This window comes from Nelumbo lutea, chromosome 4 (assembly GCF_056320005.1).
Source record: "Nelumbo lutea isolate HS-2025 chromosome 4, American lotus-T2T, whole genome shotgun sequence".
Lineage (NCBI taxonomy): Eukaryota > Viridiplantae > Streptophyta > Magnoliopsida > Proteales > Nelumbonaceae > Nelumbo > Nelumbo lutea.
Genome location: NC_142687.1, coordinates 84,926,022 through 84,998,110, shown reverse-complemented (window position 1 = coordinate 84,998,110; position 72,089 = coordinate 84,926,022). Strand labels below are relative to the sequence as shown.

Sequence of the window (72,089 nt, the reverse complement as noted above, 5' to 3'; positions counted from 1 at the left end):
GTGGGGGTGCTTAGCATATTATAGAGTTATAGATCCTAAAAAAACCAAATTAGGACTCAGAGCTAAGAAAAGTATGTTTTTTGGATATGCAGAACATAGCAAAGCCTATAGGCTTCTAGACTTAGAGTCCAACATAATAACTGAAACTAGAGATGTTGAATTCTTTGAGATAAACCTTGTTCTGAACCTACAGAAAATGAATCTACAGAAAATGATAGAGAAACTCAAATCTCAATACCTGTTGATAATAATGAGACTGAAAGAATAAATGACACAACTGTAACACCTACAATAGGACTTAGAAAAAGTCAAAGGCAAAGAACAGAGAAACACTTACGTTCAAATTTTATCTCTACTCAGTCAATTGTGTTTTTGGTTGAGGCTAATAGAGAGAAGATTTTAAATAAGATACCTATTGTCCTAAATATTGAAAATGATCCAAAAACCTATAGTGAGGTCATGACCTCTAGAGATGTTGCCTTTTGGAAGAAAGCTATAAATGATGAAATGGATTCAATAATGTCAAATAACACATGGGTACTAGTAGATATGCCTCCAGGATCAAAACCAATAAAATGTAAATGGGTATTTAGAAGAAAATACAACACCGATGGAACTATACAAACTTTTAAGGCTAGGTTGGTAGCCAAAGGATTTAGTTAAAAGAAAGGGATTGATTACTTTGACACCTATGCACCAGTGGCTAGAACAACTTCCATTATAACACTCATAGCATTAGCATCCATTTATCACTTATCTGTTCACCAAATGGATGTTAAAACCACTTTCTTAAATGGTGGTTTAAATGAAGAGGTTTATATGGAACAACTAGAAGGATTTGTTCTTCCTGTAAATGAGAAGCAAATCTGTAAACTGATTAAATCACTATATGGATTAAAACAATCACCTAAATAGTGACATGAGAAATTTGATTCTTGCATCATATCTTTCGGTTTTAAACATAATAGTGTTGATAGATGCGTCTACTCAAGATTCACTGAAAATTATGGAGTAATTCTATGTCTTTATATTGATGATATGCTTATTATGGGTACAAATATGGTTGGCATAAATGAAACTAAAAACTACTTATCCTCTGTCTTCAAGATGAAAAATTTAGAAAAAATAGATACCATCTTGGGAATAAAAGTTAAAAAGCATAGTAGGGGCTATGCATTAAGCCAATCACATTAAAAGTTAAAAAGCTAGTACAAAATACTGGTAGAGCAATTGCACAACTTTAGTATGCTAGTGCAGTAGGGAGCTTGATGTATGCTATGCTTTGTACCAGACCTGATATTGCATTTGCAGTAAGTAACTCAGTCGATTTACAAGTAATCCCGGTGCAAAGCACTAGAAGGCAATTGGGAGAGTTCTTGGGTATCTCAAGAGAACCTTGGAACTTGGCTTGTTTTATTGTGATTATCCAGTTGTACTAGAAGGGTACACTGATGCAAGTTTGATTACCGATAATGGAGATAACAAGTCCACATCTGGATGGATTTTTGTCCTTGGTGGGGGTGCGATCTCTTGGGCATCCAAGAGACAAACTTGTATATCTCACTCGACCATGGAATCCGAATTTATAGCCTTAGTAGCTGCTGGAAAAGAGGCTGAATGGATTATGGAATCAAACATGCAGTTTAATTTATTTCCACTAAATAACAAAAGTACATCAAATCTGATTGAAACTAAGGGCATACAAGATTGTCTAAAAGCTCCCACTTGCACTTAGGTCCAATCTGATACAAGCCGGAGTCCCATGAAGGGTGCGTAATGGGTGGGTGAATTTCAAAAAATTTCCTACCTTCTTCCAACTGGGAATCATATTCCCTAAATTTCGAATACCCTATTCAAGGATTCTACTTGAACCATAATCAAGCCAGATCTGAACCAAAGGAAACAGGAAAGATTATACCTGATCCAGAGAAACAGTATCTCCCAAAGTTGGTGTTTACGCCCGAAGAATAAACCAAGATCCGATCCTGCTGAAGATGACCCAGCTGATGATGGAACGGAACCAGTAGGGTGCATCCTACGCACTGGATTCTTCGCAAGAATCCTCTGGAAACCTTGAACACCGAATCTTTTGGTCTTTCTTGCAAGACTGTGGAAATTGAATCTATTCAAGTGGCTCACCGCACTCTTTCAAATAACTTTTAACTTAGCCCAGGTCCTTGAAGTGTTGTGAAAATTAAATGTCCCTCCCAAAATCAAAAATTTCATCTGGAGAGTGTGCTGGTGGACCATAAGTGTTAATGCAATGCTGACCCATAGGAAACTAATAGAAGACTCCTCTTGCCAGAGATGTGGGGAAGCTAAAAATGTGCTTCACCTTTTGCTATTTTGTACTTTTGTCCCTTTGCTAAAGCTATGTGAATTCAATCTCCAATCAGTTTTCGCTCAGTTCAAAGAAACTACAATCACATCTCAGAATGGATTACCACTTGGTTTGAAGAGCAGAATTATCCTCCCGGAGAAGTTTCAGGTTGGGCATGCAGCATTACATGCCATCTTTTGCAAGAAACTATGGGTTGGCTCAGAACGAGTTCTACTTCGGGGGTGACAACAGAGACCCATTATCTGTGGTAAATAGAGGCTACTCTTTGTGGTAGGAGATTTGTTTACATAAGGAAACCATCATCCCATGCAAGCCTGAAAATCAAGCATGGAAGCCACCACAAGAAGACAAAGCCAAGATAAACTACGATGCTAGTGTTAAAGTGGACTCTGGTTGGGTTGGTATAGCTTGCATGGCAAGGGATCAGAGTGGAACAGTGCTTGTGGCTCGGGGATGTCGAGTTCATTGTCAGTCCATCCTTGAGGCAAACGCCAGGGCCATTAGATTGGGCTGTTTTGAAGTGCTAAAGCTTGGGTTGAACAAAATTCTAGTAGAAACGGAATGCCTTTCAAAGAAGTGAATGTTACAGATTTCTCTCTCAGAAACATTTGGTTCGATATCAATAGCCTTACAAGGCGATGTTCCCAAGCTGGTTTTCAGCACTGTAGGCGATCTGCCAACAATTTGGCACACCACCTAGCTATTTTACTTTGTGGTTTGGACTGTTTGAACAACTCTGTTTCAAAGACTTAGTACCCACCTTAAGTTTTGATTATAAATAAAAAACAACTCTTATTACCAAAAAAAGAAAAAAAAAAAAACTCAACCCATGATCACCCCTTATGAACATGTCAGTGATTTGTACAGTTAATAGATGTAGGGGTGTCAATTGGACTGGATTTGGTCCAATTCAATCTGGTCCAACATCGATTCATTTATAAATGGGTCGGATCCAAATCCAGTCCAAATCCCATACAAACCAAGTCCAAACCGGTCCAATTGAAATACAAATGGACTAGATGGGTCCAACCCAATCCAAATAGAATGAAACATAAAAAAATTTCTATAAAAAACCTAGAAAATATAAAAAACTACATAAATATATTAGATACTTAATAGAAAATCATAACAAACAAATATACACTAAAAAAACAGAAAAATAATAATAAAAACCATAAAAACTATGGACAATTAGGCCATGTTTGGGAATGCTTGTGTCAAAAATAATTGCCTATTCGAATAAGCACTTATTTGCATTTGGCACCCAACTTTTTCAAGTGCTTATTTTAAAAGATAAGCACTTATTTCATATTGGGCGTTTGGTAGTTTTTTTCTCTCATAAGAACTTAAATAAGCATTTGTGGCTATTTTGTCCTTTATTTTCTTTCAAATTTTCAAAATTTACCCTTATGAGAGTACTTTTATAAAAACACTTTTGTGAAAGCACCTCTATAAAAGTAATTTTCTGAAAAGTACTTACTTTTAGAAAAATACTTTTTCGAAAGTAGTTTTATGAAAGCACTTTTACGAAAGTACTTATAAAATTCAACTAGGGGTAATTTTGTAAGAAAAAATGAATAAGTGCTTATTGTATAAGCACTTTAAAAAAGCTCAAAATTTGGGCTTAAAAAACAGGGGTAACAGTAGTTAAGGGCAACTTTTGGCCCTTAATATCAATAAAAATAATATATTTCAAAATTTTCAAAAATGGGTAAACTTTTTTAAAATAATATCAGTTAAGGGCAAAAACATTGTTCATCTTCTTCCTCTTGCAATCCATTCACCGGCGCCGTCATCCACCACCATTCGTCATCACCCGCCACCGCTTTCGGCAACGCCTCCACCTATCTCCACCACCTCTGCCTCCGGCAACATTGCCGGAGGTGGGCGGAGGCAAAGGCGGCGGCGGCGCCGGTGGTTATTCCTCTGCCCAACGCCACCCACCTCTGCCTCCATCTCCGGCAACGTTGCCGGAGGTGGGTGCAGGCAGAGGCGGCGACGGTGTTGGTGGGCGGAGGTGGGGGCGTAGGGTAGAGGAATGACCACCATCATTGTTGATGCCACCTCTATTTCCGCCCACCTCCGGCAACATTGTCGAAAACGGAGGCCGAGGTGGCAGCGTTGGGCAAAGGAATGACCACCAGCGCCACCACCACTGCCTCTACCTCTGCCCACTTCTGGCAACATTGCCAGAGGCAGAGGTGGGGGTGGCGGAGATAGGCAAAGGCATTGTCGGAGGCGACAACGCTAGTGAATGGATTGCAAGAGGAAGAAGATGAACAATGTTTTTGCCCTTAACTAATATTATTTTTAAAAAGTTAACCCATTTTTGAATTTTTTTAAAATATATTACTTTTCCTGATATTAAGGGACAAAAAGTTTCCCATGTTTTTAAAATAAGATCTTATTTCAGGCTAATTTCCAAACACCAATAAATGCTTAATGGTGTGGTCCCAACCAAATAAGCACTTATTTTTAAGCACTCCCAAGCATGGCCTTGGAGGCGTTAATGGACCAGTTTTGGGTTGGACCCATCCAAATCAAAATCTTTTTGGACGGATTGGATGAACTGATATGACATATTTAATTGGACTAGTCTAAACATAGTGGTCCAAAGTATTTATTGGATTGGATTGGACTTGGTGGATCGGTATTGGATTTATATTGGACTGGATCAGATTGAACCAATATGTGTCGATGGACCAAGTTTGGGTTAGAATTGATTTAAATTAAAATCAATTTGAACATATTGAACAGTTCAGACGTTGAATTGGACCTCCTATCCAAAATGGTCCAAAATGACTCATATTGGACTGGATTGAGTTGGACCAAATCTGATCCAATTGACACTACTAACAAATAATACAAAATATATAAGAGAGAGAGAGAGATCTAAAAGGGAAAGTAGATAAAAACAAGAACATACAAATTGGAGTGAAAAGGAAAGTGGATAAAAGCAAAAACATACGAATTGGAGTGATTCAAAATTCAAAATCAGTGTTGAGCTATCAACCATTTGATTGAAATCCGAAGTTGATGGCTCATGCTTGTTGAGATGCAATGCAGTCCTTGTCAAGTTGATGGGTTCCAATAGACTTATAAATCGGGTCATGCTGCTTGCGAGCCAGCATGACATGGGCCGTGTCGGGTCCAACTCGTCACTATAACACACAAACCATGTTGGCATGGGCCCGTGGCCCAAAATGGCCCATATAATATAATATAATATAATATAATACAATATATATAATTTTTTAATGTCAATTTTATTATACTATTTTATTCCAATTGTACTGTAATTTTTAATTTCATTTTATTATTTCATATGCAAACAATTGCAAGGTTTTAAAATCCAGACCGGACATGAAACCATTTTGGGGACCAGTTCTTAGGTCAAACGGTCCGACTGTCTGGTTCGAACTAATGACCCATTATGATTTTAAAAAATTAAAAATTAAAAAAATAATTAAAATAAAAATGGCCAAAACCGTTGTCCAGGTTGACGATTTGATTTCTCAGGTCAACGGATCACTACCAAATCAACGGTCTTTAAACCAAAAGCATTTTTAGGGTGAAACAAAATCGGTTGCTTGACCGGCTTTCGGGTCATTTGGTTTGACTGTCCAATTTGGTCCAGTTTTCAAAACCATGAACAATATTATTCATCAAAATTCATATAAAATGAAAAATTAAGATTTTTTTTCAATTTTTTATTTATTTTAAAAAATTCACTATTTCTTTTATTCTTTTAAATATGCCTCTATGGCCTGCCCTGGCTTGATCCAAGGCTTGGCCTGTGACCCAGCCCAACACATGACATATCACGACTCGACTCGGACCCGCTTATGCTTATGCCATGGACAATGCCGGGCCTGACCTTTGAAATATCCTAAAGGAGGCAAATACGACCCGCCAATATGTTTTGTTGTACCGTCCAAATGAGATTTGAATCGGATGGGATCCCAGTCCGATCTTGGTCCGTTGACACCCTTCAATAGATGTATGGATTCCTAACATGTTTATTCTTATTGGGCTTGGACTTTGTACCCTACTGTGCATAAGTATGCAGGTCAGGCTGGATCGGTCGGATTGAGGTCAACCACAACCGAACCCATTGGGCTTGGTTCAGCCCAAACTTCATAATCATCTAATGCAATACAACTTTTTCCGGATGGGTTTGAGCTAACTAGCCCAAGTTGCAGCCTAATTAGGGTTGGAAGTTGAACTGTTGGATTTTTTTTGGAAGGTAAACGCACTTTTAATTAACTAAAAGAGATATGAACAGACCGATCCACTAGAGGTATCCCATCAGGGTATACATTATATTCAAAAAAGTTTAACGGATGAGATTTAGCCTGCTGGGATACCATATGAGCAGAGATATTAAAAGTCCTGTTTATATGTTTAAAAGTTACAAACAGCTAAAACTAGGAGATTAAAAGCATGGCTCTTTGCAAAAGCCAGAGGCAGAACCAAGGTAACAGAGTCTTTTGTTGCAGCACCTGGATTACTTGAATAATATCAGAGCAGATGACGATCTTGTTGAAATTCCAATTTTGTAATTTCAAAATAGCCTGCAAGATAGCAAACAATTCAGCATGAACAATGTCTAAGGGCTGTGAAGTTCTTCCTCCAATGATGTTTAAGCACTGAAGATTTGAATTTAAGATCACAATGTCAAAAGTGAAGCAAGCATTAGCCAATTTTCCTGCATCTGTAAAAATGATGAGATCAGTATCATAAGCAATGCCTAAATGAAAACTATAATCCTGCGGAGACTGAGCTTGAGCTACAGAAATGGGCTGGAAGGAATTTTGCTAGATTTTATTTACCACTGATAGGATTTGAAAGGGTTGTAACTGCTTACTTTCAAAAATCTTTTTGTTTCTTGCAGGCCAAATATAGTAACAAGCTATTGCAAACCAACTCAAAATTTGGAGGAAAAGGGTAGTGTCTTGAATTTGATTATACAGATGAGTAAAAAGACCGGTCCAAGAAATGTTGGTGGAGAGGACGAGATTGATGTTCCAGGGATTATCGAAGAGAACAGCTTGAGTAAAGGAGCAATGTAAAAAGAGGTGGTAAGGGGTTTCTGTTAAACAGTGTATGCCTTTAGCTCCAATTAGAATGATGCACATTATGACATTTAATGTAAATGAATAAAATACATATTTTATTTGTGTTATTATGGTGTGTTTCTGTGTAATACCCTTAAATTGTACACATATGAGATTCTGAGACTCGTGTTAGTTTAGAATGTTCATAGTTGTTGGATAGATCTAGGGAGATTTATCCTGCCAAGGCTGACACTGAAGTGCCGCCAAGTTGGTTGGGGTGGCTTGTCTCAGCTACCAGGGTGAGACCTGAGGTACAAGCAGTGTGAGTTTTCTTGAAACCCTGAACCGGACTAGAATTCCAGTATTGCCCTGGACCTTGGAGATTGATGGGCAAAACTAGAATGTTACACCTGACCCCTAGACTCGATTATGATACTGCACTAGGTGTCAGATTGGGCTGTCTTTGATATGCCAATCAGTGAGATCCTTAGAGGGGGTCAAAACCTGGGTATGTTGGGACAATTCGAGAGTTCATCTGAGTGGGTGATCATAGTGACAGGATGAGCCCCTTTGTCGGACAAAGGTAATGATCAGGGATGCACTTTCTCTGATGGAAACCAAAACTGCCAGCAGTTGATTTCAATCGTTGAAATTTATTTTGCAATATATATATATTATGGTTTCAAAATATTTGCAAAAGGTTTTAATTCCCGGGATCCATGTGAGTAGAGAGTGCAGCAATGTTCCTTGCAGCCGAGGGAGAGGTCCTCTCTTGTCGGGCAATACTGGGCTAAGACGTTAAGTGTAAGACCATTGAGGGTAATACCTAATGGGCTAATCTTGCATCTGCCCACAATCCTTGGGTTTTTATAAGGTGGCTTGACCCAAGGACCACTTAGTGTAAGTGTTGGGCCCATTAAGAGCCCATGGTGATGGGCTCAGGAGTTCACTGTCCCTTACAGTGAATTCATCCAGGCCTTGTAACAGAGTCTAGGCTGAACCCATGTGGTTGATGTGTAGATCAATGTTTGGGTCCCACGCCATACAAGGATACCCAACTGAGCAACAGTTTGAAGGATGAATGAGCACATGGACTTAATGGGCCTCAAACCCAATTCGAACGGGTTTAGATCAGTAGATAGGATAGGGAGTTATCCCTATCCACTCAGAGAGTCCAGATCCAAATAAAGATTTAGATTAGGAAACTCCTAATAAGATTAGGAGGGCTGATCTTTATCTGCAGATAAGATAAGGGATTATCCTTATCTCTTAAAGAGAGTCCAGATCCAAATACAAGATTTGGATTAGGAAACTCCCAATGGGATTAGGAGGACCTCTCTTTAAGGCTATAAATAGAAGATGAGGGCGAACCCTTCAGCACTAAATTCTGATTGCAGATACAAGAGAGAAGACAGCCCTAGTGCGACTGACGCCATCTTCTGCTCTTGCCTTCTCCTCCTCCTGCTGCCATTGCCAGTTCGTTCTCCACCTGTAGGAGTGATCAAGAAGCATTCTTGATATCAGTTTTTGGTGAAAAACTGATTTGAAGTCGTGCTCACTCACCCTCCATCAAATTCTTGTTGAAGAGTTCGGTTCTTGATGAAGAACCACCTGCTAATTCTGTTCCACCCTACGCTGTGTCATCTTTAGTGGGAGCAGTCTTTGGTGTAAACACTTTCATTGGGAGTTATTGTTACTCCGTATCAGGTATATCTCTCTCCTACCTTTTGGTTTCGGATCTGGTTCGGTTTAGGTTCAACATTGATCCTTGAAAAGCAGATTTTCTAAAACAGAGAATGTGATTCCCACATGGGAGAGAGAAATTTTTTTTAAAATTTTGCCCTACCTACCTACAGGGTTCGTCTATCCATATGATGGATCTCTCATCCCTTCAGTTTCTTCCTCCTGATTGCACATAATGCAGAGTTTCTCAGCAAGGTTTGAGAAAAGATGACTCCTTGTGGGGACAAAGTTGTTGACAATTCTCCAAATGAAAAGCTGGTATTTTGGTGGAATTTTGAGTTTCCACACTCTTGAAAGGCAAGATTTGAAATTATCATCAATCATGGGGACTGAGAGAGCTTGTTTAGCTTTGTATTCCTCTATGAGAGTAAACATTCTTGAGTGATGCTAGAACCAAATCCAGTGACGATGGTTTAAGGGGGGGAAAATTGGGGTTTGAAGGATTTGAGAAGCAGTTTCCCTTTCAAAAAGGTGATGAATTAAAAAAGGATTCCAGTTTCCATTTGACATAGGGAATTGATAGAGATATCTCGCATTTGAGGTGCTATTGGTAAAGGAATCTGATGCTGCTCAATTCGAGGTGGTGCACGAACTGAGGAGAGCAACCAGATAGTCCTTACTAATAGGGTGGGGCTGAGCTACAAGGACAAGGCCGTGCTTCAAGACCTGTGATCAAGAAAGAAGTCAAAGGCCCGAGGAGTTATCCCCATGTAAGTACTTTGGCGCTCAAGCCAGTAAGAGGTGGTGAATGGTCGGGCTGAGCTATAGGGATGCTGGTCCAAGCAAAGTAGTAGTATTGGTGTCCAAAAGTCCCTTACCTCGAGCATCAAGTACCTTTTTATAGTCGGGGGGTCCGTATCCTGGTGGGAGTAGGGTTCCAAGATAATCCAGATAGAGTTCTCCATTGAGGTTACTGGGGGTACAGTTCTACTCCTCGGCTGAGTTGTCTTCCCATCCTTATCCGCTAGGCAAGCTTATCCACATGACGTGTAGCTGGCGTGGCCGACGGGATTAGACGGGGGACCATGATAATAACATGGCTCGACCGGACTACGCCAACGTGGCCGAGCTATGACAGGTGGTCGTGTGTCTCTCTGGGCTAGCTCAGCCATGCCCCCAACACCACTCCCCCAGTTCTAAAGTCAAGGGACGAGGTCCTCTAGGTTCATTGCTTGGATAAGGAACTTTCGGGCGTGCATATCATCTGCGTTGTGTTGGTCATTGCTGAGGAGTTCTCCGATCGTCGGTTGTAGAACTTAAATGGGAACCAAAATTTTAGTTCCTGAACCACTCCCCTAGTTCTGTTGTCGAGGAGGGGGAATGCCCGACTGGACTATTGCACGGTCTTGTAGCCTTGTTCGGCTGGGGTCGGTACTAGGCATTCCGGTTGGGCCTGTGCCCTTGTGCGGCCCAGCCGAGGACTCGTGTCAAAGGTTGGACCGGTGCTTCTGGTCCGCATCGAAGGTTGGACTGGTATTGTAGATTGAACCAACGCAATTAATAGGCGTCACCACTCGGAGATGCTAATGGAGAAGGTGGCTGGTCAGTTCCCTTTACTATTTGTTCATCGAGTTATCGTTACCTTGCCCGCTTTCTACTTATCTTGGGTATCCTGTGTTGTAGGTATAAGTATGGCCAGCGAGGAAGAGATTGTTCATCAGATGAAGGCACTTCGGTAAAGGCAGGGGCGAGCTGGTACACAATCGGAGGCTCGTTCTGAGACAAAAAAGTGGCCATGACCCGCAGATAGGGCGGCTCGTCGGCAATGGAGAGTTTGGCAACAAGAGGCTAAGGATGATGACGTTGTCGTGGTTGACCCTGAAGGGGTTCGTCGCCCTACTGATGCATCGAGGATTAAGCAGACAGTAGCTCGGGTCTACACATGCCATGGTGGTCGGTTCGTGTTGATGATAATCTGGAGACGCCTAGGGTACCCGAGTAGTTGCTGTGGGGGATCATGACTATGTCGATAGCTTGGGAATCGATTGGGATCGGCAATGGAGCCTTAGAGTGTGTGCTTCTATGGTTCGCTGCCTAGCCGAGTTCCCTTCTCTTATTCCTTGCATTTTTTCTCTCCTTTTGTATACTTATCATCTTCTTCTACATAATGCTTGTTCGGCGGTCACGTTGGTTGACTGCCTCCGAGACCTCCGATCAACGTACAAGTGGAAACACTCTGAGTATCTACGGCAGAAGGCCCAATTGATCGAGCTTCAGGCTGTCGGGGAGTGATTAGCCACGTTAGAGAGGGATGTGGCTGAGCTGAAGGGATAGCTGGCCGAGTAGGCCAGCCTTGTCCGAGGGCTGAAGCGAGAGATCGCTGAGCTTAAGGTAGAACGGGACATGTTGAGGCAGGAGGCTGTCGAGGAGACAGTCACTCAGTACAAGGCGTCGGAGGAGATGTAGCCGCAGATGGATGAGTACGTCGAGGCTTCCTTCGCGGTTAGGTTTAATGTCTTCCAACAAAGGATCCTTCGCCGCCATCCGGAGCTGGCCGAGGAGTCGTAGGGTTGGGGTGTTTTCGATCTGGATACTCCGCAAGGATCTGCCGAGGGAAATGATGAAGAGGCTGTGGACGAGGTTGAAGCTGTTGATGGTGCTGTTGACTCTGTCGCCGAGGATTGAGCGACTGTTTCTTCCTTCTTTTTTTTGGGCTCGGTATGCCAAGCCTTAAATGATGTAATGGACCATTTTGAGTTGAATATTAGTGTTTCTTTGTTGATCATATTTTTCTATCCTTACTTGTGACTTTTTCTTTTTCCAACCGAAGCATGTCTGGTCGAGCTATTGTGTGTGACGGGTTGGGCTATGCCTCGATGTCTTGTTGTACAATTTTCTTCCGTTGGCCGGGGTGTGGCCGTCTGGGCTACTGCATGGGCCGGATAGGTTGTGCCTTGGGTGATCTCTTCGTACTTATGCGATTTTAGTTCGTTGGTCAAGGCATAGTCGGTCGAGGTATGCCTCGGCATCCACAGTCTTGTGCCAACCGAGGTGTAATTAGCCGAGGCATAGCCAGTCGGGCTATGCCTCGGTCCCCAGTCTTGTGCTGACTTGAGGTGTAGTTCGCCAAGGCATAGCCGGCCAGGCTATGCCTCGACGTCCCTAATCTTGTGCCGACTAAGGTGTAGTTATCTGAAATCTTTTGGTTCCCGAGCTCTCAGCCATAGGATGTTCAATTTCTGGTCTCGAGAGCCTTTGGGGCCCTTTTAGGGCTAGCCGTTGAGTCAGCGGTTGTGCGGAGTTCCTCAACTGCCCTCAAGCCTCGATGGGCGGGGGCATTCTTTCTCTACATTTAGGCTCAACCGTTGTCAGCTGAGTCGGGTAGCTTGGTCGGTGATACGCTACCAAGTTGGGCGTGATGGGCTCGGCCGTTCAGGGATTGGCGGAGTCAACTTGGTCGATAGTGCGACTTAGCATGTGCATGTGTAGTGTGTGTGGTGAGCATGTATGCGCCTAGGGGTCGGAGATGTAGCTTAAAGGAAACTTTCATTGCTTGTAGGTCTACTGGTAGTACATCCTAAGATTTCCTGAGTTCCAACTCCTCGGTATCGGTCGGCCTTCAAGGTCTTGAAGTCTATAAGTACTTGGTTTGAGGACTCTGGTGATTCTATACGACCCTTCCCAGTTTGGTCCGAGCTTTCCTTCTCCTAGTGCGAGGACTATGACTCTACACAGGACGAAGTCACCTATCTTGTCAAGCCGACAACAGAGACCACGAAGGGCAGTGTCCTTTTGCCGAGCCTTTCTTTGGCAGGGATGCGTGTTGACTGGCGTGTCTGGCTATGGTGGTCCTATCCACGGGAGCGAGCAGTAGAGGCGGGCCTTTGTGTCCTACCTCATACACTCAGACTGCTCCCCCTCACGTCTAACCGACGCACTTTGGGGTCCTCGTTCCGAGGGTCATCCTTCATGTGCGTCGGGGCGTGAGGGGGAAGACTCAGTTGGGTGGCGCAGCAGACCCCAGCGTTTGCATGAATTCGAAGATCTTATCAACCTTCTCTTGCATGGCTCGGAATTGCGCTGGATCTATTGTGGTTGAAGGCTGCAGGGCTTCTTGATGCGAGGAGTCATGATGTCAGTTCTCCCGAGATGGGGAATGACCTACTAATCGTTTAGACTAGTTCTTAGGCTTCTTAATCAGCTTTGAAGTTGTGCGACAAGAAATTTTTTGGGAGAGCTTTTTGTAAGTTCCCACAAATGGCGCCAATCTTATGTTGCTCAACCCGAGGTGGTGCACAAATTGAGGAGAGCAACCAGATAGTCCTTGCTAACAGGGCAGGGCCAGGCTACAAGGAAGAGGTCGCGCTTCAAGACCTGTGATCAAGAAAGAAGTTAGAGGCCTGAGGAGTTATCCCCGGGTAAGTACTCTGACTCTCAAGTCAGTACGAGGTAGTGAATGGTTGGCCCGAGCTAAGTAGCAGTATTAGTGTCCAAAAGTCCCTTACCTTGAGCATGGAGTAACTTTTTATAGCCGGGGGGTCTGTATCCTAGTCGGAGTAGAGTTCCAGGATAATCGGGATAGAGTTTTTTGCCGAGGTTACTAGGGGAAGAGTCCTACTCCTCGGCTGAGTTGACTTCCCATCCTTATCCTCTAGGCGAGTTTATCCACATGGCATGTAGCTGACGTGACCGATGGGATTAGGTGGGGGACCACGATAATAACGTGGCTCAGCCGGACTACGTTGACGTGGTCGTGGGCCTCTTTGGGCCAGCTTAGCCATGCCCCCAACAAAATCCAATTAAAATTCTGAGATGTTTGGATCCAAGGGGATTGAGAGATTAGGAAATCTGTATTGTCATTGACTAAATAAGAAACTTCAATAGCAAGTTCTCTAAGCTTAGGACAGATAGACTTCCAACAGGTTGAAGTATTAGAAGGGATGATATATGGAAAGGTATTCTCTGGTTTTAAATATTTTGACTTCCAGATTTGAGCCCAGAGTTGATGTTGTTCATTTAAGAATTTCCAAGAGATTTTCTTAAGAAGAGCATGATTAACCAGAGACAAATTTTTAAATCCCAACCCACAAAAAGCTTTTGGTAAGGATAGAGTATTCCAAGCACACCAGTGGTAATGCTGTTTGTAAGAATTTGAGGAGTTCCACCAGAAATTTGTATTGATTTTATTCATTTGATGAATTGTTTTCTAGGGGAATTGGACTAGAGTCATGGCATGGATTGGGGTAGCTTGTAAGACTGATTGGATCAATATTTTCTTCCTAGCTTGTCTAATGGTTGAGGTCCTCAATTGTTTAGTTTGGCTTTCAGGTTGTCTAGAATAAAGCTAAGCTGATTGTGTCTGTTCCTAGACCAGATCAGAGGAGTACCAAGATATTTAGAGTGTTTATGAAGAGACCCTATATGGAGTTGTTTCTTGATCATTTGTTGATGGCGAGGATGGATATTCTTACTAAAATAAATTTTGGACTTTTCAAAGTTTATGAGTTGACGCATTTTGAAAGTTTGATAGAATGGATTTCAGATTATCCAACTCTTCTCGATGGGCCCGTAAGAAAAGCATAATGTCATCTGCGAAGAAAATGTGGAGAAGGCAGGAGAATTAGTAGATAACTTTATGCCTTGTAAATGGCTATCAGCTTCAGCTTGGTAAAAGAGCCGGCTTAGCCCTTCCATTGCTAAAATGAACAAGTAAGGAGATAAAGGATCTCCCTGTTTGATGCCTCTAGAGGGACAGAAGTGTCCTACTGAAGAGCCATTTAGGAGGAGAGAGTACGAGACTGTAGAGAGACATTCCTTAATGATAGAATAGAAGTCCTCTGAGAAGCCTAGGGCAGACAGAACTTTTAACAGAAAACCCCATTCTAGACGGTCATAGGCTTTGGACATGTCTAACTTCACAGCTATGTAACCTGTACCCCTCTGTTTATGTGTTTAGAAAATGGAAGCTTCTTGAGTTAGGATGTTATTGTTAGACATATGTCTACCTAGGACAAAAGCTACCTGGTTTGGAGAAATGCACTTGTCAAGAACTAGACACAACCTAGAAGCTATGAGTTTAGCTATGATTTTATAAGTGACATTACATAAACTAATAGGCCTATAGTTTTGAACTTTTGTGTAGTATACTTTTTTCGGAATGAGGTAGATGAAAATATGATTAATTCTCCTTAGAAGCTTCTTATTTATGAAAAATTCTTGGACCATTTTAACAATTCTGGGTCCCATAAAATCCCAACAATCTTTAAACACCAGAGCTGGCATACCATCTGGGCTAGGAAACTTAAGACTTTCAATACTAAAAAGAGAAGTTTTGATTTCTTCTTGTATGGGAAGGACTACTAACATGGAGTTATCAGCCTGGTAGATTATTGGAGGAATAAGGGAATGAAGATTTTCAAGATCCTGAGTTTCTTGAGAAGTGAAGAGATATGAGAAGTAATCCTCAAAAATTTGAGCAATCTCCTGATGAGAGGTTTTCCATTGATCGTATTTATCTTTAATCCCTTCAAAGAGTGCTTTTATGAAAAGAACTGGTATTTCTATCTCCCAAATAAAACCAAGTATGTCAGGATTTTTGTCTCCAAAAGCTTTCTAATTGCCATGAGGCATCTTCTAATTGCTTGTAAAGCCTTTGGATTAAGGGATAATCCTCTATTTGTTCAACTTGAATAATTTGCTTTTCTAAGCACTCTATTTTTTGTTTTGGGATCAACAAAATGAGTTTTCCTCCACAAAATTAAGTCTCTTTTGATTGCATCCAATTTCTTAACTATTCCAAAGGCTACATATCTAGAGACATGATGGTTCCAATCTAAGATATGTTGACAAGACTCTTCGGATAGCCACATTTCAAAAAATCTAAAAGGTTTTGGAATATTTTGGATTTTGGGGAGAAGGTTTAGAATGAGGGGGTGATGATCTGAACCCCATTTAGATCCTAAGGATAAAGTTGTATCAGGGAACAACTATAGCCAATCAGGTGAAAGAATTGCCTGATCTAAAGTCCTTTGAATGTGACCTAAGGTTCTCTTGTTGGACCAGGTTAAACCTCCTCCTTGGAGGTTGAGTTCCACCAAATTATGCGAGAGGATTAGAGACCTATACTGGGTAGAGGTGAGGTGGTGACTGGTAGAAGTGGATGAGGAAGGCATTGAGCCATCTATGGATGCTACTTCATTTACGTCCCCTATTAGTAGGTAAGGGGAATTAAAAAAAAGGAGCAGGTTATTGATTTGTGACAAAAATGCCTTTTTTTTTATGATGCAACGAAGGTCCATAAATAAAACCTAAAAACCGAGTGTCAATTGAGGAGTGTATTTGCAGAAAACATACCTCTTATAGGAGCAAAAAAATAGATATAGAGTAGCTTTCCACATTACCGCTAGTCCACCTACTCAACCATCAGGATTAATGATGAAAGAGTGAGGATAACACAAAGTATTAATTAAGGAATTTAAACTAGAATCCTGGACTTTGGTCTCACATGGAAAAATAATATCTGGGTTTATGTGGGAGACCAAATCCCGTAAACCTTGAACTGCCTTGGGGCGGCGTGCCCCACGGTAGTTCCAACTAATAATTAACATGGATACGGGTGGGGCTGAATCGAGCCAACCTCCTCCGCCCATAGAGATAAAAATGAAAATAAGGAAAAGATATTTGTATTTACTGAATCCTGATGTTCAGTCTCAATATCCACAAATCGAGGCGGAAAGTCATCCATGTTAATGATACAAGCAAGAGAGTCGGTAGGGTCTGACATATCAGGACGACCAAACGTTGGAATGAGAACTGGGTCAGAATCAAGTTGGAGTCTAGAATGAAAATCAACACGAGGTCTCTTACCTCGTACAGTAGAAGGTGGTCCAGGTTGATATTCTAAGATACGATTCAGAAGGGAATGAGCACTATTAGCTAGGTGAAATGTATCTACCGAGACCCTGACATGCGGGGTAGTACCAGAAGGAGTGACCAAGTGATTAAAAGTAAGATTAGCTGGGCTAGCAGGGTGAGTGGCAGGAGTGGTTGAGTGGTTAGGAGGAGTGGAGAAGCCTTCATGATGAAGGAAGCCTTCATGATGAAGGTTTGGGGAATGGGCAGGGGTGGTATGAGGTAACTCCACGAAATCCCAAAAACTATGTTTTTTCCAGGTGCGCCACAGGGTTTGTTTTGCCTTCAGTTAGGGACCAAGATGATTCATGGTCCTTCGGTTAAAGTACTGGTCATTGGACATGTTGTTTGTATGGGGCATTGGATGAAAGCAACGCTGGAATTGGTGACCAATTCTTCACAGATATAACAAATCCATGGAAGATGTTCATATCTATATGTAACCCATTGATGAACTCCAATGAAACAACCCGTTTTAAGGGCCCTATCTATAGATATAGTTACTTTGGCGTGAATGTAGTTTTGGACTACAAAAATGAGTCTAGTGGGACCAATACTTTCAAACAGAGGTTGCCCCACTGCTACAGAAAGGGTTTCAAAAGGCAAGTTATGAAGTTGGACCCAGATTTCTATATTCTAGATATTCCAGTCATATTGAGGTTTGCCTAGGACCCAGGGTTCCATAAGAATCCATTGGCCATTGAAGGTCCAAGGGCCCTCATTACGGATTCGTTTGTAATCTTCTTGAAACCGGAAGTTTAACCTGAAGTGGGCACGGTGAAAAGATGCAAATAGTAATCTTTCAGGACTAAGGTTCCATAACTCATACAAACCTTGAACTACATCATCAAATTGGTCAATGAACCTAGGGAAGAGTCGACAAATCAAGGACAAGTTTCGGGTTTCATGCATGTTGGGTGGGATTAAGTCTTGGATGTTGATAACTTCAACTGCTCCTTGCCCATTTCCTTGGAGCATATTCTGGAATGCCTGATTAAGGTCCTCCAAGTTGCCCATGGTAAGAAACACAAAACAGGATTGGAGAGAGAAGGAAAAGGAAAGGGAGGAGAAGAGAGGAGATGAAGAGGGAGCGAAAGAGAGAAACGAAAAGAGAAGCAGTCCTGGGAAATTAGAGTATTTAAAGCTTTGATGACTGAAACTAAGTAACCAGAAGAGTAACCAGAAACTAAGACTTAGAATTGTAACCATGTAACAAACTAAATGTTGGAGGGAGATTCAAATTTACAAGAATCTTTGTCCTCCCTCTTTTATTTTTGTCCTTTCCTCCTTTGAATGACTCTTTTTCCCACATTGCTTAAGAAAGAAGTGGGAGTAGAATATATTTGTAGTTTTTCTTCCTCTATGGGTAGGGACCTATAGGAGGAGAGGACTATAGATATTTCATGCAAGTGAGAGAGAGTTAGGGGTGCTTTTCACACGTGCACGCCGAGCCATATTATTTGTTTTATCCGTATTACACCTTTTCAATTTTAAAATGTGTCTCTTCACATTCAAATTTACTTTTTAAATAAATTTGTTTTCCTTTTTTTTCATGTCTCTTCTTCTTCCTTGTGCCTCTTTGAACAGGTGCACTGTTCTGAAGAGGCTCCTGTTTGAAAAGACACATCTGTGTTCATTCGGGTTGAGAGCACTCTATAAAAGGAGTGTTGGCTGACCCAATCAAGAATACACACCATTTTCAACTTTATTTTCTCTGAGAAATCTGAGCATCAATGTTCAATGGTTCACAGAGGTCTAGTAAGCGAGTGCATGCCTACTAGTGGCCTGTAGGCTGTTTTATCTTGGCAACTGGTTTGCGATTACCCAACTGCATCATAGGGGACAAATACGGTTTTAAGGGGAGTGACCAAGTGGCACGACTCAACCCTCCATCTTCCTGCAATTTCTAGTTTTGAGTTCCTGCAACAACTTCAATTCACTGCAACATTGGCAAATGAAAGCGATTACCGATAAGTTCCATTTGCTCTCTCTTTACTATTTTTCAACACTCCTAAAACCGTATTTATAAAACCTATCTCTGCTAAACCCTTCATGAGGAACCGGATACTATCATCAATTTTCTGATTTCTCTAAAATTGAACCCTTCAATGGAACCAACTACAAGCGTTGGAGACAACGCATATTGTTTGCCTTAGAACAGTTAAGGGAAGCTTTCGCTTTGACTGAACCGAATTCATTAAACATGGAGGAACCAACCCATTTTGTTGTTGCAGAACATTGGACTACAACCGACCACCTCTACACCAACCATATCCTAAACTGTTTGTCCAATGAAGTTTACAATGTTTATTCTTCCTACAATTATGCTTATGAAATATAGAATGCTTTGGACACTAAGTATGCTCTAGAAAATGCTGGAAACAAGAAATATGTAATTGCCAACTTCTTGCACTTTACTATGAAAGAAGACATGGATGTGCCTGTTCAAATAGATGAGTTCCAGGTTCTTGTGGGAGAACTGGCAAAAGAAGGCATGGTACTGCTAGATGAAACACAAGAGGAATGACACTACTTTGGACCAAGTAGTGGTCTGAATTAAAATTGAAGAAAAGAACAGAAAGAAAGATGAAAACCAGTTTTCCAAAACCAATATGGTGGAGGAAAATACTACAAAATTCAAGAAGAACTTGAATATGATAAATGATCATAAATTCAAGAAACAACAAAAGAAAGGGAACTGCTATGTATGTGGCAAACCCGGACATTACAAGAAAGACTGCTGGTACTAGAAGAAGGACTCTAGGAAACCAAAAGTCAAATTTGACTAAGGATGTTATTGCAACAGTGGTAACTGAGGTAAACTTAGTTGATAAACCGAAGGAGTGGGTATTGGACACTGGTGCTACCAAGCACATCTGGCCGCAATTCCTTCTATGAGTATACAACTCTATTTAAAGGAGAGCAAGTTTTAATGGGAAACTCACAAACTTCAAAGATCATCGGCAAAGGAAATGTGGTCCTGAAACTGATTTCAAGAAAAATCCTAATGCTAAATGATGTACTGCATGTGCCGGAGATCCGACGAAACTTGATATCGGGAGCACTCCTTAACAAAATAGGACTGAAACTCACATTTGAAGCAGATAAGGCCGTGTTGATTAAAAATAATGTATTTATTGGAAAATGGTACAATGCTGGTGGATTATTTGTACTAAACATCTCTGATATTATTATGAATAAAACCGCTTCTTCTTCTTCTACTTATATTGTTGAATCTTTTGATATTTGGCATACTAGAATATGACATTGTAGTGCTCCTTATTCAAAACGTTTATGTAAATTAGGAGTTTTGAATGTTCCTATTAATTTTACAAATGAGAAATGCCAAGTATGTGTAGAAGCAAAATTTACTGAGAAACCTCATAAAAGTGTACAAAGAGAAACTGAATTTGTACAACTTATACATAGTGATCTAGGAGACCTTAAATGTCATGAAGATAGAGGAGGAAAAAGATACTATATAACTTTTACAGATGACTTCTCTAAATATGCAAAAGTAGTTCTACTTAGATCAAAAGATGAGGCTGATCAAACTTTTATAAACTATGAAACTGAAGTAGAAAATCAATTAGGAAAGAGAATAAAAAGACTTAGAACAGATAGAGGAACTGAGTATGATGGACAAACCATTAAAAAATTCTTTGAAGAAAATGGAATCATACATGAAACCACAACTCCCTATCAACTCGAATCTAATGGAGTTGTGGAAAGACTTAACGGAACACTAAAAGAAATGATGAATGCAATGTTAATTAGTTCAGGTGCACCTTTGAATTTGTGGGGGGAAGCAGCCCTAACGGCTTTTCACTTATATAATAGAATACCACCTAAGGAGAAATGACAAATTCCCTTTGAACTTTGGTATAACAGAAAACCTAATTTGAACTATCTAAGGGTTTGGGGCTGCCTAGCAAATGTTGGAATACTTGGACCTAAAAGAATGAAATTATGACCAAAAACCTATGACTGTGTGTTTATAGGTTATGCACAAAATAGTACGACTTATTGATTTCTTGTAATTAAAACAATTGAAAAAATTATTGAAAGTAATACAATAATAGAGTAATGGAATGTTCACATTTCTGGTGGACAAGGACTCAGTAACTTGTCAGGAAACTATAACTTCACCTGATGCAGTATTTTGAAAAGAAACCATAAAAAGTGAAATAGACTCTTTAGTCACTGATCACACTTGGGAACTTGTAGATCTACCACTTGGAACTAAGGCACTAGATTGTAAGTGGGTTTTTAAGAAAAAACTAAAACCAGATGGCACAATAGATAAATTCAAGGCCAGGTTAGTCGCTAAGGGGTTCAGATTAAAGAAATGTATAGACTTCTTTGACACCTACTCCCCGGTTGCAAGATTAACAACAATTAGGGTTTTGTTTGCTATAGCATCCATTCACAAAATGATAGTTCATCAAATGAATGTGAAAACACTTTCTTAAATGGGGAATTAGAGGAAGAAATTTACATTAGGCAACCTGAAGGCTTCATAATGCTAGGACAAGAAGATAAAGAATGTAAACTAATTAAGTCTGTATGACTTAAAACAAACTCCCAAACAATGGCATGAAAAAATTGATAATGTATTAGTAACTAATGGATATAGTAGAAATGATTATGATAGATGTGTCTATAGCAAATTTGAAAATAATAAAGGAGTCATGATCTGCCTATATGTGGATGATATGCTAATAATGGGAACTAGTCTAGAGGTAGTAAAAGAAACGAAACAATTTCTAATGTCCAAATTTGATACAAAGGACTTGGGTGAGATTGATGTAACTTTGGGGATTAAAATCCATAAAGAACAAAGAAACTTTATTTTCTCCCAATCACATTATGTAGAAAGTATTTTTAGGAAATTTGGACATTATGACTGTAAACCAGTTAAAACACCTATTGACAGTAGTATTCACTTAAAGAAACATGTAGGAAAACTTGTTTCAAAAAAGGAGTATGCAAGTATAATTGGATTTGTATTCTACTTAATGAACTGTACAATACCAGACATAGCTATAGCTGTGGGAAAATTAAGTCAGCATACTCATAATCTCGAAAATGAACATTGGGAAGCTTTAATAAGATTATTAAAATATTTAAAAGGAACCATAATCTTTGGATTACATTACTCAGGTTTTCTTCCTATTTTATAAGTCTTTACTAATGCAAATTGAATTTCAAATTCAAAAGATAGTACTTCCACCAGTGGTTATGTGTTTACTATAGGTGGAGGAGCAGTATCGTGGAAATCAGTAAAGAAGTCGTGCAATACAAGTTCAACAATGGAGGCTGAGTTCATTGCATTAGAATGGACAGGGTCCGAGGTAGAGTGGCTAAGGAACTTGATAGCAGATATATCAATTTGGCCGTGGCCAGTTCTGTCTATATCTCTCCATTGTGATAGCCAAGCAGCAATAGATAGAGCCAAGAACCAGACGTACAACAGTAAAAGAAGGCACATCCGCTTAAGGCATAACCTGGTAAGACAATATCTTAGTGAATGTACGATCACTCTAGACTTTGTAAGGTCTGAAAAAAACCTTGCAGATTCGTTAGAAAAATCACAAACTCTTAAGGTGGTTTATGAGGTATCGGTAGGAATGGGGTTGAAGCCCATTATGAAGTCATTAGTGATGGACACCCAACCTATGTGAAAGGAGATCCCTGGAATTAGGTTGAATGGGTAAAAATGAGTCGCTAGATGATTTGGGAAAGTACTATCATTTGTATCCCATTTCAAATGCTGAGGTAAGATAGTACTTATTGCAGATTGAGGAAGTTGAGCATGAGGCTCTTAATCAATTAGGAATAGTATGAGCAGTGCACACTAATCACTGACCTAAGCAAGTGTGAAGTATGATTACTTTTAAGAGAGATCTAGGGCTGATTCTCAAAAACACTCATGATTCCAAGAGGGAACAAGGCCGAAATGTTCCAAAACAAAAGAACCACTAAATAACTAGTGAGTTGAGTTGGTTGGTCAGTTAGTTAGTTATGATAAGGAGGAAATGTTGAAGGAGTCTGACTCCACCCGTACTCTATAACATAACCTGTAATACCTAAGTGTTGATTGAAGTTCAAAAGACATCACCATGAATACTTTTTTCACTACGATTCTCAGATTGTTCAATCTTCTTATAATTTTGAATCTTGTGGGGGATTGTTGGAGGGAGATTCAAATTTACAAAAATCTCTCTCATCCCTCTTTTATTTTTATCCTTTCCTCCCTTGAATGACTCATTGTCCCACATTATTTGGGAAAGAAGTGGGAATAGAGTATATTTGTAGTTTTGCTCCCTTTATGGGTAAGGACCCATAGGAGGAAAGGACTATAGATATTCCAAGCATGTGAGGGGGGGTTGGGGGTGCTTTTTACATGCACGCGCCGAGCCGAGCCAGGTCGGGTCGGGGCGTGGGTGTGGGCGTGAGTGTATGTGTACACGTACACGCGATGCACTTGATCATTTGTTTTATCCAAATTATATCTTTTCAATTTTAAAACGCGTCTTTTCAAATTCAAATTTAATTTTTAAATAAATTTGTTTTCCTTTTTTTTCGTGTCTCTTCTTCCTCCTTGTTCCTCTTCAAACAGGTGTACTGTTCTGAAGAGGCTCCTGTCTGAAAGGACACATTTGTGTCCATTCGGGTCTGAGAGCACTCTATAAAAGGAGTGTTGGCCGCTCAGTCAAGAATACACACCATTTTCAACTTTCTTTTCTCTGAGAAATCTGAGTATCAATCTTCAATGGTTCACAGAGGTCTGGTAAGCGAGTGCACACCTACCAATGGCCTGTGGGCTATTTTATTTTGGCGTTCAATTTGTGATCACTCGACTGCAACGTAGGAAACAAATACGATTTTAAGAAGAGTGACCAAGTTACATGACTCAGCCCTCCATCTTTCTGCAATTTCTAGTTTCGAGTTTCTGTAACAAATTCAATTAACTGCAAGATTGGCAAATGAAAGCGATTATTAATAAGTTCCATTTACTCTCTCTCTTTACTATTTTCAATGAATGCAACGTGTCCAAGGAAGAGGGGGAGTCAGCTTGAGCCTCTACTTGAAAAGCGTCAAATCCTGCCGCTGGGAAGTAAATGGAGTATTTCCATATTATTATTAATGGTGCTATAAGTGCTGAAATCCAACATGTGTCTTCAAAGGTGATCTCGTGCCATAAATTTTGTTGCGTGGAAGCTCCTCAGAAGACGTAAAGAAATTTCTTGACGACTAACCAAATCTAATTGGGTTGCGATTGACCTCAATCCGATCTTAGCCGGCCCAACTTGTACCTATACTTCTCATACAAACCAAATCTAATTGATCAAATAAAAATTTTAGCCTAAATGCTTCAAACACTACATTTGATGCTTGGTCAGGGACTCAGTGGTCACTCAAGTAAATCATAATTTTATCCATCAATATTTTTTTTTTAGTTTCTGTATTTTGACTATTTTCTAATTATTTAAAGGTGTTGTCTACTAAATAAATAAATAATTGCTATTATTAGTCATTGCAGGGTCTTATAGTCTTTTCACTATTATGTCATAAAATCAGCTGATAGCATGATATGGGTTCGTTTCTGTGACTACAAGACGCTTAACAATCACGCGTTAAAACTTGATACTTCGGGGGTCTCGATCAGTAGTAACGAGGTTGCAAGAATTGCACAGAAACTGGTTTAACGGCTTCGAGGGGACCCCACATTTGCAGACACCATTAGTGCCCCTGCTTGCTAATTAACTTAGTTAATTAGTTTATTTTCCAGCTCATAGGCAACCCTCGAACGCGGGAATCGGTGATTCTCCATTTCTGTCTAAACCTGCGAACATGTTCAAGAAGTGAGTGTGCTTCTACCTTTTTCTTTCACCTTGTCTCCGTGTATTTTTTAGTTTACTTGAGGTGCTAAGTGCTTGAATTGTTTTTTAATCGATATTTCTAATTTGTTGGTGTTTGAAGAGAATACTTATTTGTTCAACTCCTCGTTTTCTTCGTAGATTTGTTTAGTTTTGGATTTTGGAGATTTAGGGTTTACGTAATTTGGTGATATATGGGCAACTGAAACATCGTCTAGATCGATGAATTTGGGCTGCAGAGGGACCTGCTTTTTGACTTTTATTTGCGCGCATTGTAGATTTTAATTATGTGCGCTACATTCTTTTCTTCTTTGGATTACCAGACAAAATGGGTGCGGATTTAAATGTTAGTTAGGGTCCTTAGGGATAGATTGCGTTTTAATGCTCCAAGGCTCCAATCCAGAGATGTGATTATCTTCTAGCACGAACTGTTGGTTTTAGCATTGTAGAGGACGAACCGTTCTGGAAAATCGGGAATAGCAGACAAATATCAAATGCTTAATAATCACCAAGAAAGTTATACGGTTTGATTTTTAATACTTCACAAACCAAATAATAGCAGTTTGGAACTAAGGTATGCGTTCGACAAGCAGTCTAGAAGATAAGTTTTTGCTTGATATAGTGTCATGCAGGAAGTAGGGATTTACGGGTTGCCAGTCCACTGCCAACGATTAAAATCATTTCCAAGTAGCTACAGACTGACAAACAACTAAGCAATTACAATCATAAAACAGTAAACTTGTAAAGTGAGAAGCTTCTTTTTAGGGAGTAGGTAGAACCGTAGAAGTTATAAACAAAAATAGATAGGAGGGCCAACATTGTCCTATGAACAAAAGCATAGAGAGTTGCTTGCACATTACGCAATTAAATGGTCAAACCATCTACAGTAATCAGCCAGACAATTCTTTTGCTTGATCCTTAATGATAAAGATTTTATAAATAAATGGAGATGGATCCATAGAAAATGTTTGGCAATAACTTAATCTGAGAGTCCGATGAACCAATAATAGACGCAAACACATAAATGCACTGACACACAAGATAAATATTGATGATGGTCTTGAAAACCTCATGTCTAGATGCCTTACTCTTATGGAAAATTATCAACCAGAGGCCTTTTATGTGGGAAGGATAGGAAGCAGAAATATAAGTTGCACCTGGTAAAGTTGAACAAAGTGTGTAGCCCAAAGAAGGGGGGGGGGATTGGGAGTAAGGAAGCTGAGGAAGCTGCTAATTTAGCCTGTCTTGCCAAGTGGCTGTGGAGGTGGAATGAACAGCCTGATGCATTATGGAGAAGGATTATTCTAGCTAAGTATGGAGCAGATGTGTCATCTTGGGAGCCAGCGGAGACTAAAATGTCTTATGGGTGTGCTGTATGGAGAGGAATTCAAAAAGTGTTGGAGGAATTCAGAAAAGGAATCAGATACAAGGTGAGAGGTGGCACAAGAATCAAATTCTGGACTGATATTTGGTGTGGGGATCAGTGTCTTTATCAGAGCTTTCCCAATCTTTATGAGATTGCTCAAAATAAAGACTGCATGGTTGCAGAGGCTTTTGCTTGGGTAGGAGATACTGCAGTTTGGTGTCCAATGTTCAGAAGGAATTTAAATGATTGGGAGGTTGGGCAGTGGATGGAGTTGATGCAACAGCTATCTGGTATAACTCCTGGCTCCACAGACAGAGAGAGGAGAATTTGGCAGTGGGATAAAGACGAATTTTTCACAGTAAGGTCCTTCTATAACAAACTCACGAAGGTGGAGGTGGTGGATTTCCCAGAAGCTGGTTTATGGAAATCCACAGCCCCTCCAAAAGCTGCATTTTGTTTATGGGTGGCAGTGTCAGGTAAATGTTTGACAGCTGAGGTTTTGGCCAGAAGAAGGATGCCTATGTTTCCTAGCAAGTGCATTATGTGTGGGGAAGCATCTGAGTGCTTAGAATGCTCTGGACAAGGTTTTTGGGGCTGTTTGAAGCTCATTTTTGTTTCCCAGAAAATGTGCTAGCAGTTCTTCAGAGTTGGCAAGGTAATTTGGAGAGCAGGTCCAGCTTTAGTGATCTGGACATTATGGACAGAAAGAAACAAAAGAATGTTTGAAAATGTGTATGTTTCAGAGGATAGTTTATGTAAAGGTTTTTGGGGTAGGAACTGTAGGATGTATTTGTGGGTAGGGTCTCATAATCTGTTCAGGAATAGATCTTATAGCTCCTTTTGTAATCCTGGAGCTCTTTTTGTATCTATGCATACTGAGCAATCTTTTAGTTGATGTACAGCTTCTGATTGAGCACTGGACAGCTCCTTGTTGTGCAGATTTGGTTATTGCTTTTTGTCTAATATATTACTTCACATTTTTCTCAAAAAGAAAAAAAAAGAAAAAATATATCAACTAGAGCACTAGTAGATGTAGGTTTTTTCCTTATTTTTAGGGATTTTGTTAGGGCGGGTCTGATGCTTTTGGGTCTGCTATTGTTGGGTTATTCCTTATCACCCTGCTGTAATTTCCTTTTCCTTTTTCTCTAATAAAGTTTTACTTTTTATTTATCTTAAAAAAAGAGAGCACTAGTAGATGTAGGTGTACATTTTAATGTGATAGTTAGCCTATGTTTAGAAAATACATGGAGGGGGACTTGATATAGGAAAGGTGAAAGATAAGAACACTGCTTTCTTGTGTAAATGGCTTTGGAGATTCTCCTTGGGTCCTCAATCCTTTGTGGTGTCCATGAAAATCTATTGAAGCTATATCTTGGGCTGACATGTGTAAGAAAGCATGTTCAGGTTCAAGTGGCCACTTTGTGTAAATAAAAATAGCTAAAGGTTAGGCCCGTAATCAGTCCACCCCTCTGGTCTTCCCAAGACCCTAGAGAGCTAGGGCCAATAAATGGTCTGTTTTTTTTAATCAAATGTGATATTGTATCAGGTCAGAAAGTCAAATTTTGGGAAGATTTGTCATGGAGTAGCAATCCTTTATGTGCCTAGTTCTATATACTATATTTGACATGTTAAGGAAAAAGCCGTTTTTGACCTAATATCCTTTTCCCTAGTGGGTATTGCTTAGGACTTTGGCTTTAAGAGAGGTTTTAGGGACCATGAGAGTGATTAGGTGATTAACCTCAATTATTTTGAAGTTTTCTATTATTAACTCCAAATGATATTAACAAAAAGATTTTGGGTTTAGACCCACTGGTCTTCTCTGTATGTGCCCAAACCATCTTAGTCTACTTTCCCTCATTTCATCACCTTTTGGATCTACACTCAAGTACTTTCAAATAAGTTCATTTCTAATTCCATCCTTTCTAGTTTTTCCACTCATCTATCTCAACATTCGTATTTCATCATATTCATGTTTGGACATGTCGCTTCTTCACTACCCAACACTCTATTCCAAACAACATTATTTGCCTTAATACTACGCCATCAGCAAATAACATACACTGCAGTACCTCCTGAATATGTTTAGTCAATTCATTAATAAGTAGTGCAAATAAATAATGGCTAAGTGCTGAATCTAATTGAAGTTCCATTGCAACTAGAAATTCTAATGTCTCCAACCTGTTTTCTAACAATGGTTGTTGCCCCCTTTTGTGAATAATTAAGTCCCCATACCTATTTGACACTCTTCCAAAACACACCATCTTATCTTTCCAAGATTCTATCATATGCTCTCTCTTCATGCAATTAATAGTCGTAAGGCATTTCTCCATTGCATCTGTCCACCCCAAAAAAGTTAACCTTAGATGGTGTGCTAGAATTTCCCATTTTGGAGTTGAGAAACATGCTCTCTACTGATGCATTTATCTTGTTATAAAAGGATTAACAGAGAATGACCCTGACTTTTTCCCACCAACACCCTTTTATCTTCTCCACTTGGATTAGGCTTGTTAAGAGGCATGTTGACAAGGGTATTAGTGTCATTTTATCTTCTTTTATGTTATATTTATAGAGTTTATAAATGGATCTGGCCACCTGGGGGGAGAGTATTCTTTTCTCTCCTCTCTTCTTTTCCCTTCTGTTCTTCACTTCTCTCTCCCTCTCTCTCACACACACATACACATGTGCATCAGGCTGAATACCATTTACAAGGCTGTAGCTTCTGATTTAATCATTTAATTATAACATCTCAGCCAAAGATCCATTTTCCCAGTCATTAAGATTTCTTCTAAATTGGGGACTTCAGACCATTCTTTCATTTCACATTTCAAAATATTGTCACCTAAGCATCTGTATTCTCTGTGCCATGAATAAGGTGGGTAATTGTTGCACCATTCTTTCCAGAACCTTACTGTCAAGCAAGTCTCTGAATACCATTTACAAGGCTGTAGCTTCTGATTTAATCATTTAATTATAACATCTCAGCCAAAGATCCATTTTCCCAGTCATTAAGATTTCTTCTAAATTGGGGACTCCAGACCATTCTTTCATTTCACATTTCAAAATATTGTCACCTAAGCATCTGTATTCTCTGTGCCATGAATAAGGTGGGTAATTGTTGCACCATTCCTTTCAGAACCTTACTGTCAAGCTAGTCTACTTGATATTACCTGCCTCCAAAGGCTTCCTTGTTCCTCATTGAATTGCCAAAATGACTTTCCAAGGAGTGCTGTGCATGTGCTCACCTTTTGAACCCACCCTAGCCCCAATCTTATGCTGCATTATGGTTTATACATCTGGTTTTAGCCCATCAAATGAAACTTAAGTCATCCTTTCAGCCTTCCCATGAGAAATCCTTGATTGTCTTCTCCAATTGATTAACAAAGCTGGATGGTCAATTATCAAAAAAAAAAAAATGCTGGATGGTCTTGGGAAAAGAGATAAATAGTACATTAGTAGAGATGAAAACACACTTTTTTTTATCAGTGTAATTTTACCCCCTCGTTGATAGATGTCTTGCCTATCTGGTTTTTCTTTTTTTCAAAGATGGTAAAATATAGTATTATATTCAAAGAAGATAAAAGAACTCAGCTATATAAAAGCTGCCCCTGCAACTGCTTTATAAAAAGATTTTCATATACAAAGAAAGAACCATGATTTATACTTTTAAACAACTTGTATATAGCTAGCCAAAAAAAAAAAAAAACTTCCCACAGCCTTCTGAAAAAACACTCCACCATTTGGTCCCAGATTGACTTTGAGATGCATCTTTCTACAAGTGGAAAATGTAATTATTTTTTGCGGAGCTTTATGATATTATGGCCCAGTATGTGTGCCAACTGTTCCAACTCCATTACTTCTCCCACAGCCATCAGCTCACTCTTGTTTGACCAAGATGGCTATATTTTACTAAGCTATTTAGTACTAGTAGGGCAAGGAACTTCATTGAGAACAAAACTTCTAATTAGATGTAAATCAGTCCTCAAATATCAAGAACAAATTTAGGGATTAGAAGAAGTAAAGAACAGGTCTGAACAGCTATACATGAGAAGATGGCGAAAAGAGAAGGTAAGAGAAGAAGAAGTCGAATTAATCTCCATTCTTCTCTAACCCTATTTTATTCAGATCTAAAAGTTAGATGATGACAAGAATGCCCTTAAGTGGGCGGCCAGCTTGGCAGTTACATAAAGAGAATAAAACAAGAATAAATAACAGGCCCATTAAGTGTGGTCCATCAACAATAAAATAAAAGATATTACAAGAGAGGATGTTAGGGCCCATTCGGCCCAGTCTCTTTACACTCCCCCTCAAGTTGAGCATAGATGTCAATCATGCCCAGCTTGCTTATATAGTGTGTCATTTTCCCTCTTGGAACTCCCTTGGTCAAGATATCAACCACTTGCTCTTCTAATGTGATGAATGGTAAGAAAACTTCTCCTGAAGAAACTCTTTCCCTTATAAAATGCCTATCAACCTCAATGTGCTTAGTTTTGTCATGTTGAACAAGATTATGTGCAATGATGATAGTAGCTTGGTTGTCACAATAGAGCATCATTGGTTTCTCGTAGTCCATCCCCAATTCTTCTAGAAGGGAACGTAGCCACGGTAATTTTGACACACCATGTGCCATTGCCCTGTATTCTGCTTCAGTTGAGGATTTAGCAACTACAGATTATTTCTTACTCCTCCATGACACAATATTTCCAACAACCAGAGCACAATAACCAGAGGTGGATCTTCTATCATCAATACATCTTGCCTAATCGGCATCAGTAAAAGCTTCCAGCTTCATGTGACCATGTTTAGCAAATAGAATACCTTTCCTTGGGGTACCTTTCAAGTAGCACAGAACCCTTTCTACAGCAGCTAAATGAGTATCTCTGGGAGAATGCATAAATTGACTAATAACACTTACTGCATAGGAAATATCTGGCCGAGTCATGCAAATGTATAATAACTTCCCAAGCAGTCTCTGAAACACTCCCTTATCAGACAAAAGCTCACCATCTGTAGCAGAAAGCTTATGATTAGGATCAATAGGAGTGGAGATGGGTTTAGCTCCAAGTTTACCAGTTTCAGCAAGAAGATCAAGGACATATTTACGCAAGAGATGAAGATTACCATCCTTAGATCGAGCAAGTTCAATGCCTAAGAAATACAAAGATCTCCCAAATCCTTGATTTCAAATTCAGAGTTGAGAAATCCTTTTAGTTTACTAACCTCTTCAATGTCATTACCCGTGACCACAATATCATCAATATAAACAATCAAGAAGGTCACCAGAGAGTCATTTTTCTTCAAGAACAGTGTATGATCAGATTGAGTTTGAGTGTAGCCAAAGGAGACAAGAGCAGCCCGAAATCTCTCAAACCAAGCCCGAGACTGTTTGAGACCATAAATAGATTTGTGTAGTTTACACACCTTACCTTTCATTTCCTTCCCATACACTCCTGGAGGTAGAGACATATAGACCTCTTCATGCAGGTCTTCATTCAAGAAGGCATTTTTAATATCAAACTAGTGTAGGGGCCAGTCAAAAGTAGCAGCTAGAGATAGTAAAACCCTGATTGAGGTCATCTTAGCTACAGGAGCAAATGTCTCAAGATAGTCAATGCCATACATTTGAGTGTAGCCCTTAGCAACAAACCGAGCCTTAAACCTCTCGACAGAGCCATCAGAGTGATATTTAATGGTAAACACCCATTTACAACCCACTGGTTTCTTCCCTTCCGGCAAGTCAACAATATCCCATGTATGGTTCTTAAGCAATGCATGTAGTTCGGCCATCATAGCATCCCTCCATTCATCTTGAGATAATGCTTCCGGTACAGACCTGGATATCACATGGGAAGAAACAGAGGCAAGAAAGGAGTAGTAGGAAGGGGAGAGAAGGTTGTAAGACAAGTGTTTGGAGATACAATGGACTGTACACTTCCGCTTGCCCTTGCGGAGAGTAATAGGAAGGTCAAGGTCTGGGACAGTCAGAGATGGGTCAGTAGAGGGCTGACCTGTTACCGTAGGAATGATGGGAGTGGTGAGATGCTCTTCTGAAGGAGTGGAAACAATCTGCACATGTCTGAATCTCTGCCTTTGGTACCACCTTTGGAGAGCGGGAGCAGGAATATCGGACTCACAATGAATATCAGAGGTTGGTCCAATGGGAGAAGTGGACACCCCATGATCGGACTCACAAGGAATGGGAAGAGGAACAACTGGAGACATAGCAAAGGGCTTGTTAGATTTCTCCCCCTCAGGAGGAATGCTAAAGAAGGGAGTCAACTTGGCAAAGGTGACATCCCGAGATATAAAACGGGTGCCACAAACTGGATCAAAACAGCAATAACCCTTCTGTGTGGAAGCATATCCCAGAAAAACACATTTATGAGCCTTATGTTCAAACTTGTGCCTTTGATGACTATGGATATGCGCATAGCAAGTGCACCCAAAAACACGGAGAGGAAGAGAAAAGATATTCTCGTCCGGTAAGAGAAGACTAAAAGGGGTTTTAAAGCCAAGGACCCGGGAGGGCATACGGTTGATAAGAAAAGTAGCAGTAAGAAACAACATCTCCCCAAAATTTTATAGGAACATGGGATGCAAATAAGAGGGATCTGGCAACCTCGACCACATGTCTGTTCTTTCTTTTTGCCACCCCATTTTGTTGTGGAGTGTAGGAACAAGAACTTTGATGAATAATCCCAAAAGCTTCAAGATAGGTGGAGAGGGTTCTCTCAAAATACTCCTTAGCATTGTCAGAACGGAATATTTTGATACGAGTATTAAACTGGGTGAGGATGAGTTCATGAAATTTTTTCACAATAGCTGGTACTTCATCCCTGGATTTCATGAGATAAATCCAAGTGTAACGTGAATAATCATCAATAAAAAGGATAAAGTACCTGTAACCCCCCATGGTTGGCATATGATATGGCCCCCACACATCAGAGCGAACAATATGGAAAGGAGAAAGAGATCTTTTATTGCTAATTGAATAGGAATGTCTACAATGCTTTGCTAGTTCACATGACTCACAATGAAGATTCGATAAAGACACTTAAAACATATCTGGGAACAGATGACTCAAAGCAGAAAAAGACAAGTGACCAAACCGAAAGTGACATAATAAAATTTTGTTGACAGACTCTGACACAACTGACTCTAAGGCAACTCCATGAGGTGGTCCCCAAGCTTGATCCGGTGTGTCCAACAAGTATATTCTGTTCGCCTCATGGCCACTCCCAATCATCCTCTGAGACTGCAGGTCCTGAAAAACACATTGAGTGGGAAAGAAGGTTATGCTGCAATTCATGGATTTTGTTAAGCTATTAACAGATAAAAGGTTTGTGTTAAGTTTAGGGACATGAAGGACAGATGATAAGAAAAGGGTGTCAGAGGTCTTTATATCACCTTTACCAGAGATGGGGGCAAGGGACCCATCGGTAAGGGATGTTTTCTCTTTTTCAGAGAGAAGGTGATATGAGCAAAAAAGATTAGACAGGCTGGTCATATGGTCTAATGCATCGGAATCAATAATCCAAGGGATTTTATGATTACTTGAAACTGAAGCATGATTTACAGAAGCATGAATACCTGAGTGAGCAAAAGCCAATGAAGATGATGTGTTGTTGGAAGGGTGAGCTGAAGAAACCGTAGCTTCCAAGTGATTTAGGAGCCTCCCATACTTTTCAAAATCCAGCTTCATTGCAGCCAATTGCTCAATGGTTGATTTCTCTTCACTCTCCTTACTTCCCCCTTCAGGTACTGTAGCAACATTAGCAGTCTTAGGTTTTCCTACCTGACTACCCTTCTTAGAGTTATTGTTATTCTTAAACCTATCAGGGAGAAGCTCAGGATGAAGCTTTCGGCAGGTGTCCTTTGTATGCCTCGGTTTCTTGCAATATTCACACATTTGCTCTCTTTTCTCAGTAGGGCCCTTTGGCTTCATTCCTGCATGTGCAAAATATTCTGTAGGTGGACTCTACAACTGAACCTGTCGCCTACTCTCCTCACTACTTATCATAGCATATGCTTGTAAAAGAGTAACCTCATCTCTGGCCAAGATATTTTGTCTATAATGTCAAACTCAGGGTTGAGCCCGGTGAGAAATTCAAACACCCTATTTCTCTCCACTAGCTTTCTATACATTTCAGCATCCTTCTTATTCTCCCATACCACTGTCTCCATAACATCAATTTCCTGCCATAGGGATTTCAGTATAGAGTAGTAGATTGCTACACTCTTCTCCCCCTTTCTCAGGTTCTTCACATCACTTTTCAACTTATAAGCTCTAGCTACATTTAATTTCTATGAATAGGTCTCAGTAACACTGTCCCATATCTCCTTAGCCGAAGACATCCAAAGATAGGCTGGTTTATATGAGGTTGCATAGAGTTGACCAACCATCCTATGACAGTATAGTTCTCTTGCATCCATTTTTCAAATTCAGGGTCTGTCTCTTCGGGTTTCACCTTACTGCTTGTGAGATACCCGAGTTTTCCTCTACTACAGACATAGATTCTTATAGATTGTGCCCAAGCAAGATAATTTGTCCCATCTAGCTTGATTGTGGTTACACCAGTCAAAACGGAATCTACTGAGCCAAGGCCAGAAACCGGTACCTGCTTGAACTCACTTCCGTATGTCTCCATCAATCAAACGAAAATCAAAGAACCAGAAATTTTGTCTATATAAACTTACTTGAAGTCAAACCACAACTCGGGTGCTTGAAAAACTAGGGTTTTGCTCTGTCCAGCTATTGGGAGGAAGAGAGAAGATGTAGCCACACCTACCAGACCAACCCAAATTCTTCCAAACCTGAACCGCCCTCCTTTAACAGTCAAGAGACACCTTCCAAGCACAAAGTGCCACACCCAAGCTTCACCTTTCTTGGTAACCTCGAAAATCTCTAGTCGGCTAGGGTTTCGGGCAGCAGCAGAACACCGCTTCTTGGCAAAATCCAGCAAGATCTAAACTCTCCAAACCCTCTACCAACTAGGCAAGTGATCCTCTATACTATAGAGAACCTATCTCTCCATACACTCCATTGATTTTAGAGTGTATGGGAACGAAGAAAAAGAAAGAAGAACTAAATCCGCTCTGATACCAAGATGTAAATCAGTCCTCAAATATGAAGAACAAATTTAGGGATTAGAAGAAGTAAAGAACAGGTCTGAACAGCTATACAGGAGAAGAAAATGGCGAAAAGAGAAGGTAAGAGAAGAAGTCGAATTAATCTCCATTCTTCTCTAACCCTATTTTATTAAGATCTAAAAATTAGATGATGACAAGAATGCCCTTAAGTGGGCGGCCAGCTTGGCAGTTACATAAAGAGAATAAAACAAGAATAAATAACAGGCCCATTAAGTGTGGCCCATCAACAATAAAATAAAAGATATTACAAGAGAGGATGTTAGGGCCCATTCGGCCCAGTCTCTTTACATAATTCACCCTCCAGGGGCTCAAAATGGCTTTGGTCTCATGATGATTACTTTGTTTGTTGGAGGCGGCTGTCAAGTAGTAACTTATATAGTTCTTCTCAAGGGAAGAAGGACTATGGACCCTAAGATACTGACCTGATTACTAGAGAAGCAAAGGCTCTGGCTTCATATCTGAACTGCTTGTTCTGATGGGCACCCAGATCATCCAAATAGCATTGGATGATCTAGCAGTGTCAGGGAACATGATTGTTGCTGCTGGCTAAAAAAATTGATATCGTTGGGGACATGCATGAAGGAGCAGTAACTGTTATGAGAACACCAGAAGGAGAGAGAATTTTCAATCATTAGACGTGGTGTGGTGGTGTATGTTGCTTGTTGATGATAATGTATTGAGTGATAAAACTAAATATGGGCTAAATATAGATATAACGACAGAGAGATGTTTCTTAATAAAAGGTTTTAATATAAGTAAAACTAAGATAGAGTTCACATATTGCAATTTTAGTGGAAATAGTAATAACTGTGTGGTTCAATGAAGATTGGCGATGAGGAGATAACCCAAACTGATCACTTCCAATGTGTGGAGCAGAATTCTAGGGAATCAAGAACTGACATGTCCAAAAAATGAATTTAGTTGAGATGAGGATGCTGAGGTAGTGAGGTGGATGAGTGGTCAGACTAAAAATGATAGAACTAGAGAGCACATTCAAAAGGACTTGGGAGTATCCCTGGTAGGTGACAAGATGAGGGATAAGAAGTGGTAAGAAATGGTCTAAAGACTTGAAACTTAATAGAAAACATGGCTCTTGATAGATCACAATGATGGGGCAGGATTCAAAAGGCTGAACCCAAATATTTGGGATTAAGGCTGAATGTCAGTAGCAGCTTCCTTTGCAATAATTTGGTGTATTGTTCCTTCTTTTTAAGTGGTCCAGCATAAAAACGTTGAGGTAACAAACAACAATTTGATCACAGGTATAGGAATGGCATACAAAATTATTGAGGTAAGAAGCAACATTTTGATGATAGGTGTTGGTTTGAGGTAACAAACAACAAGCCCAAAAACAGTTACTCATGCTGTTCTCTGCTGTTAGTGTCAATAGCAGACAACAACCTACCAAAAGACACAAAAAGTACAAAAAATGAATGAAAAGTGGTGGCTAATAAACATAAGAAATAAACCAAAACAAAGCTTTCAATGTTGCACCAAATATGCAATACCAGTTTCTGCTGATCCATAATTATGTGGTGGGTCAAATCCAAGTGGTCCCATGGAGTGCAACAGCACCAAGAGAGTGAGTAGAAATCTGCTGAACTCAAAAAAATGTCAACAGAAAAGTGGTTTCTTGAAGAGAGAAGGAGAAGAAGAAAAGAGGAGATCTTGAAAGAAAGGAGAGCAATAATCTGGCCGCCCCCTTCACTTATTATTTATACTAAAAATAATAGAGCAGTATAAGGACAACTATGCCCTTATAGGGTGGCAAAACATAAAACAACATATATAAGACTCGAAAACATAATAAAATTTGGACTCACATAACTATTGTAGTCCCCACCACCTATCTAACAACTAACATAAAACATTTACTCAGAAAAACAACATAAAACTAATTAATCTTCAACACTCCCCCTCAAGTTGGGAGTAATGTCACACATTCCCAACTTGCGTAGATCATGTTCAAGCTTGTTCTTTGCCACCCCTTTAGTGAGTACATCAGCCAACTGTAATTTTGAAGAAACATAAGGCAAACAGACTTCTTCGACTGTTACCCTTTCTCTTATGAAGTGCCTATCAACTTCAATATGTTTTGTCCTGTCATGTTAAATTGGATTGTGGGCAATATTGATTGCAGCCTGATTGTCATAGTACAACATCACAGGTTCCTCTGCTTTCACCCCAATTTCACTCAAAATAGATCTAACCCAAAGAAGTTCTGAGACACCATGAGCCATGGATCTATACTCAGCCTCTGCACTAGACCTTGCCACAACCGCTTGCTTCTTATTCTTCCAGGAGATAAAGTTTCCACCTACAAAGGTACAAACTCCTGATGTAGATCTCCTGTCATCTAAGCATCATATCTAGTCTGTATCTTATAGGATTCTAGCTTCAGATTCTCATGATTGGAGAAAAGAATGCCTTTGCCAGGGTGCTTTTTCAGATATGCAAGTATTATCTTGATAGCTTCCCAGTGCTGAACCCGAGGTGCATGCATGTACTGACTCACAACACTGACAACATAAGAAATATCTAGTCGTGTCATACACAAATATAGTAGTCGGCCCACCATTCTTTGATATCTCCCCACATCTTTTACCAACTCACCATCCACACCATTAATTCTGTGATTTGGATCAATAGGAGTGTCTGCTAGTTTGGTCCCCAGCTTCCTAGTCTCCCACAATAGGTCAAGAACATACTTTCTCTGTGAGATGAAAATCCCATGCTCGGATCTTGTAACTTCAATCCCTAAGAAGTATTTAAGCTCACCAAGATCTTTGATCTCAAATTCTTGCTGCAATGATTTTTTGAGATCATCAATCTCCTCCAGATCATTTCCTGTAATCACTATATCATCCACATACACAATCAGAATTGACACTAGAGCATCTCTCCTCTTTACAAAGAGGGTGTGATTAGACTGGGTTAGAGTGTATCCAAAACGGATAAGTGCCTCTTTGAACCTGTCAAACCAAGCCCTAGGTGACTATTTCAGGCCATATAGAGATTTTCTTATTTTGCACACCTTTCCTTTATCAACATTTACATAAAAGCCTGTTGGAATACCCATATATACCTCATCCTGTAAATCACCATTGAGGAAAGCATTTTTGACATCAAGCTGAAACAAGGGCCATGAATAGGTGGCTGTTAGAGATAAAATTATACTAACTGAACTCATCTTAGATATCGGTGCAAATGTTTCTAGATAATCAACACCATAGGTCTGAATATACCCTTTTGCTACCAACCTTGCCTTGTACTTCTCTATCTTGTCATCGGCCCTATATTTCACTATGAATACCCATCTACATCTGATTGTCTCCTTGCCTGGGGGGAGATCAACTATTTCCCAAGTTTGGTTTTTAACCAAGGCTTCCATATCTTCTTGCATGGCTATTTTCCACCCAGGTTTGGAGAAAGGCTCAGTAACATTCCTAGGTATAGACACAGAATCCAGGGAAGAAAGGAAAGCACGGTAGGAGGGTGATAAGACACTGTTGGAAAGATTGTGTGAAATGCAATGGGCTGTACACTTTCTCTTCCCTTTACGAAGTGCAATGGGAAGATTAAGGTCAGTGGGATCATTTGCAACAATGGTGTTAGGTACATGAACATTATCATTAGAAAACATAACAGGCTCAGGCTCAAGAGGAATACTTGGAATTGTATCTGTTGAATCTGGAGTTTCAGAAGGACTGATAGAGAGTGGTGTGAGTTGAGGATGTGTGGAGTCAACCATCGTCTGCCGGCGCTGATATTTCTGTGAGGCTGCCCATATTGGCTTAGGTAATGAAACTGATGGAGGTGCTAGCTGAATTGATGATGGAACTGATGGAGGCACAAAAGAAATAGGAGGAGGAGTAGATTGTAAGTTCTCCCCAAAACTCTCCCCCTAAGGAGAACCACTCGAGAAGAAGAAGGTAGATTCAAAAAAGGTAACATCCATAGAGACAAATCTGCTCCTCGACACTGGGTCATAACAACAATACCCCTTTTGGTTCTAAGCATACCCAAGAAAAACACATTTCTTGGCCTTAGGATCAAATTTCTTGCGATAAGGGCCAAGAATGTGAACAAAGGAATCACAACCAAAAACCCTCAGAGGTATGTGAAATATCTCTCCATCTGGAAAAAGAAGACTAAATGGCACCTTAAACCCCAAAGTCGGTGAAGGAACACGGTTAATCAAATGCACGGCTGTAAGAACCGCATCTCCCCAGAAGTGCACAGGAACTGAAGCACACACCATAAAACTCCTTGCCACCTCAACAATGTTTGTTTTTCCTCTCAGCTACTCCATTCTGTTGCGGTGTATATGCACTTCTTTGATGAATTATACCATATTCTAAGAAATACATGGTTAGGTCCTTCTCAAAGTATTCTCTGGCATTATCTGATCTAAAGGCCTTAGTTCTTACTCAAAATTGTGCGAGAACCATTTGGTGGAATTGTCATACCAAGTTAGGAACTCATCTCGTGATCTCATCAAATATATCCAAGAATATTGTGTATAATCATCCACAAACAAGAGAAAGTAACGGTATCCTCCCATGGAAGGGATGTGATATGGCCCCCATACATCAATATGAACCATATTAAAAGCAAAAGTGCTTATTTTTTTACTTGGTTTAAAAGACTATCTACAATGCTTTCCTAACTGACAACTCTCACACTCCAAGGTAGATAATTGAATAGACTCAAACAACTTTGGGAAAAGAAATTTCAAAGAACTAAAAGAAAGATGTCCCAAGCGATTGTGTCAAAGCATAATCTGGTTCATTGACTCTAACCCACTACTACTGTTGTTGTTAATATGATGGGTCTGATGTTTCGGAATCTCATCCAGAAGGTAGATTCCATTCACCTCACGACCACTCCCAATCATCTTCTTTGACTCCAGATCCTACAAAACACAATTACCATGAAGAAATGTCATGGAACAATTCAAACTTTTTGTCAAAGAATAAAAATTAGGTTGGTATGAAGTCTAGGGACATGTAAAACAGAAGATAAAGTTATATCATTGGTCACTCTAATTGTCCCCTTCCCAGCAATGGGAATATGTGAACCATCTGCTGTAGAGACTCTATCTCTACTAGAGAACAACTGATAGGAACTGAAAAGGGTAGGGGCATTAGTCATGTGCTCAGATGCTCTTGAGTCTATAATCCCGGGAGATCCCTCCTTACCTGAAGTGGATGCAAGATTTACAGTTGCATATGAACTACCTGTATGTGCAAAAGAAGTGGTGTAGTTGGCTCCTGCATTCTGCTGTCCATCTGGAAGGCCAGAGCTAGGTGAATCTTTCTTACTCATAAGCTGTCCAAACATCTCCAATTCTGTTCTCACTGCTGCTACTGCAATGGGTTCCCTATCAGTTTGGGAAAGAGGGGCCGAAGAGTCTCCTATAGTGGCCACATTTGCATTTCCCTTCTTGTTCCTTATCTGGGCAAGCATAAGATTTGGATGAAGCTTCCAACAAGTGCCCCTGGTATGCTTAGGCTTCTTACAATAATCAAACACTAAGTCCTTCTTATCTTCCCTTCTAGTCTCACTACTCCCTTTGTCTCCATTTGGCTTAGGTTTGGTTGTACTAACCATAGCCAATTGGTCAATCCCAGGCTGTCTTAGCATTACATTCCTCCTACTCTCCTCTCAAAAGACAAAGGCATAGGTTTGAGAGAGTGTCACACCCTCCCTAGAAAAAATATGCTGCCTAGCAATATCAAATTCAGGGTTCAGCCCTGTCAAGAACTCAAAAACCCTATTCCTCTCTACCAGTCTGTGATAGGTTGTTGCATCATTTACACTTTCCCATACCACAGTTTCTATGTGATCTATTTCCTTCCAAAGGGTTTTTAGCATGGGGTAGTGTTTTAAAAGGCTTGGGAGGCATACGCCTGGAGGCGCGCCCAAAATGCCCTAAGGTGTATGCCAGAGGCGCTGATACCTTTGAGGCGTACGCCTATGCCTCTTGCACTTTTTTCATGAGGCATGCTAGAGGCGTATGCCTGTTGCACCTCATGCACACCTGATATGAAAACACAGGAAAAAAAGAAAAAAGAAAAAAAGGAAAGGAAAGGAAAGGAAAAGAAAAGAAAGGGAAAGAAAAGGAAAGGAAAGGAAAAGAAAGGGAAAGAAAAGGAAAGGAAAGGAAAGGAAAGGAAAAGAAAAGAAAGGGAAAGAAAAGGAAAGGAAAGAGAAGAAAAAAAGAGAAAAGGAAAGAAAAGAAAAGGAAAGGGAAGGGAAGAAAAGATAAGCAAAATAAAGAAAAAATGAGATCCTCTCCTCTTAAGAAGCCTTACGCTTCCTTGTGTTTTGGAGGCTTATGCCTCTTGTGATCTGAATTACGCCTCACGCCTCTAGGTAGTGGAACGCCTCGCATCATGCCTCCATGTTTTAAAACATTGACATGGAGAAATACACAACAAGGGTTTTTTCTCCCTGTTTCATACTTATCACCTGATTCCTTAACTGGTAGGCTCTGGCTTCATTTTGCTTATGAGAGTAGGTTTCAGTCACTCCATCCCAAATCTCCTTAGCAGTATTAGCCCATAGGAAATTTTTTGTAATATGAGGTAACATAGAATTACATAGCTAGGACATTACCATGCAATTCTCGTACACCCATTGGGAAGAGTCTATATCAGGTTTCTTCTCCTCCCCAGTGATGTACCCTAATTTTCCATGGGCACCAATAGCCATCTTGGCTGATTGTGCCCACTCTGAATAATTTGTACCATCAAGTTTTACTATAGTAATGATTTCAGACCAAAAAATATCACTACTACCTCCAACACCCAGTCCCACAGTACTGGTGGATTTCACCTTAGTATTCCAACTCTCCATCTTACTTAAAACAGTTCAGCAGTAAGAAAAAAATAGGTTGGAGACCTTCCAAACTTTTTGGAAGAAGAAAACTCTATCCAGAGAGAAATCTCTCTCCTCTCCACGCCTCCCAACAGAGAGAAGAGTGAATCGATCACTCCAGGAGGCTCAAAAAATTCCAGAAACTTAACCGCTCTCTTCAGAATATCAAAAGAAAACTAACAATACCTGGGCGCCCAAGATCAGATGAAAAACAAAGAGTCCAACTTTTCTGGGGCTCTTCCCCGTACTCCAGTTCTTCCTGATTTTGATGCCGAAAAGTAGATCACCTTCCTGATGACTAGATTCCACCAAAAAATCCAAGAACTGGGCAGTATATAGCAGATCGATCAGCCCTTCGTTACTTCATGCAGTCGGCTGATCTAGGGCTGCATGAGAATCATAGTTGTCAAGGCGACGCCTAGGCGACAAGGCGCCCTTGGAGGCTTGCCTCATCCAATCGCCTAGTAGTTTTTTGCATTGGGTTATAAAATACTTTTAGATTTTTAATTTTTTGACATTATAATTATAAGATAGACATTATTAAACTACAATATTCATTTTATGTGTTTATTTACTAATTTCTTTTTATTATTTTCTTATTTTGTTAGGGTTTAATCAATGCAAGCATTGCTAACTTCTGTATTGAACCCATGGTTCACAATAATGATACACCTCTATATATTGGCAGAGGTGTATCGGTACTTATAACGATACTCTCCCTATTTTTTTATTTCTTTGGTTTTCAATTTCATTTTTAAATATATATTTATATATATTATTTAAAAAAAATGGGTCCCTGAAAACACTTGTAAATGGGTATCGGGACCCCAAAGATACAACATAATACACCCGATATAGGGCTAATCAAACACATTTTGTCTAATCAAACACATTTAATTCTTCTTCTTCAACCTTTTCTTTTCTTCTTTCCTATAACAAAAGTAGGGGTTCGGCCTCTATATTTTTTGAATTTTCTTTACTTTGTTCTTTTTCTTCCCATAAAATGTTGATTTTCTAGACTTAAACATGAAATTTGTACTTATGAAAATTATGAATAATTATTAAGGAAAGATGGTTATGGAACCTACGGAACTACCCTAGGATCTAGGGTTTTACTTAAAAAAAAATCCATTGCCTAGGCGACTAGGCGACAAGGCACCCCCTGTTGCCTAGCCTTGCCTTGGCGCCTTGAAAACTATGATGAGAATACTTCACGAACCCTAGCCGGTGCTCTGATACCAAGTAGAAATCTGCTGAACTCAAAAAAATATGAACAGAAAAGTGGTTTCTTGAAGAGAGAAGGAAGAGAGAAGGAAGAGAGAAGGAGAAGAAGAGAAGAAGAGATCTTGGAAGAAAGGAGAGCAATAATCTGGCCGCCCCCTTCACTTATTATTTATACTAAAAATAATAGAGCAGTATAAGGACAACTATGCCCTTATAGGGCGGCAAAACATAAATCTGCATATATAAGACTCAAAAACATAATAAAATTTGGACTCACATAACTACTGTGGTCCCCACCACCTATCTAACAACTAACATAAAACATCTACTTAGAAAAACAACATAAAACTGATTAATCTTCAACAGAGTGCTAGGTCCAATAATCCTTGAAACTGATTTTTTTTTCGTATTTTTTGCAGCAAAAACGCAAAGATATTAATCTTCAATGAACATGCCTGAAAATTATAAAAGAAATTCCATAATGAACTCTATGGTTACTGATCAATAAAAATGAACTCTATGGTTCTACTCTACCAGTATGTGGAAATTTTCTGAATTCCAAGATGGTCACCTGGTATGACTGCTAACATCATTCATGTGGCCTGATAATAACAGCATATCATTGATGATGCAAGGCCCCTTTAGATCCCTATCATCATACTCCATTACCAAGTTGAAGTTGTTGCTTTTGAGTGGGTTTATGTGAGAAGAAGAAAATAGTGCTAGATATGTAATTCTGCCCTCTGCAAAGATTTTTTTTTTTTTTTTTTGGAGTTCTTAGATGGTAGCCTGTTATGCCTTCTGACATCATCCATATGGCCTGATGATGTCAGCTGGTGAAGAAGATCGTGATGATAGATATCCAATTTCCCCTCTGTGAATATATGAATTTTTCTGAGTTCTAAGGTGGTTGCCTGGTCTAGCTGCTGACATCATCTGTAGAAGAAGGATGGGCTTCTCAGTTAGTTCCTATGACTCCCAGTGAATGTTATTTTATTAGGTTGATCTAATGAGAGGGAAAAGGACATGAACACCCCTCTACAAGGAAAATTATGATAGATATGTAATTCTGCCCTCATAATTCAACAGTTTGTATGGTATTTGGATGTCAAATGTTTTTCCTCTTGGGTTGTTCTCCCAAACCTCTATTTCTTTTGTATATTATTTTATTATGTTTATATAAATAAATTTCTTTTTTAATTTTCTTAAGGTTGCTTATGGTTTCAATGAGCTTTTTCCTTTTTCTATCAAGGTTCTCTTCTGAAGATGTATCTTCACAAAATCAAGTGAAAGCATCTGTGCAGCGCAAGATCCGACAAAGTATTGCAGATGAGGTTTGGATTATAACTGGCTGCTCACTTTTTCTTGCTTTGGCATTACTACATTAGGCACATAGGAGCTGTCAAAACATGATTTCTGGAGTCTTCATGTGTTAATATTACTTCCTCTTATCTTGCAGTACCCAGGCCTGGAGCCAGTTTTGGATGATTTGCTACCAAAGAAATCACCTCTCATTGTTGCCAAATGGTTTATTGACATTTCTCTTTTAATTTTCGTTCTTCTTAGTTCTAAATAGGAATTTCTTGACTTTTATCTTTGTTAATATCTTGGTTGTTGACCCTATAGAGATGGCACACCTTTTCTTTCCCTACATGGCTTTTGATGTGGTTTTTATAGTTTGAATTTTTGTCCTCTTTGCTACTGCACAAAGAGATTTCTTTGTTCTGTTTCTTGATACTTCAGTTTGTCTAAATGCATCTGTTCACTTTTGTATTTTATAGTAAAGGGATTTTCTTACCTATTTTCTCTTTGATAGACACATGCATACTGCATACATGCTTGTTATATATGTTTATAAGCTTATTATGTAATTTACTTGTAACTGACAACTGACCTAGGCATACAGGAACTGACCTAAGCACAAAGTTGCAGAAGAAAACACAAGTGAACATTTGGTTTATATTGAGCTATAAAGGGTGAGATTAAGACTGTCCCATGAAGTTATGGTCCTCTCACTTGTGGCCAATGTTTTGCTTGAGATTCTTGATTTTATTGCCATCAAGGTTATTTGATTATCTTTAATATATATGATCCTGGGATTGTGAAATTTGGTGTAATTTGAACAAGTTATGGTCAACTAATGATTGTGGGTAACCATTATCTTTTGGGATATCTCTTATGTGTTCTTTTTCTTATGATTGAGATCTTTTATGAGCTCTTTTATGATATTTTAAAGTCTATTTTAGAGGGTTATTAATGCAGACCGGGAAAGAGAAAAAGAAAAAGAAAACAGGTCTGTGATTTGGAACTTCCCCAAGCTTCTATTGGTCCCATTAGCCTAGGCAATTTGCAGATGTCTTAACCAGGATATCAATTGTGTTGGTAGGTTGACTTTTTTCGTTCTTTATCATTGACCAGGCCTGACATTGCCTATTCAATGATAGGATTGGAATTGGAACACTTGGGATTAGGATTCAGAATTCTGTTGAATCTTAAATCATCTGATTTTGAAAACTATGGTAGAAGTGCCAAATAGTGCTCTACTTATTAACTTATCAGTTTCATAAGATCCAATTTTGAAATTATGAACTGATGGTATTAATTGTTGTCTAGCTCTACATCTCTACATTTGTACTTCCATGAACTGATGGTATTAGTTGTTGTCTGGTTCTACTTCTCTAACTTTTTAACTTTCCTTATTAATTTGAAGAGCTAAACCCATGGAGATCAGGGATTGTATATTAACTATGAAATAAAATGGCATTTCTACTATTACATGAAAAATTGAAAATTAAGTTTTTGTTGCTTAATAAATGAACATGCTAGACACAATGCCCATGCAATGATACTGTTTCAAGGCAAAGACTGCAAACTTCCATTATCTTTTCTCTATGTTGCATGATGAAAAACTAAATACTGACTCTCATGTTCTAGAATGTCTTAGACTTGGTGACTAGATGCAAGAAGAATAGTTGATCTAACCCAACTTCCACTGCTCGAATTAGCTCCAAATATATGCTTTAACTGCTTAGATACTGTGATTATTTAAATTCTATGATCTTTCTGTCTGTTCTGTGCTGGTGCATTATGCAGATTAGAATCAATTAATGGGTTCTATAATTTCCAACTTTTGAGCTTTATGGGCTTAGTATTACCAGTCTGTTGATTATTGAATGAATAAAATATAATCTAATGCCTAATGTCTGAAAAGAAAAACACGGATGACCTTTATAGAATCATGATCCCTGTTCATCCTTGGCATTGTTATGGTTGATTGTTCAAATGCTGTAGTCTAGAGACATTATTTTTCTGCTTAAAGGATCATATCTTTAATTTATTCCCTGTATTCATGTCTTGTGTACGTTTACATTGATTTGGCTCTTACAATTTTCTATTTTAAATTTCTCTAGCCAAAATCATCTGAATCTGGTTATGGTGAACAATGTCCCACTATTTTTCAACGTCCGTGATGGTCCTTACATGCCAACATTGCGGCTTCTTCATCAATGTAATGTGACCCTTTGACTAACTATTTACTTGTATCATTGTGTATTGCATATGGAACATGTCTTATGCTCTATGATTGAATGTCTTTGATTAACTGAGATTATATGTTCATACTTGAACACTGGTGGCTTGATTTTCATGTTTCTGTATGAGGGAAAAACTTGTAGTGTGATGTCCATTTTGATATCTTATATGGTTAGTTGGACAATACTTATTTCCTAGAATCTTGGAAGATTTGAGGATTTTCCTGGAAAACTAGTTAGCCGAGATTCTATTTATCCAAATTGAACACCAGGAAGCTAATCTTTGGGTTAATGACCAGTGCAGTTAATACTGAGAAATACTTCATATCTGCCACCCCTTGTTTTTATGCTCTCTATGTTTTTCAGATCCTGATATAATGAAAAAGTTACAAGTAGATAGGGGTGCAATTAAATTTGTCCTTTCTGGTGCAAACATAATGTGTCCTGGCCTTACATCTCCTGGTGGTGCTTTGGATGATGACGCGCTAGCGGAAACTCCCGTGGTAAGAGCTTTTGCATTGTACATTTTTTTTTTATATCTTTTGAAGGGCTACACAACTGGGGGGGGGGGGGGTAGCCCATCCCCCAACCCAGTTGCAGGCGGGATTCTATCCCAAATCTCTGCTATGACCAGCAGGAGGCCTTACCAACCTGCTGGTTGGCACCTTGCTTTTGCATTGTACAATTTAAGAAAACCAAATAATTTTGCACAATGGATGTGTTCATTAAGCCATACTTGTGTATGGTATCAAATGTTGATGTCACCATTTTTATAGCATATTGTACTGTTGTTAGTTATTCTAGCCACTTCATTTCTCTTGAGAAATCTTGCCAAGGAATTGAAGTTGATGTTGTCCTCAGATTTGCTAATTTCTAAAATTATGTTATTTCTCCAGGCCATTATGGCTGAAGGAAAGAAACATGCACTTGCAATTGGCTTTACAAAAATGTCAGCAAAAGACATGTAAGTTACCTTCTTAGCTTGCAAGTTTGTAAATGTCCTTATTTTTTAACAAATTTTGGTATTTTCAGTAGCTCACATCTTTTGTAGACATGGTAGCTTCTCTTTCCATGTAAAAGTATTATTTTGAAAGATCACTTTGATTTTATTTTCATTATTTCTATAAATAATATTTCAAATTGCAGTTTTATGTTCTTGTATTTACTATGCAGTTGGTTGTTTTTAGTTTGAATTCTACCTTCATGACTTGAATAAAAAGAAAGAAGAACCAGTGTGTGGAGATTACACTACTTAAGTAGGGGGAGATTGGGCAGGATGGAATCCCTTAGATATTTTCTTTCTCTTCTTGATTGAGAAAATATGTATGTGAATTTTTGGTGAAACAAAAAGATCTCTAGACAGTACTGATCAACTAGGTTTTACTATCATGTAAAGTAAAACTTGCAGGGGAAAAACTGTATAAGAGAAGAACAGGAGCTTCCTGTTTTAGTGGATTTCTTTAACTATCAGAGGAAGAAAGGTCTTCAATAATAAAAAGAAGAGAAAAGAAGCTACAGAAAACCACAAGAAGTGGGATTGGAGCCACTACAACAAAAACCAACAACCTCTCCCCCTTATACAAATATTTACAATTAGGAACAGCATGTAAAAGCCTATTTCTTATTATTAAGGTTGAGATATATTCTCATCATTCATATGTGCTAGATGACTATGTTCTTGTATTGACCAGTTTCTATGACAATCCTTGTTATTGTGCCAGATGAACTTACTTAAAAAATCATTTCTGTGCTCTTTCATCTTCCTTCTTGTGAATGATATTCTTGGTATTGGTTGTAGAATTAGAGAAGAGGATCTAGAAGAAAATGTATTCTCTTCTTGTTCCCAAATAGATGAGAATTTTTGCTTTGTAATTTGGAAGTTCTCTCTCTTTTTGATTTCCATGTGGAAGAAATGGAATTGTTTGTTTGCTTGTTGTGCAGAAGAGCTATCAACAAAGGAATTGGTGTGGACAACATGCATTATCTCAATGATGGTCTTTGGAAGGTAACTCATGGCAAATATCTCTTGCATGTGTCTTTGTCCATGAGCATTTCCTAGGTCTTAGTATGTCACTTTTAAAATGTGTTCACAGGATATTGCAGTAGGATAACTGAAACAACTATAATCATATTTGAGAGTCAAAGTTCAATTTAGCTTGATGTATTAAAGTAACCAGATGGAAATAGCTAAAGATTTTTAGATAGGTTGATATTAAATCATACTGCAACATATCCTTGGAAATAGTTTTATGTGAATAAATCATGTTATTGGCAAAACAAAATACCCTTGGCTGAGCTCTTCCCCTTTCATATTCTGGACAATGTGGTTTTCCTTAAGGTAAAGCAAAACTTGTCATATGATGTAAGTCATGGTATAGGCGAGCATTAGCAATTGGGTCATTAGCTGCTTTGCTGCTCTGAATTGCAAGCAGAGAAAGGGGTTTTCCAATTTTTGTTGGACTAGATCATATTACTACAGAATTAGTATGGGAAGTTGTGATTCATGTAATATATTCTCAAATATAACGTTAGGCATATTATCATATGCTTCATGATCAGTATTTTGATTTAAAATTTGGGGAGGCACTATTTCTACTTCCCCTTTTGCTCAGGCTACTTGCTGCCAAGTGATTCTGTTTTCACTTGACCAAAACACCCCCAGCCAAGTCTCCTTTAATTTACAAGTTCTTCATGTCAAAATGTATCACTTAAATGGACCATTCATGTTACAAATACCTAAAAACATAATTTCATTCTTATACCCAAAATATCCTTTACTGAAACTGACCAAAACACTGCACAGAAGGCTGATTTTGTATTGTGGTTCAATGGAGCTGCAATCCAAGACATCAAAGCTACTTTTAGGTGTCTTCGGCTCTTCGCATAGATATGGGAGGCAAGTCTGTGGTGACTTTTGCAATGGAGTTGCAGAAATGCTTTTCTGAATTGGCGGAAGTGTTGAGCTAAGAAAAGCTCTTGATTTGGCACTAGATCCCAAGGTACAGCATATTGCCATTTTGGGATGCACTAAACATTATATGGCTCCTAGAAAAGCCAACTCGTCCAACACCTGGGAATTTGAAGAGGATGGGTGCTTGCACTATGTGTGGATTTGATTTGATATCTTTCATTATATTCCTAGAAAATCAAGCTGTCTCAGCTCATGTATTAGCAAATGAAGCATTAAATTCAATCTCTTTCCAAGAGCACTTATGCAACTTCACCAGAAGTCACCAGATTTGCCTTCCCTGTCCATGTAAAGACACCTAGGGCAGCTACTTTTAATCTCTTGGGTTGCAGCCTTTTGTGAAGTGTTTTGGTTGGTTTGGGAAGGGTATTTAGGGTATAAGAAAAATACTGCAAAGATACACACACAGACAATGTTGTGTTTTTTAGGAAATTGTAACTTGAATGGATTTATTGAAAGGATATATTTTGCTATCAAAGAGTTGTCCCATCATTGTCCATCCAGTAACCTGAATGGATCTTTGAAAGGATATGTTTTTTAGGAAATCCTGCAGTTACCTCCCTTCCATCATTGTCCCATCCAGTAAAATTCCTAAGTCAGATTAAAAAGAGTAAAATAATTTAATTTTATAGACTCGTTATGATCGAGTGAAGTCTAAAAGGGAAAATCTGGAATTTTGATTATATTGAAAGATTCCCTAACAAGTATTAAGGGCAACTTTGTAACTTCAAAGTCTATTATGGAGACAATAATGTTTTTTTTTTCTTGGTAATCAACAGAGGCAATAATGGAAAGGAGGTAAGTGCAGGTTTGTTCATTTATCAAAAAAAAGTGCAGGTTTTTTCAAAACTATAGGGGAGGTTTTTATGATTGTCAGAACCCTTAGGGGAGGTTTTTATATTTTACCCTATCAATTGAAGGAGATTTGGCTGGGGATGTTTTAATCAAGCAAGGACTGAATAAATTGGAAGGGAATTGTTGGAACAGAAAGGAGAGTAGCAATAGTCCCTTCTGTTGTCACATCCTAAATGAAGGAAAATCTCTGATTTAAACCATCTGGTTGGTAAGGTCTCCTGCTGGTCGTAGTGTAGACTTGGGATCGAATTCCACCTGCACTTGGGTTGGGGGATGGGCTATCCCCTGTTGTGTAGCCCTTCGAAAGATATATATATATATATATATATATATATAAACTGATTTAAACCCTTTTATCATGGTAAATTCTAGTATTCCCCTTGTTGAGAAATTATGTACAGTGTGAAACCTTTGTATATGGTATTTCTTGTAGAGAACATTGAGTGGACCCTACTGTGTTCGTATGGCAGCATATTTTTGTTAGTTATGTCAGTGTTAGTTGGTAGTTATTTCAGTTTGTTATTTCAGCTTTATTATTAGTTTATTTGCCATGTAAGCAATAAGGGCAATTCAGCGCTTTTACAATTAGTCAACATATATAAATATTAAGAGTGGATCGGCAGATGAAATAGATCAATCCTCTCTCTTTTTTCAAAATCTCTTCATGTGCTGCTTCTCTTCTCTCCTTCCTTTCTTCTTCTCTTCTTCTTCTCTTCTGAAATTTCTTCATTCTTTTTCTTTTGAATTCAAGACTGATTGTAGTCTTGATCGACTACTTGGTATCAGAGCCGACTTAGGAGCTCTTATGTTAGTCTAATTAGATTGACTACATGAGAATCTCCTAGGTTTAGAAGTTTTTCAACAAAGAAGGAGGATCGGCTGATTCTTGGAGGTTACTGGTAGTGTGCAGCTGCTACTTAGAAGATTGTAGAAGGATGAGAGAGTTCCAGTAGTCAGGAAGAATCAGAAAAGGCTTCGGATTCTCAAGATTTGGGTTTTGCATTAGATAGAAGGTGGCGGCCAGAGATTTTCAGATTAGATCAGATTTTGAACTGGTTTTATACAGAATTCTGTTTTCTTTGTTCTTTGGAAGACCTAGGCCGGTTGTTATCAGTTGTTTGAGTGTTGTTTTTCTATTACAGTAGTTTAAAAAGTTTTTTTTATTATTAATTCTTGACCAAGAATGGAGTTCAAGAATCAGAGGGAAGGTGTTTTTGGGACAAGCAATTCTGGTAACATGTTTGAGAACGCCTTTCAAATTACAACTATGAAGTTTGATGGATCAAACTATTTAGAATGGGCTCAATCGGCCATGATGGCCATTGGGGGTAGAGGAAAACTCAGCTACTTGTTGGGAGATGTGAAAGAACCAACTAAGGAGGACCAAACTTATACCAAATGGGTTCAGAAGAACTATTTGGTTATGACATGGCTGTGCAACTCTATGCAGTCACATATCAGCCGGAATTATTTGTGGGCAAAAACAACCAAGGAAATCTGGGATGTCATGAAAGTGGCTTACTCCCAACTCCTTAATGTTGCTAGGGCTTATGAATTGAAGTGTGAGGTTAACAACCTTAAGCAATGAGAGAAACCGGTATTGATTTACTTCTCTACCTTGAAATCTCTGTGGCATGAAATTGACCACCTAGAAATACTTGAGTGGGAAAGTCAGAAGGATGCACAGACTCATAGAAAGCAAGTTGAAACTAGTAGGGTTTTTGAATTCCTAGCTGGTCTGAATCCTGACTATGATATTGTGAGACAACAAATACTAACAAGGGACAATGTGACCTTATCTCAAGCCTACTCCTTAGTGCAAAGTGAAGAGACTAGGAGAAAGGTTATGATGCAGCATCAGCCCTTCCCACCAGCCTTGGCAGCAGTTAAACCCAAGTTTGGGGGTGATACAAAGAGGGATATAAAGAAGGAAGATAAGCGGGATCTAGTGTGTGAACATTGCAAAAAACCTAAGCATACATGCACCCTCATCTAGTTCCAACAAAACTGAGGAACAAAAGGGGTAATGCTAATATGGCTATTAATACTGATTCTGCATCCTCATCGGGCACAAAAGGCATGCCTCTAGACAACCTAGTTGCTGTCCGGGCTGCCCTGACTCGGTTGGAAAAGGAAGTTGGGAATTCAGCTAAATCATTTCAGCCACCATCAGCTCCTCCCACATCAGCCTTTGCTCATTCAGGTACTCGAGTCTCAGCTTATCATGCATCAGCTCCAGGTAACACTGAACATTGTTTGTTAATAGACTTAGGTGCATCTGACCATATGACTAGCTTGCTATCACTGTTCACTACCTATCACTTATCTTCTGATAGAGATAAAGTGTCCATTGCTGATGGTTCCCTTGTTCCCATTTTTGGCAAGGGAGACATCAAGTTGTCTAATACCATTTCCTTATTTTCAGTTCAGCATGTTCCTAAGCTTAATACTAACTTGCTTTCAGTCAGTAGTATTACAAAACATCAGAATTGTTCAGTAACTTTTTCCCCTGACCGATGTGTTTTTCAGGACTTGGAGACAAGGAAGGTGATTGGGACTGGCCGTGAGACGAATGTGATCTATCTGCTTGGAGAGAGTTCTCATTGGGAGGATCGTGAAGATAGGAAGTCTTTTGTTTCTCAGTCTGTTAGTCAGGTTATGCTTTGGCATAACCGGTTGGGTCATTTATCCTTTCGGTCTTTGAAGAGTTTGTTTCCAAATTTGTTTGAGTCTGTTCAGATGTCCAATTTGAGATGTTAGGGTTGTGAGCTTGCAAAGCATTGTAGAACATCTTATTCATTGAGTAATAAAAGTAGTAATTCTTTTGATATTGTGCATACCGATGTTTGGGGCCTGTATCACATCATTGCTATGGGGGGATACAGATATTTCTTGTTGTATGTTGATGACTATACCCGTTTTTCTTGGGTTTACCTTATGCGTTCTCGAGATGAGGTTCTTGCTTTGACCCAGATCCTTCATCAGATGATTTTAACCCAGTTTGGGGGTCAAAATCAAAATCTTCAGATCTGATAATGCGAAAGAATACTTTACCAACTCATTAGCCTCTTACTTGCTTGATCATGGGATTATTCACCAGAGTACTTGTCCTTATACACCACAACAGAATGGGGTTGCTGAGAGGAAGAATAGGCACATATTGGAGGTGACTAGAAGCATTATGTTTAACTCCAATGTGCCTATTTGTTTATGGGGAGATGCTATTCTTACAACAGTATATCTCATTAATCGAGTTCCTTCACGGGTTCTTGGCATGAAGTCTCCATTTACCCTTCTATACCCCGATAAAGAATTGTTTACTGTTCCCCTTAAAACCTTTGGTTGCACTTCCTTTGTTCAGTTTCTTGGACCTCATCGTTCCAAATTTGATCCTAAGGCCTCCATATGTATTTTTCTCGGTTATGCACAAACTCAAAAGGGTTATTGCTGCTATGAACCTACTTTTGGGAGGAGATTTGTCTCGATGGATGTTACTTTCTTTGAGGAGGTACCCTATTACCCTAGGGTTTCTCCTTAGGGGGAGAGTAGTGAGGGTGGGAGTGAGAGTGTGGTTAACTCATTAGCAGTTCCTTTACCTGTTCCATTGAGTGATGAGGGATGTAATGGGGAGGGTTGTCAGAGGTGTTAGGATTTGAGAGTCTATCACAGGCGGTGGAGGCAGGTTGATTTCGGTCATTAGTAGTCCAGGCCAGTCCCAGTTCCTTCTGTGGATCCAGATCCAGGTACCACAGTCCCTTTATTAGATCTAGGTCCCACTGAGATACCTTCCATTGTTGCACCCTTGCCTCCTTTGGATGACCTTGACCTCCCCATTGCAGTCCGTAAAGGCAAACGGCATTGCACCACATCCACAACTCACTATATTTCCCAGTTCCTGTCCTATGATTGCTTGTCCCCCTCTTACAGGTCCTTTCTCACATCCATTGCTGATATTCCTATCCCCAGAACAGTGCAGGAAGCCTTGTCAGTTCCTGAGTGGAAAGATGCAATGAAGGTTGAAATGGATGCTCTTCTGAGGAATAATACTTGAGAGCTAGTTGACCAGCCTAAAGGGAAGAAACCGGTTGAATGTAGATGGGTATTTACCATGAAACATAATGTTAATGGTTCCATTGAAAGGCATAAGGCCTGGTTAGTTGCAAAGGGATGTACTCGGATTTATGGTATAGACTACTTGGAGACTTTTGCTCTAGTAGCAATGATGACCACTATTAGAGTTTTGTTATCCCTTGCAGCCAGTTAACTCTTGGCCTTTGTTCTAGATGGATGTTAAAAATGCCTTCCTCAATGGAGACTTACAGGAAGAAGTCTACATGCAGTTACCTCTTGGATTTTATGATGCAGAGATAGGAAAGAAGGTTTTCCAGATGAATAAAGCCTTGTATGGACTAAAGCAGTCCCCCAGAGCTTGGTTTGATAGATTCAGACAAGCCCTTGAAACATTCGGCTATGTACAGACCCAGTTAGACCATACATTATTCATTAAGAGAGTGGACTCTTCGTTGACTTTGCTTGCTGTATATGTGGATGATATTATAGTGACAGGGAATGATAACAGTGAGATTGAGTCTCTTAAACAACTCCATCAAGAGTTTGAGGTGAAAGATCTAGGAGAGCTACGATACTTCTTGGGTATTGAGGTAGCTAGACCTAAACATGGGATTTTTGTTTCTCAAAGAAAGTATGTTCTAGATCTATTGGAAGAAACTGGAAAGTTGGGTGTTAAGCCTGTAGATACACCTATTGAACAGAATCACAAGATCAGTGCAGAGGGTGGAGAGCCACTTGAAGAAAAAAGCTATGTTCCAACGGTTAATTGGAGGAGAACTCCTCTGTCTTTGTCTCACACGACTGGACATCAGTTATGTAGTTAGCGTTTTCAGTTAATATATGCACTCTCCTATAACTACTCACCTCCTTGCAGTTGAGAGAATACTAGCATGCTTGAAGAGATGTCCAGGTAGAGGTATATTATTCAAGAATAATGATCACATGAAGATGGAGGTTTATACAGATGCTGATTGGGTTGGGAGTGTTGATGATAGAAGGTCTACCTCTGGATATTGTGCCTTTGTAGGAGGTAACTTTGTCTCTTGGAGGAATAAGAAACAAATTGTTGTTTCTTGTTCTAGTGCTGAAGCTGAATATAGATCTATGGCTAATGGTGTGGCTGAAATCCTATGGCTGAAGTCATTATTTGAGGAGTTGGGTATTGCTTATGAGAAGTCCTTGATGTTGTATTATGATAATTAGGCTGCTATTAATATAGCTCATAATTCGGTACAGCATGACAGAACTAAACATATTGAAATAGACTGGCATTTTGTTAGAGAAAGGGTTTCGTCTTAAGAAGTGTCTCCCGTATATCACCTCCGGCATGCAGCTCGCAGATCTTCTCACCAAGGCTGTTCCAAGGAAGAAGTTAGAGGCAGACCTATTCAAGTTGGGAATGACAAATATCTATTCCCAACTTGAGGGGGAGTGTAGAGAACACTGATGTGGACCCCACTGCTGTGATCCCCACTACGTTCGTATGGCAGCATATTTTCGTTAGTTATGTCAGTGTTAGTTGGTAGTTATTTCAGTTTGTTATTTCAACTTGTTATTTCAATTTTATTATTAGTTTATTTGCCATGTAAGAAATAAGGGCAATTCAGCCCTTTTACAATTAGTTAACATATATAAATATTAAGAGTGGGTTGGCAGATGAAATAGATCAACCCTCTCTCTTTTCAAAATCTCTTCATGTGCTTCTTCTCTTCTGAAATTTATTCATTCTTTTTCTTTTGAATTCAAGACTGATTATCGACTACTTTTCTAAACCTTGTATTTGCACTCTTTCCATACTGAGCCTAGTAAATGCAAGTTCAGTTGTACCATTAATATTAAATCAATTTGATTTCTGAGGATTAATTTGATTCATCTAACGAGAAACCCCACATGAGGGGGAATTTTCACCAGTAGACTGGTGTTAGATGAGGTTTTTATGACAATATAATGACACTAGGTATGCTGTTGGTATTTTTTAGTGGATCAAACCTGATCTGAGAACAGTTCATCCTCATGTAACTGCCCCTTCACCGAATTTTCTACCATTAATATTAAAGTCAAATTTTGACATTTTCAGTTTAATTTCTTAATTAGAAATACAGAAGGATAAAAAGCTGAAGTTACCATGTCAGTGCATTGAAGCAATTAGATATTTAGATGTACAAGTCATGCTTTCTTCTGTTGCATTTGCAGATTGAACGACTGGAGTGAAGATGCATTAATTTATCACTTCCACCAATGTAAGAATCCAAGTATTTGTGTGTGTGATATGATCGTTATTTACTCAATGGTGGGCTGGCGTGTTAAACAAGTACCAAATGCATCTTTATTACCTAGAACGTGGATGATGGAACATCCATATTGATTTTTGACTTTTTTTTTTTTTTTATGAGAAACAGTAGAAGAAAAGGTTGAGATAAGTTTGTTTTGAGTTACTATTTTCTTCTGTATACATTTGATAGTTTTGTAAGTACAACCTCATCATTGAGATGAAGTTTCATGGATTGATGGATATTCTATACAACTATACAAAACAGTATTTAGAGTGCAGAGACGGTGAAAATATGGAGGGACTCGACTCAGCTCATAATCTAGCATTTCGGTTGAGATAGATTGTGACCTGTAGCTAACATTTTCTAGGCGTGGCTGGGGCTCTAGCTGCAACTCTTGTTTCTGTAACACTGTTGCAGCTTGACAACCTCTTGAGATTCAGCCATAATTCTATTCGAGTCTGTTTCTGATCATGATGCTCTAGCTGCAACTCATGTTTCTGTAACACTACCAAAGTTCAGATTGCTATTTGCTATAGGGGGTTTCTTCATGCTTGCGTGGCTGGGGCATGCAACTTGACAACCTCTTGAGATTCTATCATACTTCTATTCGAGTCTGTTTCTGATCATGCTTAGGTGTCTTTTCTGTTCCATTCCAAAGTCTCCCATCTTTCTATGTTCACATTGCTAGTTTAGCATTACTGCTGGTTTTATCTACTACATGGATTTATGTTGCAGTATTTTGATCCTTGTTACTGGGTTGTCCGTTGTCGTCTCTTCGATTCCTCAACTACTGAAACTGTATATTTGAGAGAAAATGAGTTAACGCCTAAGGGTAAGAGGGCCACAGTGCGACCATAATTTTGAGCATTATTTATTGTACAACTTCATGCGAGGCTGCTTGAGCAGTGAAAACTAAAATCCCCTTGGAGAAAGTCAATACCCAGGATTCTAGGCCCAATCATACAGGTTGTGCCTTTAGCCTACTTGGTTGCTCTTGTTTTAATGTATTGGTCACTTTATTCAAATGCGTATTCTGGTGAAGGTATAGAACTAGTCCATGATAATTGATCACTAGGTAGTAGCGTAAAACTGATTGGGCCTTGATCTACTACACCCAAATATACACAATCGTGGATCAATAGTAAGAATGGATGTCTACCAGAATGACCAATTAAACACTGGACTGTTTCTCCGTTCCTATCTATTATTTATTTGAACTTCATTTGATTTTGTTAAGTACGTCTGGTTGTAAAATAATTATCATTTAGTGAAGTCACCATTAGAGCCTAGAGGCCCATACGGATGATGGGTTCTGATAAGTTATTGACCTTTTGGCGGTGAAGAAAGGAAGACGCAACATATACAGACACGAGATCGGCTTCAGTACTCACAAGATTGTTCACACCATTCTCACAGCCTTTTTACAGCCATGCAATGGGAATATCTCTGTACATGTATTTTTTTTCTTATTTTTTATGCGGAGATATTCCCAGTGCAAGGCTGACACTGAGAACATGTGAGAGGCTATGGTCTGTGCTTGAGTCCATTCACGTTTACTTGCCATCTATTTTTTCCACGTTGTGGTTATGCCATTTCTGTTATCCGTAAAAAGACAAAACCGACAAGACATCTTATAAAGGCAGCCCATATCAATGTGGATTTTAGCAATATTCCACTCCAAAGTGTTTCATCACGCATCTTCAAAAGAAATGCCGAGAGAGAGAGATATGAACGACCACCAACTCATATTTGACTTTAGAAGGGCACAGGGAAAATCTCACTACATAGTCATAGTACATAATGCGTTTTGGTGTTTTGCAGCTGGTTGACAGGATATTTGGCCGATCCTTGGGGTCGATCGATGTTTCCTGGGTTGGTCTTGAGCGTTATGTCATTATAGTAGGCTGCCATACCCGTTCCCATGGTAAAACAAAAGGCAAGAACATAAAAAACAAATGGCTGGATATCATATATCCGGTTAATTTGTATGGGTTATGGTTCTATAAAAAGATGATGATACAACCTATGGAACCCAGATCTGTTATACACCTACAGATAACGACTTTTTTGTAGATCCAATGATTGATCGCCACCTGTTCTTTGCACTGGTGGTGTTCTTTGTTATTTATCTTTTAATTAATTTGTATGGCCCAAGAATCCCAGAGCTGTACTTTTTTTTTGTTCTCATCATATTTTCACTCTTCATCTCTTCCTCGTCCTATCTTCCTTCCACCAAAATCTGTTGTGATTATATAAGTGATCTACAAAGTCTATCCAAGTCACAACAGATTGAGGACTCTTAAAATAACTATTTGTCTTAATAAACTCGTAATAATCATTTGTCAAAATCAATAGGGGCCAAAAGAGGGGAAATCAGATTCAAATAATCCATTTAACTTGCATTGTTGAAACATGCCAGTATTAAAAGTAGAATGAACACTTGCCCAATGTAGATATCTGTATTCAAAGTGTTCTGGTTGCTTTGGTTGAATCAATGTATATGACAGCCTAGAAATCCAATGAATTCAATGAACGATTATCCATATCTACATTCAAAGTATTTATGCAATGAACCAATGTATAAAAACTGTCTATCTTTAGGTCACATTCCAAACAAGATTATATAACAGCCTAGAAATCCAATCAGACAAAGATTAGAAACCCAATTAAAAATAAAAACATCTCGCTGTTAATGAGCATGGATCTCTGACTTTCTTTGGAATTGATGGGATTGGATTCTTTTAATTAAACTGTTTTTGTTGTTTTTGGGAATGGAAGAGAGGATGGGTTAGAGATGAAGAGTGAAAATAGGACGAATTATTCACATCTGCGCGACTCACAGTACATCCCAAACAAACCGTGTATTGGGAACATCATCTCCCAATGGGGATTGGGAGATGTTCTCAATGCACGCTGAGATGTGCATGTGGGGACGCGCTGATGTGTATGAATGTTGCATCATCCCTTGCGATTTGCATCCACGTTTCACACTCTATTTTAAGAAACTCCACTTCGTCTTGGGATTTTGCTGTTGGGTCTTGCTGTGCGCATGCAGCATCCATTCCAACCAAGTCTCTGGCCTTGGATGACTCTCTGTCCCAATCCGTCTTGCAAATCACAGCTACGATTGACAAGGCACAAGCAAATTGAGCGGCTAGAAGGCCATAACAGAGTCCCACAAAGCCAATTTCCAAGACAAAGCCAAACACCATGGCCACGGGCAAGCCCACCAAGTAAAAGGCATAGAAGTTGATTGCAGCACCGACGATGGGCCTAGCGCTGCCTCGGAGGACGCCGCAACCAGTTGTCTGTGGGCAATTCCCCAGTTCACATAAACCGATAATAGGTAGCACCACCACTGTTAGCTCCAGAACCTCGCCATCCTGGGTGAAGACTCTTCCCCAGGCCTCTCTCCCTACGGAGCACCATACAAAGCTCACCGTGGAGAATACAACAGCTAGTCCCATGGATACCATGGTTGCCAGTCGAGCCTTACTCGCCCTGCCCGCCCCGAGCTCATTACCTACACGCGTTGATGCCGAGGCACTGAGCGCTGTAGGCAGCGTGTACATGAGAGATGTGGTCTGTATGACAATAGCCGATGTTGCTAGTGTTACTCGAGGGTTATAAAGATAGCCGGCGAGGATGGTCATCAACTCATACCACCACCATTCCAGACAAACAGCTAGACAACTGGGCAGAGAGAGTCGAATCAACTTCCCCCATTCCCCTCCCACAGCTCCCTGTAGTGAGCTTTTTGGAGGAGGAGGAGGAGGAGGCTGAAACAGTGGCGTGTACATAATGGGTTCCTTGATAGAGCCAGAGGTGCGAGTACAGAGTATATAGCTTACTAGGAAGACAAGGGCGTTGAAGTTGGTGATGGCTGTTGCACCCGCGATGCCAGCCACCCCGAGACGAAGGGTGAAGGCCAAGAACATGGTGATGGGTAGGTGCAGAAGGATAGCAGGTAAAGCGCACCACATTAATGGCCATGTTGTGCCTTTACTACGTAAGTAGATCCTCAGAGGGTGAAGAAAGCTATTGAGGATAAGGTCTGGAAGGGCAAAGTGGCAGTAGAGGCTAGCAACTTGTATGATATCTGGGTCCTGATGAAGCCTAAGCATTATAGCTTCAAGGTTAACCCATAGCAGACCGATAAGGATAGAGGCAACAAGCAGCATGAGAATGGTTCTTAGCAGTGTTAGAGCTATGAGGGAGAGGTTGCGGGAGCCGAACGCCTGGCTGCAGATGGGCTCCATCCCCATTGCAAGACCTGAGAGGATGGAGTATCCGGTGATGTTGGTGAAACCGATGGCCAGCGCACCTCCAGCTAGTTCCAGAGCGCCAAGCCTCCCCATGCACACAACTGAGATCATGTTCCTCAGGTATCCCACCAAGCTCATGGCAGCTATTGGAAAGGCTATGTCCTTAATGCTCTTCAACTCTTCCAAAACCTACCAAGTACCAACCACACATCATATAATATATGTCAGAATAGAAAGATTATTACGTTAACGTTAAATTGCTGGTGAAGAGACAAGAGAGTACTCCTGCCTCCTGGAGTTTAAGGTCTTGTACCTCTGGCAGTGTAGGCTTCTTTTGGGTTTGATCTTCTGCCAACATCTTTTCTATTTGTTTCGAATTTTCGAGAGAGAGAGAGAGAGAGAGAGAGAGAGAGACAGATGGGAGTGAGGTTAGGGGAGAAAGGAGGCTGAGCTCCCTTACCCGAAAAATATAGAGAAGAGCGAAGAGGGAGGGAAGATGGAGTGTAGTGAATGCCGTGAACGTAACAAAAGCCTACTGGGGTTTATATAAAGGTTGGAACATGTAAGGTAGCTTAGGGGTGGCAAATGGGTGTACTGGGTTGGTTGAGTGTGGGTGTGGGTTGAATATCAACCCACCCATATTGACACATTAACCCATTTGTCACCCATGTTAGTGGGCCAAAGTGGGTTGTGAGTTGTGACCCCTCTGATCCTGACCCACCTTAACCCATCCATTTGACCCTTCAGTTCAAATTAGATTTTTTTTTCTTATTCTACTTGCATAAAAATATAGAACAATATATTTCCACTAAAAACATAAAATATTTTACTTCTTTTCAAAAAGTAAAAATAAAAAATGCATAAAAACATAAAAAATGGTAGAAAATATATATTTAATGTAAAACAACAAAAATTGCAGAAAACATATAAAACTACAGAAATTGCAAAATAAAATATAAAATGCAGAAAAGACAACAAAATATATAAAAACACAAAAAGAAAAAGAAAAATCGTTTCTGTTGTCCTTTGGGCGGAGATGGAGATCTATTGCGTGAAGAAAAGGTGGAGAGAGGGGGTAGAGAGAGAGAGAGAGATCCATTGAATCAGGGAAGAAGATGATACAGATAGAACGGAAGGGCCGGTTGTTGTCTGTTCGTCGGTAGGCTGGACATAGCCGCTTTCATTGATAGATCTGTTATCACCCCTATCTTCAGAGAAGACGATGACCCTAATGTGTCACTCGACCCATATGACCCTCAAGTGGATAGTGGAATGGGTGGGTTCACATGAGTTGGGTTGGGGTCAAAATTGTTAGCCCCAGTAGCTATCAGGAGAAGAAGCATATGTTAATTGTGTGAGATATTTATAGGATTGTCTCTTTAGTCTCCATCTCTATAATTTTTTTGTTGCTTACCTATACATATAAAAGCATGTTCCTACTTCCTCCAAAAATATAGTTTCGTAAAAGCTAGCGAGGCCTGTAACCGAAAATAAATATTCAAATTTATTAAATCCAGATCTAGCTTGATTTTCATAATAAATAAAATTCGATCTCCTCTGGCCCCACTCCATTATGAATTTTATTGTATGCTTTATGAAAGGCAGATACTGTTGCATGCATGTCTGATGTCTGAATTTTTTATGAAGAAGAGATTTTGGCCAGTGGGATCTGCTCCTCACGTAGCGCATTTCACACCGACCTTACATCCAGAGATGTTTTCAATTCATGGTGGGGATTTACTGTCGAATATTGTGGGGGGCATTCTTGCGGCAGGAACATTTTCCCTACTTAAGGCTCAGTTTGGAAGGAGTACAAATACAAATTATGTACTGTATAAACTGAGTTTAACGAGTTATTAATTTATTATTTATAAGAGATGTTGTAGGATATGCCTATGAAGAGCATATCTGGTTTCTGACATGGCCATTAACTAATGTGGAATGTAGACTTGAAATTCAAATCAGCCCCCCACAAGATTGCCCCCCACAATGTCCCACAACACATCCCCACCATGTATTGAGAACATCTCCCGATGATGACACCATCATTTATGGTATTAGGGTTTCTAGCATGGCCATATGGTAGTCATCCCATAGACTCATTTCCTTATATAGTTTGACATAAATTGATCAGTATGGTTGGGCACAGTCTGCATAGGGATAGGGTACGTACTTTCCTCAATTTCTTTCTTTATTTTAATTTTTGAGTGTGGGCCACTGAATTGAAATGCGGGAGTCTTGCACTCAGCAAGCACCGGTCAAAGATCAAACCGCCTTGTGTGACTGGTGAATTACTAAATACCCGATTGTTTTCTTAAGTGGACTAGGTTGAATGGTATTTGATGGAGGATGATTTGACCCGATCTACGAAATGGTGACACGTGGACCTGACTCAGCGTGAGTAACAACTCAAATTCGTGGCCTATTACGACCAAGTAATGAGCCCATAAAGCAGCTCACCGCATCGTAGCTCGTAAAGAAGGAGCTCGCCGCATCGTAGCTCATAAAGAAGGAGCCCCGAGCAACCCCGAAGGGGATATTCTGAGGCAACTTTAGCTCGCGAGATAGGGAAACCAACTTGCTCGGGCCCCCAAGCAGATAAGCCGTCCCGGGGACCAATTCTACTAAGGGTAACCCTGAGGTATTCCCAAGATCGCTACAAAGTGGTTCGCAAGTGCATAACATGAGCGTTCCTCAGGAAGCTTCTATCTGACAGGCTGTATTGATCAGATTGCGCTAAGTCCCTTAACTGATGGCGCAGTCCCTGTCCTTTCGACAGTCTGCGCCCACGTCTCTCAGTAGGTGGAGGCGTGCCTGCCCCTTGGAAACGTGCCAATCACCTAGGCAAGGAATATGTTGCAACGGCCACTTGCGCAGCCCTGGTAGATAACGGCTGTGGCAAGGGTCCAGTGGCGGTTATGCCCGATTTGACAAGAACACCCCTATAAAAGCCCTCAAGGCAGAGGGGAAAAGGGATCTTCAGACTTTGGAACACTTTAACATTCTCATACTCTAAACTATACACATCTTTGCTCGCGAGCTAATCTCTTGAGCACAATGATAAAGCGCGACCTACACTCTTAGCTTTAGCACTCTTCTTTTCTCCTACCCCTGCGTTCTGACTTAAGCATTGGAGTATTCCCACCGGGTAAATCCCCGTGAATCCTTCTTTTCCATCTTCTCAGGTGCCATCTGTCGCCAACAAGGATCCAGTTAGTGACAACTAGGAGTGCTCGGATCGTGTCGCATCATTTGGCGTCGTCTATGGGAAACACTTCTAAAAGCCTCCCTTTAAACTTTAACAGTTCCTTCTTTTCTGAAAACTTAGCACCCATGGCTTCTTCAAGCAATGCCGGACGTAGCATGGAGATGGGCATCGCCAGGGAATAGCTCCAAGCCCCCATGGTCTGCATTGGGCAGTTCACCATTCCCCTTTCAGTGGACGGAGTCCCTAGCCTGAACGTGCCACGAGCAGTGGCGCCTGTGAGTGTTCCCCTTCTCCCCTCTGTTGAGACAACCTTTCCTGAACCAACTGTTGTCCCTCTGACAACAAGCCAGAGCCAACTTGACAACCTGGTGCAATCCATGCGAGCCATGCAAGCCCAGATGTAGCAGTTTAAGCAGTTTCAGCTCTACCAGCAGCAAGTGCTGCACTAAGTCTCTCAGTATCACTATTAGCACCAATTCCCTCAGTTGCCTCAACCTTAGCCTCAGCTCCCTCCTCGACACCCAGCCTCACGACAAGCTAGGTCTTGCCGCTAGGATGAACGCCCTTCTTGCCAAGAAGAATCTTCCTAGAACCCCCCTAAGAGCCAAGCCTCCTCCCGCGGCAGAATGGAAAGACCAGCCACTTCGGTCTCGCTGCGGGCGGTTAGGTCAGGAGGACCCCAACTCGCCAGGTCTACATCACCCCAGCAATCATAGTTTGAAGCCCCACTTATGGAGAACCGGTTCGAGATCCTAACTGCAGACTCTAAGCAGAATCCCTCTGTTCGCAGCCATCACCAGCAGCCCGAGTTGCTTCCTGCTCAAACTATTTCTGACAGTACGGAGGTGAGCAGCACCAATGCAGAGCCCGCCAAGAAGAAAAGACACCGTCACCGAGCTCGCCGAACTACCTCCCACAACCTGCCCGAGCTCAGAGGTAGGGAAGAGGTAAGCTCGAGTGAAGTTAAAGCTCCCCTCCTTTCTGTTCCATCCCCCTGTTTCCAGAGCTCATGGCTATTCCAATGCTCAAGGACTTCAAGCTCCCCCCTCTTGACAAGTATGACGGGTCGTTCAACCCGAATGATCATGTAGACGTTTTCTAGTCACAGATGCATCTGGCCAGGGCCAGTGAGTCTTGCATGTGTGTGGCCTTCTCCACCACTTTTAGAGGAGCGACCCACACGTGGTATCGGAACCTTGCACCCGGATCTATAAGAAGTTGGGCATAGTTCGCGCAAGCCTTCACATCCCACTTCGTCACCAGCAAGTGGTGCCCATGAACTGAGGAAAGCCTTCTCAGCATAGTCCAGAGAGAGGGAGAGTCCATCCGGGGCTATATCAAGCGGTTCAATGATGCATGCATGCAGATACCGCGCTTGGATCCCATAGTACGTTTTGCAGCAGCCAAGAAGGGCATGACGCACAAAGAATTCAAGTGGCACATGGTTGTAACCAGCCGACGACCATAACTGAATTCCTCAAGCTTGTAGACAGGTTCATAGCCACAGAAGAAGAGATCAACTAGAAGGGCAAGAGCGCGCCCGAGAAGAGAAAGAGAGAAGGACAACCTTCCAGCCAAGGGGACAGCCGAAAGAAGAAGGATGTAGCTCGGGGGGCAAAGTTGGGTCAGCTGTTTCGAGCTCCTGTAGCAGACCGAACTAATTACACCCCACTGAACGTGAAGCGGGCCGAAATCCTAATGGCCATCAAGGACGCCCCAGACGTGAAGTGGCTGCCCCGCTTGAGGGGGAATCCCAATGAAAGAAATAAAAATTTGTATTGTAGTTTTCACAGAGACCATGGTCATAGCACCGAGAACTACAAGAATCTCTGCGACGAGATAGAGGAACTCATTCGTCGCGGATATCTAAGAAATTTTGTACAGAATAACAACAATAATAATAATAAAGCAGGTTGACAAGGGGAGCATGGTAAGGATGCTCCCGAGTCCAGTAGTAGGCCGGCAGAGCATTTACAGAGCCAGCCTCCGGAAGAGAGGCTAGTTCGGGGCACCATCCACATGATAGTTGGAGGTTCAATCATTGCAGGCTGTACCTCGACAGCAGCTCGGACATCAGTTCGCGAAGTTGCCAGGGAAGAACAGAATCCTCTGAAACAGCCAAAGATAGAGGAACCGATCTTCTTCACAGAGGACGATGTGTGCAGGATCCACTACCCCTACGATGACGTGCTTGTCATAAAAGTAAGGATCAATGATTTTGAGGTTTGGTGCATCCTCATTGACTCGGGTAGCTTGGCGGATATCCTCTTCAAAGCCGCATTCAACCAGCTTCAGCTACAGAGAAGTGACTTGAGGCCCGCTAATACTCCCTTGGTGGGATTCAGTGGAGAAGAAGTTAGGCCCTTCGGGAAAATAACAGTACCTGTGGAAGTCGACACATGGCCCAACGTAGTCAAACTCAACCATGACTTCTTGGTGGTCGCGACCCCCTCCCCGTACAATGCCATAATAGGCCGACCGATCACCCATGTCCTATGGGCAATGATCTTCACTTATCATTTGGCAATGAAGTTCCCTATAGACTTCGGAGTAGGGGTAGCGCGGGGCGACTAGCTTGAGTCTCGCAAGTACTATGCCGCTGCCCTCAAGGGAAAGACCAAGGTGGCTGACGACCTTGAACTGGAGCGGCCTATGGAGCAAGGTGAAGAACGAGCAGCACCAATAGAAGAAATAGTTGCTGTTCCGACTTCAGCAGCAGATCCAGCTCGAACACTTTAGATCGGTGCTTCTATCCAGGAACCCCTACGATCCGAACTAGTAAGTTTCCTACTTCAAAACTTAGATGTTTTTGCATGGTTTGTGGCAGAGGTGCCCGGTATAGACCCTAATCTTATAACTCACAAGCTCAATACTGATCCTGTAGTTAGGCCCGTTAAACAGAAGAAATGCAACCTAGCCCCGGAGCAATGGAAAGCAGTCGACGAGGAGGTCGCGAAGCTCCTCGCAGCCGACTTCATAAGAGAAGTCCATTACCCGAGCTGGGTAAACAACCCCGTTCTGGTGAAGAAGGCTAATGACAAGTGGCGCATGTGTGTCGACTACACCGACCTAAACCGAGCCTGCCCAAAAGACTACTTCCCACTCCCCAAAAACAACCACTTAGTGGACGCGACTTCGGGGCACGAGTTGCTGAGTTTCTTAGACGCCTATTCGGGCTATAACCAGATCAGGATGGACCCGGTCGACGAAGAAAAGATTGCCTTCATCACAAAGTTCGGACTATATTGTTACAAGGTTATGCCCTTCGGGTTGAAAAATGTTGGGGCAACCTTTCAAAGGCTTGTAAATAAATTATTTGAGCCATTAATTGGCAGAAAAATAGAGTGTTATGTAGACGACGTGGTCGTCAAAACTCAGTTCTCACACGAATTAATACAAGACTTGCATTCTGTCTTTCAAATTCTGCGACAATTTAACATGAAGTTGAATCCAAACAAGTGTGTCTTCAGTGTCACCTCGGCGCGATATTGAGGCCAACCTGGATAAGATTAAGACCATCTTAGATATGAGACCACCCTAGAAGTTGAAGGAGGTTCAGAGGTTGAATGGCCGTATAGCCGCCCTGAGCCACTTTATGTCCAAGTCAGCAGATCGTTGTCTGCCTTTCTTTAAGGCAATTAAAAGCAAAGGGTTCGAATGGATCCAAGACTGCCAGCTCGCGTTTGACGAGCTCAAGAAATACCTCGCTAGTGTGCCAATCTTAACCTGGCCTGAAGAGGGCGATATTTTAGAGTTGTACCTCTCGGCAAGTGACGAAGTGGTCAGCTCGGTACTGATAAAGGAAGTAGATTGGGTCCAACAACCCATCTATTATGTTAGTAAAGTATTGCAGGGAGCAGAGACGAGATATCCAGAGATAGAGAAGCTAGCCTACGCACTGGTCATCGCATTTCAGAAGCTCCGTCCATACTTCTAGACTCATACTGTTATCGTCCTCACCGACAAACCTCTGAGGCAAGTCTTACTTAAGCCCGAGGTCTCTGGTCAATTGACGAAGTGGGCCGTTGAGCTCAGCGAGTATGACCTCCAATACAATCTGCGAACTGCTATTAAGGACCAAGCCTTATCAGATTTCATTGCCGAGTGAACTTTCAGCTCCAAATTCCCCAGGCCGGTTGAGCACGAGGCCCCCAATTCGGGTGAGCCCGAAGCTCCCATGCCAGTTGAGTCCGGGCCCCGTGAAGTAGCAATCGGCCGGTGTGGCATCTCTCCTAGTTAGGCCAAACGCGAATTGGGATGAGGAGCCCTGGATCTTTCACGTAGATGGCTGCTCAAACCAACAGGGCAGTAGAGCCAGAATAGTCCTGCACGACCCAAGTGGCATGAAATTGGAGTACGCACTATGCTTCGAGTTTGCGGCATCCAACAATGAAGCGGAATATAGAGCGTTGATAGCTGGACTAGCATTAGCCAGAGAAATAAAAGCCAAGTACATCGTCATCTACAGCGATTCCTAGCTCGTAGTCAACCAAGTAACAGAAGATTACGAAGCTCGCGAACCAACCATAGTTGCTTACTTAGCCAAAGTAAGAGAGGCTTTGCTTAACTTCCAGTCACACTTCATTAGGCAAATCCTGAGGTCGGAGAACGCTGAGGCCGACGCCTTGTCCCGGTTAGCCAACACCAGCGATATCACCATGAGAACTGTTTACATAGAAGACCTACCTTGGCCTAGCATTCTCGGGGGGTAGAGGAGGTCACTCCCATCGTTCAAGCAGAGCTGAGCTGGATTGACCCACTCGCGAACTTCTTGCTACACGAAACCCTCCCTGCAGATCGTAATGCGGCCAGAAGGGTAGAGCACCAGGTAGCCAAATATGCCATAATAGACGAACGACTGTACTGGAGATCCTACACGCTCCCCTACATGCGTTGCTTGTGACCTACCGAAGCCGAACTCGTACTCCACGACACTCATGAGGGTCTGTGCGGAGGACACTTGGGGGGAGGGCCCTCTTCCAAAAAGCACTATGACAGGGGTATTATTGGCCAACAATGAAGGTAGATGCCATCAAGCTTGTCAGGAAATGTGACAAATGCCAGAAGCATGCCAATATTCACCATCAGCCTATTGCTGACCTCAAGTATCTCACTAGCTCGTGGCCTTTCGCACAATGAGGCATCGACATACTTAGACCGTTCCCGCCAACGACAGGCCAGAGGAAGTTCTTAGTAGTAGTAGTGGATTACTTCACCAAGTGGATAGAAGCTGAACCTCTTGTAACGATCACAACCCGAAACGTCCAAAACTTCTTTTGGAAGAACATTGTGTGCCACTTCGGGCTACCTCAAGTACTAATTTCTGACAATGACAAGCTGTTCGAGGACATCACCAGAATTGGTGTCAAGATATGGGGATACGACATAGTTTCACTTCGGTTGCACACTCTCAAGAAAATGGTCAAGCATAAGTCACAAACAAAGCCATCATCCGCGGACCGAAGGCACGTTTGGACCAAGCTAAAGGAATGTGGGTAGACGAGCTACCCAGTGTTCTATGGGCTTACCGAACCACGAAGAAAACTGCCACAAGAGAGACTCCCTTCAACCTCACCTACGACAACGAAGCAGTTATCCCAGTAGAGATCGAAGTGCCTATGCTGCGACTGGAAGCATATAATGACAAGACAAATGAAGATGAACTACGTACCAACCTCGATCTACTCGATGAAGTAAGGGACCTCACGTACATCAGGATTGCAACTTACCAGCAAAGAGTAACTCGGTACTATAATGACAAGGTCAAGAAGCGGAACCTCTGCGTCGGTGACCTGCTCCTTCGTAAAGTTATGGTACCTGAGCCCGGTGCTGGCAAGCTTGGGTCCAACTGGGAAGGACCTTACCAAGTGAAACGAGTTCTCGGGGAAGGAACATACGAGCTCGAAACCCTAGAAGGGAAACAAGTACCTCGGGCATGGAATATTGTCAATTTAAGACAATATTACTTGTAACAACTGAGTAGACTATGAGTCACTCCCAGAGCCTAAGGGCAAAAAATGCCGAGCTAACGTGACCTCGGTGTAATAAGACCCAGTCACCTCCATGGCATGGGCGAACTCCAAGAGTGGACTATGAGTCACTACCAGAGCCTAAGGGCCAAAATGTCGAGCTAACGTGACTTCAGCGTAATAAGACTCAGTCGTCTCCGCAGCATGGGCAAACTCCAAGGGCGGACTATAAGTCACCCCCCGGCTGACGGGCTAAAACACCGAACTAACTAACACCTCGACATCAAGAAAGACTTAGCCTTTTTGATGATGAAGGCAAAGTATGAAAAGCGTAAGCAGTTCGGGTTTAAACCCCACCAAGCATAGTTCCTTTCAGTATGTTGATTGAACTAAAGAACAACCAACAAGTTTATGGTTCGGGCACACATGGTAATCACTTCGCTGCGCACCATAGAGATGCCTTAAATGATTAAGGGACAGTTCGAGATAACGACTATCAAGAAGTCCTACTTCGGGTATGTAGCTCTAATAGCTTGGCTGTTGAGATCGCCTTAGCAATAATAAAGAGAACACATCATACTTGGAAGAAAAAGAAGAAATTTCATTACCATAAAAAAAAAAGAGAAAGAAAAATAACAAGGCAATAATTGAGCTAAACAGCTTAGGAAAGTTTGACAACCAAAGGGCACAACCGCCCAACAAAAGATCTTTGCAAGACCGGGTTTATGGCACTCGAGAACCACCAGAAGTCCAGAAAGACACCGCCAAAGCCTTAGGGATCTGCCTCCTCGTCTTCATCCTCCGGAGAGTCGGACTCCTCTTCCTCCGCATGGTCCGTCGTCTCGGGAGACAGACCCTTCATAGTGACGCCATCAAGGTTGAGTCCGGAGAATTTCTTCCGAACCAACCACCGACAGAGCTTAAACCCAGAGCGGTACGAACTTGAGCTGTATTCCACCTGGAGGTCGTGATATTCCTGGGAGTCCTTGAAATCCCAAACCGCCTTCTCTCGCTCAGCCTCCACCATCTGGTCAAAATTCTGAGTCCAATCCAAAAGATTAGACTCCAAGTTTCGCACCTGTTGCCGGAGGAGTTCCCTCTCCGCCGCTACCCTCGACAACTCCTCCTATAACGCACTCTCTCTTCAGAAAAACTGGAAATTTGTGCCTCCTAGTCGCGGACGAGTAGCTCCTGAGATTCACTCCCCTTGCGAATGTGATGGAGCTCGCCCCGAGTCCGGTCGAGCTCACTCTGGAGCTTCTGATTGGTAGCCCTTTGATCGATGGCATCACTGCGGTGGATACGTGTTTGGAGGGCCATAGCATGAATGGCGGTATTCACCCGCCAAACAAAAAGAGGATCAGAGGACAGCAAAAGGAAGCAAAACGAGAGAAGAAAGGAAAGAACCACTTACCACCATTCAGTGAGAGGAGGCAAACGTGGCGAGGTCCTCGGG

The 72,089-nt window shown here is 40.7% G+C and overlaps 2 protein-coding genes across 3 annotated transcripts; one reads left to right on the top strand and one right to left on the bottom strand.

Annotated features, from left to right (window-relative positions):
• Positions 1-24,585: 24,585 nt before the first annotated feature.
• On the top strand, positions 24,586-57,468 carry LOC148861457 (uncharacterized). Of its 2 annotated transcripts, XM_088941990.1 has the most exons (9): positions 24,591-24,860; positions 44,747-44,828; positions 44,954-45,021; positions 45,393-45,470; positions 46,905-47,002; positions 47,391-47,527; positions 47,921-47,988; positions 48,966-49,029; positions 57,112-57,468. In XM_088941990.1, exons 1-9 carry the CDS (start codon positions 24,850-24,852, stop codon positions 57,127-57,129), a joined length of 624 nt encoding a protein of 207 aa, XP_088798116.1. In that variant the 5' UTR covers positions 24,591-24,849; the 3' UTR covers positions 57,130-57,468. The 2 variants fall into 2 exon arrangements, with proteins under 2 accessions (XP_088798118.1, XP_088798116.1); XM_088941992.1 differs by lacking the exon at positions 45,393-45,470 and having other exon boundaries at positions 24,586-24,860.
• Positions 57,469-59,770: 2,302 nt separating this feature from the next.
• LOC148861456 (protein DETOXIFICATION 55-like) lies at positions 59,771-62,121 on the bottom strand. Its single transcript, XM_088941989.1, has 2 exons — positions 61,770-62,121; positions 59,771-61,645 (listed from the first exon to the last, which is right to left on the bottom strand). Exons 1-2 carry the CDS (start codon positions 61,812-61,814, stop codon positions 60,095-60,097), a joined length of 1,596 nt encoding a protein of 531 aa, XP_088798115.1. The 5' UTR covers positions 61,815-62,121; the 3' UTR covers positions 59,771-60,094.
• Positions 62,122-72,089: the final 9,968 nt, after the last annotated feature.

Coding starts and splice junctions, on each gene's coding strand:
- LOC148861457 (XM_088941990.1), top strand. Junction 45,471..46,904: donor TTTATATTGAGCTATAAAGG/GTGAGATTAAGA, acceptor AAATTTCTCTAG/CCAAAATCATCTGAATCTGG. Junction 47,003..47,390: donor ATTGCGGCTTCTTCATCAAT/GTAATGTGACCC, acceptor TATGTTTTTCAG/ATCCTGATATAATGAAAAAG.
- LOC148861456 (XM_088941989.1), bottom strand. CDS start 61,814: ATGTTGGCAGAAGATCAAACCCAAAAGAAGCCTACACTGCCAGAG. Junction 61,646..61,769: donor AGAAGCCTACACTGCCAGAG/GTACAAGACCTT, acceptor GGTACTTGGTAG/GTTTTGGAAGAGTTGAAGAG.